Source organism: Hevea brasiliensis, chromosome 13 (assembly GCF_030052815.1).
Source record: "Hevea brasiliensis isolate MT/VB/25A 57/8 chromosome 13, ASM3005281v1, whole genome shotgun sequence".
Classification (NCBI taxonomy): domain Eukaryota; kingdom Viridiplantae; phylum Streptophyta; class Magnoliopsida; order Malpighiales; family Euphorbiaceae; genus Hevea; species Hevea brasiliensis.
This window is the reverse complement of record NC_079505.1, coordinates 64,540,745-64,612,833: the sequence shown is the minus strand read 5'-3', so window position 1 is coordinate 64,612,833 and position 72,089 is coordinate 64,540,745. Positions and strand designations below refer to the sequence as shown.

Genomic DNA, 72,089 nt, shown 5'->3' with positions numbered 1-72,089 from the left:
AAGCATGTAACACTTAGCTCTCATATCATGCTCCTTCCACTTGTCCAAATTATCATGTTTCTCTTGTGTGGCCTCTGGAGGTAAGGGACCAGGAACATTTGAATCTAGAACATATCCTATATGTTCAAGGTTTAGGACAAGTTTCAAATTTCTTAGCCAATCGAAGCATTAGGTCTGTAAACCTATTGTGATCAAGTATGCTTGCAAGGATATTGGATGGTGGTGGTTGTTTTGTGCTCATTTTTATCAGAAAATTAATTGCAGAAAATAACCAGATTAATTAGTAAATGTATCATGTATTTAACCAAAATGATTATGGTCTTTCAATCAAATTGGTCCTCCCACTAACTTAGCGAATCCTACACTTCCAAAGTAGAAAACGGAAATCCTAGTTGGATGAATTTCTAGTGGGTGATTGAATTCTTATAATTCTATTGATCATCCTCAGGTACATCCATTATTGGAATTACAATAAACTATAAGTGAGCAACTCCTTGCCCATCACATCTCATGTGAGGTTCAATCCTTTACCTAGCCCCTAATGCTCAAAATCTCAGGTACATCCATTATTGACTTATCTTGCATTAGTTAAGTTGATCCCATTGAGCTAGTAATTATGCAAATAATTTTAATGTCCTCAGGTACATCCAATATTGGCCACCAAACCATTTACATATTTACAACATCTCATGCTTAACAATTATTCTTAAGAAAATCTCTTAAATTAATTGTATCTCATGCAACTATTTAAAATTTCTTAAAATAATTGCCCCAATGGAGGGCTTATGTTATAATTACTTTAATTATACCATTTCCAACTTAATCATTTGTTTGGAAGATTTTATAGCCATCCTAATTACTATTAAGGTCTCACTTTGCACATTATCCATTTAGCATGCATATATCATATAATTGCATACATTCCCATACATCTCATGCATTCATGGATAAGCGATAAATATGGTATGATCATGGACTTTCTAAGGGATTCAATTCGAGCCACCAAGAATTGAATCGGGGCATTCCTAGGTGCATTTCATTCATTCATTTTACAAGAGTTGCTGAAGGAGTACATAATCAACACTTGATATTGAATTCCTCCCACTGGTCCCACCAATGCTCTTGACCTCCTTGAACTTCTTGCAATCCAATATTACATAGTAATCCTTGGCATACCAAGGCGAATTTACAAGAACTTAAATAAATGAAATTACAACCCAAAAATATTACAAACTTAATAATACATGCCCAAAATAAATTAAAATAAATTAATTAATTTACAATCCCAAAGAAACATAAAAGAAATAAATCCAATCACATTGGTCTTTTATAGTCCATGATCATCCATCATGCATATCACTATTTAACAATTAAATAAAACATACATACTTAAATTAAATTGAATATCTCATATTCAACTTAAAAATCTAGATTTGAATATGATTAAAATAAATTTAAAAATTCAGATTTGAATCTCATTCAAACAAATTTAAAAATTCAGATTTGAATCACATTCAAACAACTTCAAAATTTCAGATTTGAATCACATTCAAACATTTTTTAAAAAATCAGATTTGAATCACATTCAAATATTTTTAAAAATCAGATCTGAATTTTGTTGAATCAATTTATAAAAATCAGATTTAAATATGATTCAAACAACTTTAAAAATTCAGATTTGAATCACATTCAAACAACTTTTAAAATTCAGATTTGAATCACATTCAAACAATTTTTAAAATTCTGATTTGAATCATAATTTAATTGTGTGATTAAAACAACTAATTAAACACTTTAATTAGTCAAAGAATAGGCCTTAGATCATACAACAATTGCAGAATTAAAAGCCAAACCTTGAACCACCCATGGAACCATTGTTGCATACCAATGGTGGCTCCACCATGTGTGCCGCCACACCTCATGATCCAACCAGCAATGAATCTCTTGATCTCATGATCAAACACACAATTAAATTATATAATCAACAATCTAAATGGCAAATATAGTGGCTCTGATACCAATTGAAGGAGGCAGGCGTGAAAAACACAAGATTATACCATTGAATTCAAAAATTTTCACCTAGGGTCACATGCACCATGCAAGATTTATTTTATCTATTTGATTTCAATGATAAACAACATATTAAAACTCTTTTAATATGTTTTTGGATCTGTATTTGCCATTTAAGATTTTAAAATTAATCAGATTAATTTTAGAACCCTAGATTAAATCAAGAACGATTACACTAACCTCTTGATGTACTGCAGCGTGTTTGCGCCTTTGAGATTCGTCTTCAGGACACCAAATGTTGTCCCTCTAGCTTGTCCACACCAAGAACACCTATGCTGGTTATTTTTTCTTTTCATAACCACACTTGAACAGCTTCTAAAGCCTTTTCTATTAATTAGAAATTCAAGTTCTGCCTTTTAAGAGATTAGAGATGTAAACAGGACACTAGAAACAATTTCTAGTGTTCTTAATTCAAGAGATTGATGGCTAATCTCTTTGAATTGATGAGAGATGAAGAGAAATAGCTGGAGAGGCTCAAAGTGGCGTGACAATTGAGAGGAGAGGCTGCTGGTTATTTTTTCTTTTCATAACCACACTTAAATAGCTAGGTTAACACATTAAACCCTAGCCACATGTCACCCTTTGATTAGCTCTAGGTTTAAGTGACCCAATCACATTGTGCCAAGTGTCAAACCTATATTTAATCTTGATTTTAATCATCTTACATGATTAAAAAAAACATTTGGCAAGCTTATGTGTTATGCCATGTGTCACCATCTCATGGTGCCACGTGTCACACTGTGAAATGACCAAAATGCCCCTGTGTCTTAATTTTGAGTTCTTAACCCAAAATAATTATTTTCTTCTTCTAATTAATTTATATCAAATATAAATTAATTAATTAATCTCTATTAATTAATTTCTCATCAATTAAATTCATATTTAAACACTTTAAATATAAATTTAATTTATACTACACATCCAATAATCTAGATTTGGTTTCAAGTCATGCTAGGGACTTTGCAATTTAATTTCAAACCAAATATATTTAATTAATCAATTAAACTCTTTAATTAATTAATTAAATCATATTTAAATAGGTGATAACTTGTGTATGTGTGTGACTTACTAGGCTCATCACTAATTGGCAATGAGACATGATATCAACTCTTAATATCATCAGAACTCTTTCTTACCATAAATGATTTCTCTAAATCATTTTATGAACCTCATAGACCATGGTTAACACCTAGCATAGCATGCCATGGCCACCCAATTAGTAATAAGATTTACCTTAAATGAACCTATAATCATATGTTACCATGCACTAGAATCTGTCTGTTACAAAATCCCAACTCAAGTGAGTCATGGTTTATGTCAAACTCCATTTGCTATGAATATTATGTTCTCTTTTAATTCCAGTTCTTGATTAAAAGATTTTTCTCATCGAAACACTTTTTGAATAAATCTATCTGTCTGGCCAGAACTTGAAACATCAAGAACAATTAAATGAACATAGGATTTTATCTCTATTTACTTAGAGGCAGATTCCTTCTTGATCAACACCTACCTCCATATATAACTAGCAGAGCCAATACATGCCCATATACCCATACATAGTACAAGTATGAAAGCGATCAAACTCAAACTACCTATATACAAGATAATCATGCTATCTCAGTCTAAAGATTATATGCAGATATGATTTATGACAAAACATTGACAAGAGTAAACTCCATGTGCTTGTCATAAGTGTCACTGGTTCGGCCTACTTATCATTTATAAGTGCCTATCAAGTTTGTTATATGGCATGAGACTCACCATTCCATCTTATTTATATCTCATATAAATAACTTGGGAACAAACATGAATACAATCTTTCTGGATAAGTCATGTCCTTATTATGAAGTATCCTCGATTGTGAACCTATTTATGATACTTTGTGCTAGAAATATTGTCACTCATATTCTTAACAACTTAAGAATAATATTTCTAACAAAATATCAATGGACCTTTTCTATTACACATAAATATATTATGTAAACGGAAAAGTGGAAATGCCTTTTATTATTAAAAATATGTACAAGATACATACTAAATGATATGCTCTAGGGCATACTACTAACAAGGATTTGAGGGAATTTGATTGAATTAAAGACATAAGCAAACTTCAATGAATTAGTAGATGTGATTTGAATACTTTAATTTCATGAATTATGCTAATTAGTGAAATTAGGGTTCTTGACATTAGAAATTTGTGGGAAATTTTGGGGGTTTGGTAAATTGCTATCGATTGACCTAACTGAGGTCTAAATTGGTCAATTGGTATGATTTGGAGTGTGATTGAATGCATAGATTGGATTGAAGTGTGAAGGTGGTGCTGCCCGAATCTAGACAGTTTGACCTTGGTCCACTTAGGTGGCCATAAATTGAATTCTGTTGCCCCAATTGGTGTGAGGCCAATTGAAGATGAAAATAGGGTCATAGTGCTACAATTTTCATTTAGAAATCCTACCCTAAAACTGAACATAAGTGGGTGAAAAATTTGGTCAAATTCCGATTAGGTACCCTGCCCCTATACATAATTGACCATATAAACAGTGCTTGTTAAAATAGTCATAACTTGGTGTTGAAAGGTCAAAATGACTTGATTTTTATACCATTGGAAAGCTATGATATATTAGAACAACTTTCATGAAAAACACAATCCCAAATTCTGACCATAACCAAATCAATTTGCCACTCAAAGTTGAGTCACTAAATCTGTCAGAACCTAAAAATTGCCCAAAAATTTGGACTTTAGTCAATCCGGCTAGTTATGGTTAAATGGCCATAACTTGAGCTACAAAACTCTAAATTGAGTGATTCAAAAAGAAAATTAAAGCTAGGACACTAAGAAACAACTTTGATGAAGGAAAGTTGGCCAAATTTCTACTGTAGAAGGTCTAATGGAACAGTAGAAACAAGTGACCCAAAACTGAATTTTTAGAGTTTCACTTAAGAAGCTTAGAAATTCAATTGGCAATCAATGCCAGCATAATTATGACCTAAAATATGGTATGTGGGAGTAGTTAGAACTAACACACCTATGAAAGATGAAAAAGTCAACATTTTGACTTGAATAGTGAAATAAATAGTAATCACCACCATAACAAAAAATGCAAAGGATTTAAAATGTTACAAATTGCTTGGGGTAGATTAAGTCTATAAAATTTAGTTGTTGGATTATTTATTAGTTAGAAATAAATTTAATAAGTATTGAAGCACTTTAAATTGTATGTTTCAGTAGAAAGAGACACTGGGAAAGATAAGTAAAAAGTGAGTCAAGGCAGAGAGGCGACTCACTAAAGGTTTGTGCACAATAACTTTTCACTTTCGATTTGCTATTAGAAAATTTATTTGAATACATTTTAGAACAATTTATGCTAAATAATGCCTTGAGAAACATTGTGTTGCCTACCTTGTAAATGGAAATTTGAAATGAAAATTAATTAATGTTTTGCATGAAATATTGAATAATATGATTGTGAAATTATTTTTTATTCACATTTGGCACGGCAATACCACTATGTTTCTCATCCGTTTACGGGGTTGAGTTTGATTATTTTCCTCCATCTCTAGCTTGCCAGTTTGAGGTTGAGTTCGGATGAGTACTCATATAGCTAGCTAGCCACCTCCCTCATTAATTTCGATTAGTTGGGGTTGAGATTACTTTATCGTGGTGTAATTGTTTGAAAATTTTGTGTCATGACCTAAGTTGTATTATTGATTGGTAACATTGTGAATTGTAAATTGTTTGATAAAATAGTATTATAAGTGTTAAGTTCAGTTTTGTGAAAAATGCTTGTGAAAGGTTTCAAAATTGCTGTTTATTGATGAATGATTGTTTTAGTAAATTTTAAATTTGTATTATACACCACTGAATAAAATTACTCAGCGATAGCTTTATTTTGCTGTCGTAGATAAGAGAAAGGATAAGGCAGCAGAGTGAGCTACTACTGTGACAAGGAAGTAAATCTTGAGGATTTTGTACGGGTATTTATTTATACCCTTATAAATTTAGTTGATGTAAATATTTTTGGTTCATATGTATTTATGGAACTTATTGAGCAGTTGTATAGTAAAGTTTATAATAATATTATTTTTTATTTTCTTTTTATAAACTGATACTTGTGTATGTAAATTAAATTGAATGTAATGATGATGAACTTTTATTGAAAATGAGTTGCTTTGTGCTGAATTGTGTTGAAGAACTGTTGGAGTTGGGTTTGAGAAAAATTTATTGGAATTGCTTTCTTTTCAGGTTTTTGAAGAACTATTTTATCAAAATACAGCTGACGCTCTGTTGAAATTTTTATAAAATTTGCGGAAAATCAATTTAACTCAAAATGTTCCATTATGATATAAATTCCAATTAAAGGCTTTTTAATAATGTTTTAACATTACTTTAGGAATTAAAATTAATGAAAATTATTTTAAAATCCCTTGTAGTGTATTTAATAGGTTATTGATAGATGAAGTTCGGTAATCCATTAAGTATACTATGAGATTATGTTATACCTTACGGAGAGATAAGGTGTGACATGACCTCATTATTAAGACAAAGATCCTCAACTATAAAGATACAATGCTGCACCTGGAAACCTCTCATGATTGTGACCAAAATATCCACAAGAATATTTTGGTAGGTAAAATCTTTACTACTAAAAGTTTCAGTATGTCAACCGTCAAAACCATCCTTACCAAATCATGGCGTACTAGACTGGAATTTCAAGTCAAACCAAAGGGTGCCAACATTTTCATTTTTATCTTTGCCCATGAGGTTGATGCAAACAACGTCCTCAACAGCCGCCCCTGTGTCACGGGCCCAGGTTTTAGGACTCACTTGGGACCGTGCGGCACTTGGCTTGAACTCTTTCAAGACAAGTCAGCCAGGAAATTCTCACAATAATCTGCACATCAAAAGGGTCTTTCATTAGAATAGGGCTTTAGCAAGCCAATTAAGGGAGATTCTCCCACAAGTCTCATATAAGCAAGCATCACAGGCACAGCAAACACATCAAGCAACGGGGCAATAATAGATATACACAAGCATCTCAAGCATCAAGAACAACGGGGCACCGATATATCAGGAACGGGCTACTTATTTCATTCCAATATCATAATCAATACAATGAAATAGGGATTCCTTACATACACTTGTAGGCAGGGGGGAAACCTACAAGCAGTGAAGGAATAGGGACTCACCAACCGATGACTGTCGGGCCCAGCACTTGCCGACTAGTCACTCCCCCCTAAAGAGCGTTAGGAACACAATGAGGTGTGACAGGAGGAGACATCAATATGCTTGAGCCATCACACCCCAAAATTACATAAATATAAAATAATTACAAAATATCCCATTTAGTCCCTGAAATTTACATATTACTACTTAAACTTTCTAACCCCTTTACATTCTCCCCCACTTGAACGGTCGACGTCCTCGTCGACTAAGCTTATGGCAACTCTTCAGTCTTATGTGCATGTGGTTGTAAGATACGCGATGGGATACTGCCTCATTAAAAAACCTTGACCAAGTAAAACCCAGTGGGAAAAACCTTGGTGAAGGAAAAAGAGTGCAGTGCGTATTTACAACCAGGATTGCACTTGCAAGAACCCTCCACTGTGCTGCCCTTGTGGTTGGGTGTATGTTTCTAATTTGATGAGGTACTCCTTGTATGCTTGACTCTGGGTAGTTTTGACAGCTTGCTCTGATTGATTTTCTTCTACAGCTTTGGTGGATTTATCACGGCTAGGATCTATCTCTTCTGCATGGTGTTGCTTTGTACTAGTAGCATGGCAAAGTGACTGAATCTTCATCCATTTTGATAACTCTGCTCTGCAAGTTAGTTGGTCTGGTAGTCGTATCATCATCATTTGATCCTCAGCTTGCGATTCTTGTTGTTGGTTTTCAATTGCCCAATCCTTCATCTGATTTGATGCTTGTTCTAATTGGACCCTTGTCTCTTCTCCATCTTGATCCCACTCCTTTAAGAAGTAGGATGTGGTGTGATCTCTACTCTGTTGGGATTCATAGCTTAGGAAGTTGTCTTGCGTCTTCCGAAACACCTGGTTTGCTATAATGCAACAAGTAGCCAAAGTATTTATTAGTTTAAAAGGCATAACAAGAAGTTTATAGTTATCATACCAGGTCACAATAATGATTTCATGTTTGTCTCTTGTATGAGTTGGTTCCGTATTTTTAGCACTCCTTGTGAGCTGAAGAGAAGCTATCAATTTCTTTTCGCAAATGGAATTAAAGTTTGTCGGGACGATGCAAGGTTTATCCCCCATCAATAAGAGACAGTCTGCTATTGGAATGGGGATGGCCCGTGCTTTCTTCAGAAATTCCATTCCAATCACCACATCAAAATCATCGAGAGGGATTACTGTAAAATCAATCTCACCATTCCAAGGCCCCATCTGACAAGATACTCTGCGAGCCACTCCCACAATGTTTGTTGCCTTAGAGTTAACTGCTTTGATCTTCCCTGTATCTTCTTGCATGTTCAGCTGAAACTGTAATGCTGCCCTATCAGCTATGAAATTATCAGTGGCTCCAGTGTCTACTAAAGCTCTTGCTGCTTTCCCATTAATCCATAAATCAACATAGATCAATCCTTTCTCAGTGGATGGTTTATGTTTTTGCTTCTTCAGAGCTCCAAGAAAGCGTATGGCACCTACCATTGATGGAGTACTATCATCTTCCCTTTGTTCCTTTCCTTTGAGGCCTTTCTCCTCTTCTCGAATTGCTCGTAAAACATTAAATGTACTCTTATGTGGGCAATCAGTGAAACGATGTGATCCATCACAAAGGTAGCATTTCCATTGTTTAGGCTCAGTCATTATCATGCTATTTATTCTCGGGGATTGGTCATTCCATGATCCTCTCTCATTTGGCTCTCTCCCTAAATTGGTTGGCCTATCTGCTCTAGTCTTAAAGCCCCAACTCTTACTTTTTGTCCCTTCAAATGGGGAGTAATCCTTGTTCACTCCCCCACTTGAAAACTTGCCCCATTTAGGGCGATTGTCTAGGCTTGGTGAGGAATCAAACTTCCTTTTAGAAGTATTAGCAGAATAATCATCTAGACTTTCTGCTATGGCCAAGGCTGTCTTTAGTTCTTTCACATTCTGTCTCATCAACTCGTTCTTCACCCAAGGTTTCAAACCTTTTAGAAAGTTGAATAGCCTATCTGTCCCTGTCATATCCTTGATATTTAGCATTAATGTCGAGAATTCCCTTACATACTCCCGAATGGAACCTGTTTGCTGTAAATCATTTAATTTGCACCGTGCGTTATAGGCAACATTCTCAGGGTAAAATTGCGCTTTTAGTTCCCTTTTAAAGTCATCCCAACTAGCAATTGAGCACTGCCCGGATATAGTTTCTTCCACTTTCGTACGCCACCACAACTTGGCATCCTCAGTTAAGTACATGGGCACTACTTTCAACCTGCTTTCATCAGAATTATTTTTAGTAGCATTGAAATATAATTCAATATCAAAGAGGAAATTATCTACCTCTTTCGCATCACGAGCACCCCCAAAAGCTTTCGGCTCAGGGATTTTGGTATTACCTACCTCGTAAGACCCTGTGATAGGGTTACTGGCAGCTCTTATTAGTAATCTTACCTTCCCTTCTAGTTCATGTAAGTCACCTTGGATTATCTTCACGGTCTCCCTGACATCCTCTTTTATATCATCCACAGCTCCTACAAGAGAATTGTGAGAAATGGAAATAGCTTTTAAGCTTTCAGCAAGCTCTTCCATATCGGAGGCCACTGCCTCAAGATTTAGCATTCTGCTCTCAAGGTTTCCCAATCGGGTATTTCTTTCATGCATAGGATTTTGGGTGGCCTCAAGCTCTATTGGCACACCCTCACCTCTAGGATTTTGGGTGGCCTCAAGCTCTATTGGCACACCCTCACCTCTGGGATCTTGGGTGGCCTCAAGCTCTATTGGCTCACCCTCACCCTTGGGATCTTGGGTGGCCTCAAGCTCTATTGGCTCACCCTCACCCTCAGATAGTTTGGCTACCATAGCCAAGAGATACTCAATTTTCTCTTCTAGCGCCTCAATGCGCTTATCTCGTTGTTCAACAATGAGGTAGACTGACTCAAGCTCTCTTGTCAGCTCCTCACGAGTGGGCTTTTCATTAACCCAGGCAAGAATTTCTTCGACCCTTTTCTCCAGGGCCTCAATGCGTACGGTTGATTTTGTCATGCTTTCAAAGCCGTTCAAGGATCAATTGCTCTGATACCAACTGTCACGGGCCCAGGTTTTAGGACTCACTTGGGACCGTGCGGCACTTGGCTTGAACTCTTTCAAGACAAGTCAGCCAGGAAATTCTCACAATAATCTGCACATCAAAAGGGTCTTTCATTAGAATAGGGCTTTAGCAAGCCAATTAAGGGAGATTCTCCCACAAGTCTCATATAAGCAAGCATCACAGGCACAGCAAACACATCAAGCAACAGGGCAATAATAGATATACACAAGCATCTCAAGCATCAAGAACAACGGGGCACCGATATATCAGGAACGGGCTACTTATTTCATTCCAATATCATAATCAATACAATGAAATAGGGATTCCTTACATACACTTGTAGGCAGGGGGGAAACCTACAAGCAGTGAAGGAATAGGGACTCACCAACCGATGACTGTCGGGCCCAGCACTTGCCGACTAGTCACTCCCCCCTAAAGAGCGTTAGGAACACAATGAGGTGTGACAGGAGGAGACATCAATATGCTTGAGCCATCACACCCCAAAATTACATAAATATAAAATAATTACAAAATATCCCATTTAGTCCCTGAAATTTACATATTACTACTTAAACTTTCTAACCCCTTTACACCCTGGTCTATCGACAATCAACATTTATCTATTATTGAATGGCCTCCCAACCTAGCCTTTGAAGATTTGTATTTTTCGGAATCACCCTTTTGGATCGAGATCCACGGCCTTCCACCCAACAAAATCAATCCTCAAAATGCGAAAACAATAGGCAACTTCATTGGTAATTTCTTGGACTCTGACTTAACTCGGGAAGGTGCCTTCGGTTACCCTCTCTTTTTGCAATTCAGAGTGCTAGTTTACCATGTATTTTTAAAAAAAAGCAAAGCATACTAATTCTCAACATTTCATAATTTTGAGAGAAAATGTATACATATTCGAAATATAATATTAGAATTTTTATTTGAAAATTTCTATTCAGATACAAAATAATTTATTTTATAAAATCTTGCAAGTAAATAAAATTTAATAAAAAATCAAAGAAAAAATTGAACTTATTTATAAATAATAAATATAAAATTTTCTCTTTTTATAATTCTTATCCCAGATGAATCTCTTCTATTATTTAAAAGACAACCGGGATCTCAAATGTTTAAAAGTTGCAATTTAATTTAAATTATTTTTGAAATAAAATTTATAAAATTTTAATTTATATTAATTATTTAATATTTATCCAACTTTTAAATATACAATATTAAATTTATATGTGGCAAAAATAATAAAAATATTGGGCGATAATGTTGTTAACCACAATTTCATCACTTTTTAAGAGACTAAAATAAATAAAAAGCTAATTATTATTTAATATACTCTAAATACAAGACTTTAAAAATGATTAAAAAATTTTAAATTCCAATATATACATTTAAATGCTAACCTACAAGGCGGATGATTTAATAGTGTATATGGAAATACATTTAAAGAAATTTTGGTAATTTTTTTTTTACAAAAACAAATTTGATAAAATTTTAAACAACCAAAAATTAAAAATCTTGATTATCATAAAAGCACAAATTTTTAACCGTTACAGTGAAATAGAAACAGAATACTATAACTACTTTTTTTTTTTTAATATTCCCTTATATATATAATTATTAACTTAAAATTTATTTCAATTTGATATGTTAAAGAGATCGAAAGGATAATTTATAAAACAAAATAAAGAACTGAACGTCAAAAAAAAGCAGGAATAATAATAGGTCAAATTTTTGTGAGTACCTGATTTGATCGAAATCCTAATATGACGAATTTATGTATTATATAATCGGATTTGTGACAGATTTAGGTTTGAAAAATAATATTCATACTGGGTTCGGACCGGATTCAGGTTTTACACGTTGGATATCCATTATCGAACCTGTTTATATAAATATTTAATTAAATATAAAATATATATTTTTTATAATAATATTTATAAATTTTTATATATTTTATTTTATATAAAATGAAATTTAAATATTTTATGAAATTATTAAAATTTTAAAATATAAAATATTAATCAAAATATTTTTTTATACAAATATTAATTAAAATATATAAAATTAAACAAATTCAAGTTTTTTTCGAGTAACAATAATTGGGTTTGGGACGAATTTGGGCAGTTAAAAATAAATTTTAATTAGCTTTGAGACGAGGTCAGATTTTAATAATATTAATTAGGTTTAGATTCGGATATGATGATTTTCATGAGTACTTTACTAATTACCATCTCTAAAATAAAGTCATATGAAAAGTGTAAATATATTTATTTTTCTAAGATGACACTTCTATAAAAACAACCGTTTAATATTTTAATTTAAATAAAATCTCATACTATATTATAGATTTCATTATTTTTTAATACTCTTAAAATTAAAATTATCTCTATTAATTTTAATTTACAGTGCATTGCATCATTTTTTAGCAATATAAATAGGGATGATAAAAGTTTGGAACCGATCCAACCTAGGGCTGAGCACAATACGGTTCAAACTGAAAAATCGAACCGAACCGATTCAATTTGGTTCAATCGGTTCGGTTTTAAAAGTTAATCAGTTCGGTTCGGTTTTAATTTATAAAAATTTCGGTTATTTCGGTTCGGTTCGGTTTTGAAAATAAAAAAATCGGTTAAACCGAACCGAACCGAATAGTGATTTATATAGTCAAATCAAACTAAATCGAACCAAATCGATTTTTGAATTAATTTATTTTTATGAAAAATTTATGAATTATATTTAATTATATATATATTAATTGTTTAATTTCATTGATTAATGGTTATTAGGTTCAAACCAAAGTTAAAATTAGACCAAATAACTTAAAAATCAAGTCTAAATTAAAAAATTAATAAAAAATTAAACCAATCGGTTTAAACCGAACCGAATTAAAACGGTTCGGTTCGATTCGATTTTTCACTAACTTCGGTTCGGTTCGGTTTCTGAAATTGGCGATTCGGTTTTGATAATTTAATTCGGTTCGGTTCGATTCGATTCGGTTTAAACCGATTGCTCACCCCTAATCCAATCTGTCCTGATTTCGATCAATTTTTTCGATCCCGTTTTGAATTCTCATAACTCGTCTGCACAATAATATATTATTATTTTTTATTAAAAAATAATTTATTTTTATATATTTATATATTTAAATTTTATAAATTTAAAAAATATATAAATATGTTATTAAATTTATGTTTAAAACTTTTATTTTTAATTATATTTTATTTTTTAATAAATAAATTTATATTATATACTAAAAAAATTAAAATTTAAAAATAAAAAAATAAAAAGAAAGCTTCCCACGAGAAACCCTCCCTACTCCGCTATGACCCTGAACTCTGTAGGGCGGGACGGGAAGAGCGATCCCGCCCCGATCCGCCCCGTTGTCATTCATCAATTTTTCAAAAATAAATTATTGAAAAAAAAATCCTATTATATGATATTATAGAACAAAATTTAAGTTAATAATTAGATTCAAATCAAAATAGTATTCTAAAATAGTATACATTTTTTTTAAGAATACTTAGGCTTCAATTTGATTTTTTAAATGAATCTGGCTAGGAAGTAGGACTATTATCCTTGTGCAATTTTCAAAATTTATGTTATTTTTAATAATAATTATTATGTGTGTATTTTAAAAATTGGATTTGTAATAAAATTTTAATTTATATTAATTAATTTTTTTCATAAATAATGTAAGTTTATAAAGATAGGTTATCGATTAGTTGATATCAATTAAAATAAATAAATGTAATCCAAATAAAATAGAATTAGTTAAATTAAGTATTGAAATAGAAAAGAATTTGTAGAAGCAGTGATGAGAAACATTTAGCATAGTAAATTGTATTTAGAATTGCAAATGAAATAGGAAATTATATATTGAGAAAATGTGGACCGCAACCAATTGTGATGAAAATTATGAGTGAGATAGAAGTAGCCATTTTAAAAATATATCTATGATGACAAAAATTTATAATATTAATTATTTTTTATAATATTAAAGTAATAAAAAAAATTAAAAATATTTTTGTTATTTAAAAGTTGATCCCTTGTTCTTATATTTATATATAGAATTATAGATATAAATTATTATAAAATTATTGATAGATGGATAGTTAAGATTTGATGAATTTAGCTAAACATCAATTAAATATTTGGATCATGAATATTATGGTACAGATTAGTTTGTTTAGTGGTTAATTTAGGATTTATGCCTAACTAATTAAAAGAGAAATATATCGCTATCATGTGTCGATGTTAATGACATTATATTATACTATACTAATTATTTTAAGGGGATAATATACAGGCAAAGAGCGTAAGTCACTCATCAGAACAGAAGAAAAAAAAAAAAAAAGCAAGAACGACTGTTGAAAAATTATTTTTTTAAAGATATTATTTAGAGAATATTAAAAAATAATTTAAAATTAAATTTAATAAATTTTAATTATAAAAATATTAAAATAATTTTTTATAAATTATTTTTTTAATAATATTTAAAATTATTTTTTTTATTAAAAAAATAATTTCAAGCGCCTGAATACAATGTCAATCTCCTCTCTCTCTCCCCTCTCTCCCTAAACGATAATGATGCCAAAACAAACTGCCTCTCTTTCTAAGGAGAATACAGTCAAAATGAAAAGAGAACACCGACAAAATTGGGAAAGAGGGAGCCCATCTTCAAGAGAGAACCAGAACCCATTCTTTTTTCCCCTTCATTTTCTTTAATCAACCTTCCCTAGCAGATAAATTTATTCTGTTCGTGGATGGTTTTCACTGTCTGTCCTGTTTATTTTTTCCCTCCTCCTCCTCCTCCTTCTACTCCTCCTATTGGTGCCACTAATATTGTGAAAAAATGTGATTTTTGATCTAATTTAAGTAAGGAGCCTCTTTAGTTGGTAGCATTTCAGCTTTCTTTGGGTAGGCTCTCCATAAACATCAGCATTTACAAAGGCCATGTAGTTTTTCTGTCAATTTTGGTGGCTACTGCCTACCGGCTAGGGTGGTAGGGACCTGTAAGACATATTCCACAAGGTAGGCGTGGATCAGTTGATTGAGATATAGAACGGAAAATAAAGGGAGGGTTTTTGCTGAATTTACCAGTTTGCCCCCAAAAGTAAAAATATGATGATGGTGGCCGTCTGAACTTGCCAAACACTTCATATGTATCCATGGCTTGAAGATCTGTGGCGCATTTGTCGCCGTCTAGAAGCCAAAATTGAGTTTTATTCCTTACTTTTTAATGGCCAGATTTTGGCAGGCTGAGTGAGAAGAAAGAAAAAGGAGAGAGAAAGGGTGCATCCTTGGGAGCAAAGAAAGGTGGAGAGAGAAGGGTATAAGAGTAAGTGAACATGGAATAGACCAGGTGTATCATAATATGGAAAATGAAAAGCATCTCTCTTACACGCACACATTGAAAGAGAGCATCACCGCAATCCAAAGCCTAAAAATAAGTAACTAGCAACAACTGCAACAACAACACATCAGAAAACAGCATCATCCCATTTATCTCTTTGCTTTGCTTTGCTTTTTCAACCAATCCAACCACAACCCATTCTCATTGATCTCACCCTCGTTATTTTCTCTCTCTAGAAAGATGGCACGTTCTTTCTTTCTTTCTTTCTTTGTCTCTCTACGCAGAACCTACATAACAAAGAAAGAAGAAACATGGAAACTCCACGCACCCTCCTTCCCTCAAAAATTAAGAAGAGTCCACACCACCAAGTCTGTCTGTGTCTCTCTCCTCAATGGCCCAGCTGGACCAAAATTTATGTGTGAAGAAAAACAAAAAGGAAAAGAAGAGAGGAGATAGTAGATGTCTTCAAATGTTGTCCTCCAACCAAACCCACCTCACAAACCACTCTCTCCCACAACAAATAAAATGAAGTATGCCAGAACTACCCTTCTGCAACCCCCCAAAAAATCCCATCTTCATCACTGTCTCAACTCTCAAAAGAAACATTTTTTTCACCGAATTATGTGGGCTTCTTTGGGTTTTCTTTGTCTCGGTCAGAGTTTCACAGAGAAAACAGGAAAGCGAGAACCTTCCCATCTCTCTCTTTCTTGTTTCTCTCTCTGTCTCTCTCTGACCTCTTCTTTCCCTTCCCTTTATTATTTCTTTCCCATCTCTTTCTCTATCTTCTTTCTCACTGAACTCTCTTCCTTTCTCTATTTCTCTCCCCCTTTTTCTCTATTTCTCTCCTTTCCCAAATACAGCTCCCCGTTTTGCCTTGTGGGTAGTTTTTTTTTTCTTTTTTTTAATATCGTATTCGATCTGATGATGAAGAGAATGAAGGGGGTTGCTGCTGCTATGGAGTCTTCTCCATATGCAATCTTATATGAGGTTCAGAGGACCAGGCTCAAGCATCAAAGTCTTATGCAGGATTATGAGGAGTTGTACAGGGTAATAGCTTGCTTTGGGTTTCCAAAGATATGTGGTTTCTTTTTTATTTTTTTAAATTAGATCTGGTGTTTGTTAGATTTCCTTTTGTGGGTTTTGTTCATAGTTTTGCAGGTTTTTTATATGTTGCGTTTTCCTATGCTTATTTGGTTTCTGGGAAAATTAAAAATAAGAAGGCAAATTACCTTTTGATCTTTGATTTCGCCGTTTTCAAAATTGTGTACATCTTGCCTTAGCTAGTTTGAATTACTTTTCCGGCCAGCGTCATGTCCTTTCTTTGGTTGTAGAGAAGAACTGGGTAGAAAGGGAAGAAAAATGAAAATCATTAAAAGTTTTAGGAGGGAGAAGTTTTGGGTTTCTGGAGTCTTTGCGTGTTCTTTGTTGTTTCCTGTCCTTGATCAACATCCAAAGGGATCAGTAGTCTTCTTTTTAGCAACTTTTCATAGGTTTATCTAGGACTTGTGTCTTTTATCTGTGATTTTGTTTATGCCTGTTTGTGATTATGTTCGTCTCTGTTGATTTATTCGGTTTCTGAGAACTTGCTTTCACCTTTATCTACTGTGGGTTTGGTTGGAAATTGGCCGTTTTCTGGCTCCTTGTTAAGAATTTCATAGAAAAATCCTTTCGGTTCTGCCTGTTATTCTTGTCTATTAGAGACTTTTTCATGGGTTTTAACATATGAATTCTTAGTTATTGATCTCTTTGATGTTATTTGTTTGCATTTTGCACGTGTTACTTAAAGTCTTGTGCAAATTCATGTGGATTGATATGGTTTATGAAGTCCTGTAAGTAGGTTGAACTAGGAACTTGACAGAAAAACCTTTTGTGGCCGTGCTGGAGCATAGATTTTTATCCTAATGGTTTTAAAATTTTTTGAAGGTGTATTTGTTAGGTTTTTTAAGCCTTAACAGTTCTTGTGAGGTTTCAAATTCAATAACTTCAGCTAGTTGCATATGGACTTATGGCTTTAAACATTTGTCAGGAAACAGAATCTCAGAAAAGGAAATTGGAGATGATGAAACAGAAAAGATTGACCCTATTGTCTGAAGTCAGGTATTCCTCTTATTTAAATGAGTAGGGTTGGATATAATATTGTGCCCTTCATATATTTCATGGATTTGCATTCGAGTTGGGATCAGATATATTATGACGTTGAAATATGGGTAAATGTTTGTATTTTGAATTGTAGGTTTCTGAGGCAACGGTACAAGTTCTTGATGCAAAACCAGTCTCAAAACCCTGCTCCTGCACCAAAGTACATAAAGAAACAGAACTTAATAAATGTTAATAGAACTGTAAGGAAAGAAAGGAATTACACTGGGAATGATGCCGCTGTGCAGTGCCAAGCTCCACAATTTGATTTAAACAGAAAGGGTAAGAAGGTTTATAGTGAAAGAGAAGCTGCTTTGCAAACTGCTGGTCCAGTATTCGACTTGAGCCAGAAGCAGAAGACTTATATTGTGAAGGAGGCTGCATTATAAATTCAGCAACAAATCTAGAACTAAATTTAAAGGAAAGAATTTACAGTGGAAAAGAAGCTGCTGCTAGAAACAATGCTCCAATTTTTGATCTGAACCAGATTTCGGTAATTAATTGGCAACTGTTGTTAATGACATGAGCTATGAATTCTTGCATTCCTTTTGTCACGAACTAATTTTATGATTGTAATTTGTTGCAGAGGGAGGAGGAAGAATTACAGGCCAATGGAGAGGTGATGAGAATAGATGAGCCAAAGATATCATTAATAAGGGGTGGGAGTGATGAACACCACAGTGATATGAAGTTATCAGCTTGTAGGAGTGCTGGAAATGGATCAGGTCGGGCAGGTAAGAGGAAGATTTCATGGCAGGATCAGGTGGCATTGAGGGTTTGACTTCTTAGTTCAACTGCAATTGAAGATTATATTTTGGTGAGGTTGGAAAAGTTTCTTTGCCAAATCTTCTCACTATTAACTCTCATTTTCATTTCTCCCTTACTTGTAAAGAAAAAATAGATCCATGTATTATAGTCGTAGATGAATTGATGCTGAGATACCAAATTTGTGTGCATTATATCTTTGGTTAGCTTTCGCAGGGTAGTCAAAAGTCCACAAATTGTTTACGTAGGTGCAAAAGCACGGTGAGATATGTGTCTAGTGCCCTAGGACCCTTCAATTGAGGCTGCAACTCTGGGTCTTGCTTTAATCAGGGGATCACTTTTAGTCTTGTTGCGCTTTATGAGATGGAGATGCATATCCCCTTGATTGTGCCTTAAGCTTTTGTTAAACCCTTCTCTAAGCTTAGTTCAGGGAAATCTAGGGGTCTAATTTGGAGTTATCAACAAATTGTTTTTGGAATTATTGAAAGATAAGTTCCAAATTGTGTTACTGCTGCAGGTTTTATCCTAGGTGAACAATGTGAAAGGAATTATTGCTCATTGTGCCTATTCAGGCCTTTTCTTTTGTCTGGTGTGGGAAGTTATGAGGGGGAGCTGAAAACCAATTCCTCAAGTCTTGATGCTTAGAGCTATTCCTTTTATGGGTGAGGATGGATGGAGGTGAGCCAACCATTGCAATTTGTTGACGTTATCATTGTTTCTTCCCTTGAAAGAATAAAGCATGTGTTCAACCAATTAAACTTTTCGGTTTAAGAGCAATCCCGTTGGGGCATTCATGGGTTGCCTTTCTATTGTACAATCATGAAATTTTGAGTACGGATTCATGGGTTTTGGATCTCAAAGGTCGGTCACGTCAAGAAAATAATTATAATGCAAAAATTAAACTAGAACCCTGTAGTCTGGCCAGATGATAAACTTACAAGTGAATTGATGTGTAAATGGCTTAAGCGATTGCCTGGTAAGGGTTTACCTCCAAGTAGGTCTTTGCGTAGACTCGAAGCTAATTCTTCCAAAGGATCGGTGAAAGTTAGTTTACATTATGAGGAGGCGTTGGCCTGTTAACGAGTTACATCCAAGTTCTTTGCGTGGACTTGAAGCCAATTCTTCCTAAGGTAGACCAATCGGTGAAAGCTAAGTTTCTATCATGAAAAAGCATTGGTCTTCGTACGCTGCGCGTTTTAAAGACCATGTCAATAAGAGTTCCATTCTAACCTACAAAGGGACAAGATAATAATTTTAATCAAGACACGTCCAATTTCCAATTCTAAAAGATCTATTGTTGCTGGCTCCATTTCAGATGCAAGGTTTTAAGTAAAAGTTACTTAACAAACAAGAAACGGAAAATGTAACCTTGAACTTCACGTCCATGTCTAGAGGATACCTTCCCAAACAACGAGGGTGGTTCAATTTTGCTTATTGACTTGAAATTGAAGATTATCCTGATCTCTCATCATCTGCGGCCCATTTTCTATTATCTTGTCATTGCCTGCAACAGTTTCTGTTGTTTTTTCTTTATAGTTGGCATTTCCCGTCTTCTTCTCATTTGCTTCTACAGTCACAGCTTCTCTATCCTTTGCCTTCTCGCCAGCTTTAGATGATACCATTGTAGTGATGGCTGGGACAGCTTCTCCGTTTTGATGAAGCTGCTGCAGCTGAAATTTCTGCTTCTTCACATTTTCATTATCCTACATTACCACTGCAGAGTAGGCACCAATCTGACACATTTCACACCAGAACTTGAATTGTTTCTTCTTCCTAAATTCTGCTGTCCTCTCCTCTGCAATTTCCCTGCCCCTTTTCTCTTCAAATTTTCTGTATGTACATTTTTGCAGCTTATCATTTGCATTCCCTGAATCTTGTTTGTTCTCTCTTTTCTTGTCTGTATCATCATTAGCTTTTTCAACTTCAAGTAATTCCCCTTCAACTTTTGCCTCTAGTTCTGAGCCTGCAATACTGGTAGTGAGATTAGCTGGTTTTGCAGTTTTCTTTGGAAACGGTATAGGACTTAAGTTTTTGGCCACCCTATTTGCTCTCAATCTTGCTTCCTTAGCCTTGTGCCTCTTGCCTTGAAGGTGTTCATTCAAACCTCTTTCACTTGTAGCGCTAACATTACAAAGAGTACAGTTCCACTCTTCCTTGGGTATCTTCTTCAAACCAGCGTCAGGGAGCCCAACAGCACCTTGTTCAGGTGGTGTTGCAGCCTTCCGCTTTGCCCCACAAAGATTTGAATTTGGCTTAGCCTGCAACAGAATACTCACAGCACATAACCGAAAGTCATACAACATTAATTGCTGGATGAATGGTGACAAAGTAGCACTTACAAGCAAGAAACTTTCTTATTCAATTCTGAATAAATCACAACAAGAAGGGCGATATTCATAAACATTACTGTATCAGATATCACAATTGATTACTGCACAATGGTCCACACTCAAAAAATCAGATGGATCATTACAGTTTATGGTTTGCCTGAGTTGCCACTGCTTATGAGATCAAGGTGGCACTGAAAGTTCTTTATTATTCACACCAGTGATTAATTACCACATCTTTTCCATTGCTTGATGGGAAAAGAAAAAAGAAATAACTGGCAACATAAAAATTGAAAAAAAAAAAAAAGAAATAACTGGCAACATAAAAATTGAAAAAATAAAAAAAATCCAAACAATTTAAAAGAATACATAAAAAAATAAATAAAAAGACAAAACTATTAGATCAATTGTGTTGTTTAAGAACTGCAAGCTGCAGTTGCGATGCCAGCCATGGTATTGTTCCACATGTTCATGAGTCCCACCATTACGAAAGCAGAGTGGGTCCAACTGCATAACATGGATCAATGACAGGTGTTGGGTGCTAGTTATTACTGATAGCATTGCAAATACTAGTATACTATAGAAATGTTGAAAAATAAACGTCCTTTCATTGAATTAAATATGTTGGCACCAAAGCAAAATTTTGGTTGAAAACCAAATTTCAATACAAACTTGTTATAAAACCATGCACTACAGCCAAAAGTTTGTGACCATTAAATTGTGGTATAAACTAAATCAAGTGAAGAGGATCCACCATAAAAATTGTATGATTCAAACACCAATGGCCTCATAACCACATTTGTAAAGGCTATATGATTGACAACAAGAAACATATAAATCCTAACTTATTAGAATACAGTTCTAATAATGTGTGAGAAAATCCATGTTCTATTTCTTAGTCCTTTTTCACTTGCAATATGAATCTCCTACAATAGAATTTACTGTTTACAGCTGTGAGAGAACCCAAAATTTTACCTTAACTTTGGTGCAAATATTGTATGCCTAATAATTAGTTTTCCAATCATAGAAGTCAATTCCCAATATGCAGAAGAACTACAATAAACAATGAACTAGGGAATTACCCGTGCTAATACACGTAGTTATTAATAATTTCAATTTATATATTTTCCTTTAATTTTAATATACAAAAATAATGTAATGTTTTAAATTTTTTATTAAATATTTTAAATTTGATTTTTATTACTTTTATCTCTCAGACTTTTTAATAAATATTTCATAATAAAAATAATTAAAATCTATCCATACATAATATAAATATAAATATATGTAATTAATATATGTTAATATATTATAAGTTATCTTATAATAATGACTACTTATTGCAGTATTGTCTTGGAAATACCTTCCTGCTTCATATATAGTTATCTCTTAAAACTTTAAAACTATTTTAAATAACTTTGGGATTTATGTACCTATGAAGCAATTAAAAAAAATTTATAAAATCGATTTTCAGATAAGAAAAATGTAAGATAATGTATTTAAAGATTTGTTATGGAAAATAATTGATTGATGGGCACAAATTGGGGCCATAAATAAGACAAATTACCAAAAGCTACAGTAGTTAGTAGACTTGTTGTAGTGATTATACGTCAGATTATGATTTCAGACAAATCACATCTCAAGAAACTTCAGCATCCAGAATTAACAAGAATGGTTTATATAGCGCAAAACCAGCTGAAGAATTACTAACAAAATTTAAAGAACAGGTTAATTATGGTCAAGAATTCTACTGATAAATTTAGAATAATGCCTATGTTAAATGAAACATAAGTGGTACTTATATCTTTTTTATCAGATAGACTTCTATAAGAATTATATGCATCGAACAATCAATGTAAAGCACACTATTTTCACATGAACAGCACTGATGCAGAATACACTCCTAAAGATCTTTAGGAGTACTTGTTTTAGGAAAAAATATAGAAAATAAGAATTTAGGTTTTTTATGATTGTGCATCCTAAATAGATTAGGTTCCTAATTAAATTGGGATTCTTCAATTCCTAATTATGATTGAATTAATATTCTAAAATCTTAATGAGATTAGAATTTTTAATCCTATAAATAAGACCTAGGTTTTTCATTGTTAGCAGTTTTTGTGATGACAATTTTATGAGATTAATAAACTTTGAGAATTAGTTCCCTTTTCTTCAAGGATTGGTCCTTATTTTTTTTTCTTTGCTTTTGATTCTTTCCCTTGTTCTACATCACCACTATTACTACTACTTCAATCAGAGTCCAAAGCACTTCAGTAACATCTAAAACTATATTTAAGGGGCATGAGGGCTCTTTTTATCGGGTTGGGGAGGACTAAGTAGAAGATCAAATTAGTCGGGGAAAATCACTCGCTCTGAGGTCAGTATAGCATCTCATGGATTAAATATGCTCATATAATCTATAGAAAATGCTATGACAGTGAATTCAAAGAACCCCGCGGCATATGATGCAAGGCATTTTGAGCAAAGAAGCAAGTCAAAAGACAAAGGAAGAAAGCTAGAATGAGAACAGGGGAAAAGCAACAAGTGTGGGCAAAACAGAAATCAGTAGAGTGTTTCACGTCCTGGGTGTGAAACACTGCCCAATCCCACACCCAGGGTGAGGGATTCTCTGGACAGCAGTGACGCTTACCATTTTGTTTGATTGATTTTGTCCCCAGTAGTCCCAATTCAACTTGTACTTCCTGTTTTATCAAGTAACAGCAGCAGAATTCCATTTGGAATAATTTAGGAAATTTCCAACCCTATTTAGGATTTGTTTTTTCCCTATTCAATTAAGGATTAGTTATTTAAATTTCCTACTTTATCGAAAACTTAAGTTTTCCTACCTTATCTAGATTTCCAATTGTATTTAGTTTAGCTAAAATTCCTAAATGTTAGGCATATACTCCTAGTTAGTTTAGGAGAGTTAGAAACTCTATAAATATCCAAAATCTGTATATTTTAGTTCAGGTTTCATTCAATAAAATTTCCAGCAGAGAATTTTCTTCTCAAAACACTCTTGTATGAGTGTGTGTTACTTTTCTTGAGCTTCACGCTGTGTCATCTGAGTGGGGAAATTGCCCCAATCACTTACCATGATGGAGGTGGCAATTATAGTGGTTCCCGCAATGGTGATTGGGGAACTAAAGCCTTGTGACATACTATAGGAGGAGGAGGAAGAATAAGTAGTTAGGGATGTCGGATAAGGATGGATATGGAGGGAAATATTGTTGAAAGTAGCAGTTAGCACAGCTGATTTGTTAGGGAGCAGTCATCATAACTGCATTAGTTAGATGCTGATAAGCTACTCTATTATAAAAAGGTATATTGCTTGTATCAATACATTCTTCTGTTGAATCAATAACAAGATATACTCTCGCCCAAAGATTCCATTCTCTTCTCTTCTCATCTAAGTCTTTTCTTTCTTCTCATCTCCTAATTTTTCTGTTCTCGGAATTCTGTTGCAATCTCTGTAATAGAGATTGATCCTAGGCTGATATCCAGCGTTTTGGTATCAGAGCTAGGTTATGAGAGGGATTGATATTCCAATTGTGGATCTGGTAACTGCCAAGGTTGCGAGAGGAATTGATCTTCCAATTGTGGATTCAGAAACTGCCAAGATGACAAGATCTGGAGCAGTTACTCAGGACTTGGCTAAAGCAGCGAAGATAGCTGAGTTAGAGGATCAAATTAGGTTATGCAAGAAGTTGCGAAAAAAGATAATTGTAGAAAGAGATGATTCTCCTTAATCTCAATTAATCTGTACATGGGTATATATATACAATTGATTCCTATAATTGTGTTCTACTAATTAGGAAGAAATCCTAATAGGATTTCTTATTTAGGATTTCTTCCTAATTAGTAGAACACAATTATAGAAATCAATTGTATATATATACCCATGTACAGATTAATTGAAATTAAGGAGAATCATCTCTTTCTACATGGTATCAGAGCAGGTCATCTATCTAGGGTGACTATTTGTTCTCACCACCCAGCTCAGGAGAGACCTTGGCCGCCGACTGGCTGTTTCGACTCCGATCAACATCGCTGGGCGTCGCCTCAACCCCCCCTCATTCCACCACTGTGTGCTGTTGCCTGATCCAATACACCATTAAAGGACTTCTTAGGTTTGGCTCTCATATCCTATTTCGGTATTTGTTTGATTTGTGATTTTGAATTATTTTGTTGCTGTAAACACTTTGAATTAGCGTTTCAGTTAGTTTTCTTTGTCTCAACAAATGGCAGACAATAAGAATATTATTTCTGATGTGATTCTGGTGATGACTAAGATCACGGAACACAAACTTAATGGTTCGAATTATCTGGAGTGGAGTAAGACTGTTAGGGTCTATTTGCGTAGCATTGATAAGGATGATCACCTTACTAAAGATCTACCTACTGATGATACACAACAAACTTGGCTAAAAGAGGATGCTCGGTTGTTTTTGCAGCTTCGAAACTCGATTCACAGTGAGGTAATTAGTTTAATTAATCACTGTGAATTTGTTAAGGAATTGATGGATTACTTAGATTTTTTGTATTCTGGTAAAGAGAATATCTCACGTATTTATGATGTTTGTAAGGCATTCTACCGTGCTGAGAAAGAGGATAAATCTCTCACGGCTTATTTTATGGATTTTAAATGGGTATATGAGGAACTTAATGTATTGTAGCCTTTTAGTCCTGATGTGAAAGTTCAGCAGGCCCAACGAGAGCAACTGGCTGTTATGAGTTTTCTTGCAGGCCTTCCTTCACAGTATGAGACTGCTAAATCTCAGATTCTCTCCAGTTTTGAGATTTCCTCTTTGCATGAAACGTTCACACGGGTCCTTCGTACAGAAAGTACCCAATCTTCACAACCTGCCAGTAGTGTTCTTATTAGCCGTAATCCAAATGGACAACAAGGTAATAGAAGAGGAAGTAGAGGAGGAATTACAGGCAACAGAAGTAATCAGTGTAATGGAGAGGCTAGTTCTAATTAGGACTCAAGAGGAGTCATTTGTTATTATTGCCATGAGCCTGACCATACAAAATATAATTGTCCGCAACTTCAGAGGAAAAATCAGCGATCACAAATGGCAAATATGGCAGCAGAGGATTCTACAGTATCTTCCTCTGAGAAAACTATTTTGGTATCTGCAGAGGATTTTGCACAGTTTTCCCAGTATCAGGCATCTCTAAAGCCTACCAGTTCCCCTGTCACTATGATCGCTGAGTTAGGTAAATCCACTACATGCCTTGTGTCTTCCTCATCCAAATGGGTTATTGATTCTGGTGCGACAGATCACATGACAGGTAATTCTAGTCTTTTATCCGCTTTTCAGTCTAATCTCACTTCCTCTACGGTTGTTTTAGCTGATGGTTCTACTTCTTGTGTCATGGGTTCTGGAACTGCGAACCCGACTTCGTCAATTTCTTTGTCATCTGTTTTGTGTCTACCAAAATTCTCTTTTAATTTACTTTCTGTTAGTAAACTTACTCGTACCTTAAATTGTTATGTTTCCTTTTTTCCTGATCAGTGTTTGTTTCAGGATCTTACGACGAATCAGATTATTAGTAGAGGACGTGAGTCAGGTGGTCTCTACATTCTGGAAAATCATGTACCGCGGTCGCTTGTTTGCTCCAGTACCTTAACACCTCTTGAAGCTCATTGTAGATTGGGCCATCCTTCTTTGTCTACCATGAAGAAACTGTGTCCTCAGTTTCAGTCTTTATCAGTACTAGAATGTTAGTCGTGTCAGTTTGCAAAACATCATCGTTTGCCTTCTGTGTCTAGAGTCAATGAACGGGCTTCATCCCCTTTTAAGTTAGTTCATTCTGATGTTTGGGGTCCTTGTTCTGTTACTTCTAAAACTGGATTTCGTTATTTTGTTACTTTTATTGATGATTACTCTCGTGTTACCTGGTTATATTTAATGAATAATCGTTCTAAGTTGTTTTCTATCTTTTGTGCATTTTGTAATGAAATCAAAACTCAATTAAATATTTTTGTGCGCATATTAAGAAGTGACAATGCCAAAGAATACTTTTCAGCACAATTTCAGTCTTATATGACACAAAATGACATTCTTCATCAGTCTTCCTGTGTGGAAACCCCATCCCAAAATAGCGTGGCCGAAAGAAAAAATCGGCATCTTCTTGAGGTAACTTGTGCTCTTCTTTTTCAGATGAAAGTTCCTAAACACTTTTGGGCGTATGCAGTTTCTACGGCATGTTTTTTGATCAATTGTATGCCATCTTCTGTCCTTAATGGGGATATTCCTTATACTGCTTTGTTTCCTACAAAATCTTTGTTCCCTGTTGAACCCCGTATTTTTTGTTGTACCTGTTTTGTGCGTGATGTTCGTCCACAGATTACTAAATTGGATCCAAAGTCTCTCAAATGTGTCTTCCTTGGGTACTCCCGGCTCCAAAAAGGGTACCGCTGTTTCTCTCCTACTCTTAATCGTTATCTTGTTTCTGCAGATGTCACATTTTTTTAGTCCACTCCATTTTTTCCTCCATCAACTGTGTATGAGAGTCAGGGGGAGGAGGATGATCTCTTAATATATACTGTCTAACCAATGTCTAATCCTCTCCCACAGCCTAATCCTTTTGTCTCTAAACTTACTCGACCTCCCGTTGTTCATGTTTATTCCAGGAGATTGGAGATTCCTGATTCAGATCCTCCACCAGCTAGTTCGTTGGGAGATCCTATACCTCATACTGATCATGATTCTGATCTAGACTTACCCATTGCTCTTCGTAAAGGTAAACGTTCATGTACTTACCCTATCTTTTCTTTTGTTTCTTATAATCAATTGTCTTCCTGTTCTCGGTGTTTTGTTACTTCTTTAGACTCTGTTCCTATCCCTAATACTGTTGGTGAGGCACTGTCTCATTCTAGCTGGTGTGCTGCTATGAAAGAGGAAATAGAGGCTTTAGATGCTAATGGTACATGGGAATTGTTGCCTTTGCCCACTGGTAAGAAAGCTATTGGTTTCAAATGGGTATTCATAGTAAAAGTAAATTCTGATGGTTCTGTGGCTAGGTTAAAAGCACGCCTTGTAGCAAAAGGATATGCTCAGACATATGGGGTTGAATACTCTGACACTTTTTCTCCTGTAGCTAAACTTACTTCTGTTCGCTTGTTTATCTCTTTAGCAGCTACATATGAATGGCCCCTGCACCAATTGGATATCAAGAATGCTTTCCTTCATGGTGATCTTCAGGAGGAGGTGTATATGGAGCAACCACCTGAGTTTGTTGCTTAGGGGGAGTTGGGTAAAATTTGTAGGTTTCGAAAGTCTCTTTACGGCTTGAAACAAAGTCCTAGGGCCTGGTTTGGGAGATTCAGTGAAGCAGTACAGGAATTTGGTATGCAAAAGAGTAAGTGTGATCACTCAGTATTTTATAGGCAATCTAAGGCTGGTCTAATTCTCCTGGTAGTCTATGTGGATGACATTGTCATCACTGGGAGTGATTCTGCAGGTATTTCATCTCTTAAAACTTTCCTCCAAACCCAGTTTCAAACCAAAGACTTGGGATTGTTAAAATATTTCTTGGGTATTGAAGTTATGAGAAGTAAGAAGGGTATTTTCTTATCTCAAAAAAAGTATGTCCTCGATTTATTGACAGAGACAGAAAAATTAGGTGCTAAGTCTTGTAGTGCACCAATGACTCCAAATTTACAACTGTTAGCAGAGGATAGTGAGTTGTTTGAAGATCCAGAGAGATACAGGAGATTGGTAGGAAAATTGAACTAACTTACAGTCACTAGTCCTGACATTGCTTATGCCGTTAGTATGGTAAGTCAGTTTATGTCTTCCCCAACTGTTGCTCTTTGGGAAGCCTTGGGACAAATCTTATGTTATCTGAAGGGCGCTCCAGGAAGAGGTTTGTTATATGGTAATCATAAGCATTTGAATGTTGAATGTTTTTCAGATGCTGACTGGGCTGGATCTAAGGTTGACAGGAGGTCAACTACTGGATATTGTGTTTCTATTGGAGGTAATTTGGTGTCTTGGAGAAGCAAAAAGCAAGAAGCAGAGTGTAGTTTCTCGATCTAGTGCTGAATCCGAATACAGAGCTATGGCACAATCAGTATGCGAGGTAATGTGGATACTTCAATTACTAGATGAGACAGGTTTTAAGACCTCCCTGCCTGCGAAATTGTGGTGTGATAATCAAGCTGCTCTCCATATTGCTTCTTATCCGGTGTTTCATGAGTGGACCAAACATATTGAGATTGATTGTGACTTTGTTCGTGAAAAGATTCAATTACAGATCATTTCAACAAGACACATCAAAACTGGATAGCAGTTAGGAGATATTTTTAGAAAAGCTCTGAATGGAGCTAGGATTGACTACATTTGTAACAAGTTGGGCATGATTAACATCTATGCTCCAACTTGAGGGGGAGTGTTATGGAAAGTCAATCACTATATTATTTCTTTATATATTCTGTATTCTGTATTCCTATTTAGGATTTCTTCCTAATTAGTAGAACACAATTATAGAAATCAATTGTATATATATACCCATGTACAGATTAATTGAAATTAAGGAGAATTATCTCTTTCTACAAAATCCTAAATAAGAAATCCTAAATAGGAATACAGAATACGGAATATACAGAGAAATAATATAGTGATTGACTTTCCATAATAATAATGAAAATATGATGGAGAAAATTAAGCAGAGTGCAAAGGAAACCAGAAATGTGATTTTGGAGTAGATGCAAGTCATGATTAGGGCCAATTTGGTAGATAAAGGCAAGGGAACTAGTTCTGCATAAAATGAGGGAGTAGGCACCTCTGCTGCTTCTCTCGGAGGCAGGGGTGTACCCCCGTTGAGGAGTCATAATCACTCCATTCCACTTGTTTCTTCTGCTCAGCTTGTGAATGTAAGGCCTTAACAGTACCCGCATTTCTAGAAGGCTGAGATGGAAAAGCTTGTGAAGGAAATGCTAGATCATGGCATTATACAGCCAAGTAGCAGTCCTTATTCCTCTCCAGTATTGCTAGTTAAAATGAAAGATGGGTGCTGTAGATTCTGTATTGATTAAAGAAAACTGAATGATCTCACCATAAAGGAAAAATTTCCAATACACATAATAGATGATCTTTTAGATTAGCTTCATGGGGCCTCTATATTTTCTAATATTGACTTGAAAGCAGGTTATCAGCAAATAAGGATGAGCCCTAGAGATGTCTATAAAACTGCTTTTAGGACACACCATAGGCACTATGAGTTCACTGTCATGCCATTTGGGTTGACCAATGCACCTGCAACTTTTTAAGACCTTATGAACCATATTTTTCAGCCTTTCTTAAGAAAGTTTGTATTGGTATTCTATGATGACATTTTGATCTATAGCACATCTTGGGAAGAGCATTTAAAGCATTTGGAGGAAGTTTTTAAAATATCACAATAGCAGCAACTTTATGCTAAAGTGAGCCAATGTTGTTTTGGCAAGTCTGAAATTGACAACCTTGGGCACATAATTTTTGGCAGGGGTGTTGCTACTGACTCTGCCAAGGTTCAAGCCATAGTTTCTTGGCCCACTCCAAAATCTGTTAAGGATTTACAGAGTTTTCTGAGTTTGACTGGATACTATAGGAAGTTTGTGATCAGTAAACATTAAAATGATATGCTTAAGAAGGATGATTTTCGGTGGGGATGATAGGGCACAAAAAGCTTTTGAGTAGCTTAGGGAGGCCATGTCTCAGGCTCCACTTTTGGCATTGCCCAATTTTTCAAAGCACTTTGTGGTGAACAGATGCTAGTGGCATAGGTATAGGGGCTGTGTTACAATAAGATGGGCATCCTATAGCCTTTATTTCTAAGGCTTTTGGACCAAGAACTAGAGCCTTATCAATATATGAAAGGGAATTGTTAGCAACTACATTTGTTGTCTCTAGGTGGAGACATTATTTGAAGCAGGGCCCTTTCTTTATAAAGACGGACCATAAAAGTATTAACCATCTCTTGGAGCAGAGATTGCACACTAATTTGCAATTGAGAGGAGTTTCAAAGTTGGTAGGGCTGAAATACAAAATACTCTAAAAGCAGAGTTGATAATAAAATTGCAGATGCCTTGTCTAGGAGACCCGTTGATGATGAATGTCAGTTGTTACTTTTGCATTCTTCTTTATGGCCCACTTGGATGAATAAGCTCATTCAAAGTTATGCTGACGACAAACAAGCACTAGATTATATTGCTCATCTATCCATTGATAGCAAAGCACATCCTGGGTTTTCTCTCAATAATAGTCTATTATTTCACAAAGATAGATTGTATGTGGGAAGTAGTGGTTATTTAAGAGAGCATTTGTTAACTCTCTATCACAATTCTCAGTTAGGGGGTCATTCTGGCATTAATGCTAGTTATATGAGACTCAGTAGACATTTTTTCTAGCCTAATATGTTAAAAGCAGTATTGGAGTGGATCAGAAGCTATGATATTTGTGCAAGGTGAAAATTTGAGACTTGTGCTTCACCAAGTCTTTTATAGCCTCTTTCCATTCTATCTTAAGCTTAGCAACACGTCACTATGGACTTTATAGAGCAGTTACTTAAGTCCAAAGGGAAGGACACTATTTTGGTGGTTATTTACAAATTCACAAATTATGCTCACTTCATGGCATTGCAACACCCTTTTACAGCTAAAGATGTTGCTAAATTGTTTCTAGATAATATTTTCAAGCTCCATGGTTGTCATGTGCTTATAATTTCTGATAGAGACAAGGTGTTTACTAGTCTCTTTTGGAAGGAGCTTCTTAAAATGATGGGTACTCAGCTAGCCTTTAGTTCAACTTATCACCCCCAATCTGATGGGTAGTCAGAAAGGTTGAATCAAAGTTTGGAGGGTACTTAAGGTGTTTATGTTTTCAACAGCCTCATTCTTGGTGGAAGTGGTTATCTCTAACAAAGTGGTAGTATAATACTAGCCATCACACTGCTTTTAAGACGTCTCCATTTGAAGCCTTGTATGGGTACCAGATTTTGTGAAGGAAAGGCAGCAAATGTCACAATTGATTAAGGAGAATTTGCTAGTGGTTCTGAACAAGATGAAACAAAATGCAAATAAGAAAAGATCAGAAAGGGCATTTCAAGTAGGTAATAGGCTATATCTCAAGCTTCAGCCTTATAGGCAGGTTTCAGTGGCAGTAAAGAAGAATTTCAAGTTGGCTGCTAGGTACTATGGTCCTTTTCAAATTGTTTCTAGGATAGGGCAAGTGGCTTACAAGCTTTAGTTACCTGATGTAGCATCTATTCACCCTATTTTTCATGTTTCCCCTTTAAAAAGGAAAGTGGTTGAGGGTGTAACAATAGTGCAGACTTTACCAGTTCTGCACAATGACACTATTATAGTTGCTCCTGAAAAAGGGCTAAAGACAATAGTCATTTCTAGGGATTCTCAAAGATTCTTCAAGGACTCATCAAGTGGATCAACCTGCCAGTAGAGGAAGCCACTTGGGAGGATCAGTCTTTCATATTGGCTTATTTTCTTGAATTTCAATCTTCTTGGGACAAGAAAATGTTATGAAACTAAGGGGAATAGGAATTGTAGAATGTATGGGAGGGAAATATTGTATAAATAGGGTAGCATTGTAACTAATTGGGTTAGCCAAAAATTCAATCATACAAGAATTATTTCTCTCTATAATTCTCTCTTTCTTTCTACTTCTTATTCCTATTTCTTCTATTCTCCCATCTCCTTTCTTCTTATTATCTGATGCAGAACCCTAACTCAAGGATTTTGTGAGAAATTAGGATCAGAGCTTTCAAGGGGTGGGCACTACTTGCTTCCTTCCTAGTTCATCTGAGTCGCACCCATGTCCAGATTCATGTTTCTTTCTCTCTAATTCTTCCTTCTTTTTCCCGAGATTTCTTTCTTCTTTCCCTCTATATTCCTTCTTTTCTTTTCTGCAAACCCTGTTCTTTTCTTTTTCTTCTTTCTTTCTTTTTTGAAATTCCAAGAATTAATAGAAATTCTTTTCCTCTCAACTCTTCTTATCTTCCCTCTTTTGAACCTCCAAATATTCCATTCTTTTTCTATTTCTTCCTTTTCACATTCTCTACAAAATATCTTTATCTTTTCACTATTCTTTGATTCTTTTCTCTCTTTCTATCTCTTTTCTTAATTAATTTCGTTCTCAATTCATTCTAAGGGATTCCTTTCTCTATTTCTAGTTTTGGTTCCCTATTTCTTGAAGTTCTTGAAATTATGGATTGTACTAAAATCCTGTTGAGCTTCTTGAAATTTCTTATTAAAAAAAAATCTAGATTCTTTTATCAGTTTATTTTCTTTCACTATTTTCTTCCTCAAATTTTCTTGGAAGCAAAATACAATCAGAGCATCAAACAATGGAAGTAAAATTTTGGGAACAAAATGATCTTAAGGGTATGCTAGAAATTGTTGACAGAAGATTAACAAAACGCATGGTGGAGTTGGGAGGAGTTGCTGTATCAACAAAAGTTGAGGAATTTGGAACAGGGCATTTGTGAAATTGTTGATAGGGCAATTAAAAGATATAAGGAGAAGCTGGATAAAATATAGGAGAAATGGGAGATATTGTTTCAAGAAAAAAATGGATAAATTTAAAATAAAGGAGCAAGTGCCCATTAATGATGTGGACATAGCAGAATATAGAAAAGTTTGATGTGCAGATTTTGAACTTAGATGAAGAACAAGTGAAAATTCATGCTTCACTTGCTACTGAGGAAGAAAATTCAAAAGCGGCTTCAACCAAGAGGTGGATGTTAAGGCTTATATCCTTAACCTGAAGTTGCAATCAGTGGGTCATGATGTTCTAGAAAAGCAGTCCATGATGAATTTTAGTAGTGATATGGTAGATGATATGTCATTTGAGCTGGACAATTCAAAAGAACAAGTGGGAGATATTGTTTCAATTCCAGAGGAGGTGCCAAAACTGACCAAGTTTTACTCATTTACGGGCATTACTTTTGCTGCATATGGTCCTTTCCAAATATATGGCATAACATTGACTACTATGGTAGTCAAGGTTGATGAAAAAGTTGATTTTGAATTTCATTGCTATAATTTGGAGAGAGTTTCCTATGAGATTATTCTTCTCAAAGAGGATGAGTATGAGAAATGGCAAAGAAACAAAATGAAATTAAAATTCTGTCATTCGAGGGAGAATGCACGATGGCTGATTGTAAGAAAGTATGTGCATAACATTCCAGTACACCAACATTCCAATTGGAAAGGCAGTTGTGTTTAGATAAAATGCTTCCTGCCAATTCAGTCTTAGCATTGCAGCTCAACCGTAGCATTCAAGCTGCTTGCATAGAAGATTTTTCTTTTATTCATGGAACCTTTTCATTCTTGAAGACAAAAATGATCTCAAGAAGTGGGAAATGTTATAATAATAAGGAAAATAGGAACTGTGAGAATGTATGGGAGAAAAATATTGTACAAATAGGGTAGCATTGCAACTAATTAGGTCAGTCAAGAATTCAATAATACAAGAATTACTTCTCTCTCTATAATTCTCTCTTTCTTTCTACTTATCATCCCTATTTCTTCTATTCTCTGATCTCCTTTCTTCTTATTATCCGAAGCAGAACCCTAACTCAGGGACTCTATGATAGAAAATTCTCTTGGGGAGAGTATTGTAACATATTATAGGAGGAAGAATAAGTAGTTAGGGATGTTGGATAAGGATGGATTTGGAGGAAAATATTGTTAAAAGTAGCAATTAGCATAGTTGATTTGTTAGGGAGCAGTTATTATAACTACATTAGTTAGCAGCTGATAAGCTACTTTGTTATAAATAGGTATATTGCTTGTATTAATTCATTCTTTTGTTGAATCAATAACAACATATACCCTCTCTCAAAGATTCTATTCTCTTCTCATCTAAATCTTTTTTTCTTTTCATCTCTGATTCTTTTTGTTCTCGGAATTTTGTTGCTATCTCTGTAATAGATATTGATCCTAGGCTGATATCTAGCAAGCCCTTAACCATAAGGACGAAATGTTGTGACGATGGGGGCGACATCTGGAGCAACAAATGGATTTCTTGAGAGACACTTTGAAGAAATTGTAGATTGTCTTGGTGTTTTGGGAACTAAAATAAATAGGAATTGGGTTGACAAAGAAGGCCAAAAGATGGTATAGCTCTTGGAATCAACCAATTCAAACACATGATATATCCATGATGAAGATTTGGAAGAGAAAGATGACTGAAGTCACTGAACCAATTAGGTTCAATAGACATCAGCAGTATGGTGATGATAGGAGAAGAGGCACGGATTAATTGGAAATTGATATTCCTAATTTTTATGGGAATCTCAACATAAAAAAATTTTTAGATTGGATTGTGAAGGTGGACAGATTCTTCAACCATGCGGACATAGCACCTAAAAAAAGTGTCAAATTGGTAGCTTGTAGATTAAAAGGAAGTGTTTCTGCTTGGCGGGAGCGATTGCAATCTAGGAGGAATCAAAAAGGAAAGGGACTAGTACATACATGGTTTATAATGAAGCATTTGTTGGAAAATGAATTTTTGCCTATAGATTATGACTAGATTTTATTCTAGCAGACACAACATCGTCAACACAAGGTACAACCAAAGCCATTAGTGGTTGAACAACAAGAAAGTGAAGAACAAAGGGAGCTTTGGGATTCAATAGTGCAACTTGAAGTGGAGAAATCTAAGTTTAAAGAATATGAACTTGAAATTTCAGTTGTAATGCCTCTCAATATTGTTGAAGATGATGAGCCTCGGTTCAATTTTGAGCAACCAATTCTAGAAGGAGAAGCCCGGATTAATGACATAGAGCAAGAGGAGCTAGAGAAAAGTGTCGTAGGGAGTAAAGAACCCCAACCCATGGAGTTTTCAATGGAGAGTGATAAATTTGGCGTCATGGAGATTGAAGATTTTTTTAACTCTTTAACTATTATGGTTTTTGTTGATTTTATTTGTCTGTGTACTCTCGTAGATACAAAGGAAAGCATAAAGCTCTTCAAATCCATTTTGTTTAGGTCCATCTTATTGATCCTGCTCATGAAGACTACATGGAATACTCTTCCATTGAAGATTTTCATTCTCTTTCAATTCAAAATACGAGATTCAAAATACGAGGAAGAGTTTATTTCAAGTGGGGGAGAATGATATGGGAGCTATTTTGGTTCGTTGCAACTCAAGGATGAGTTTTTTTTTCAAGTGGGGAAGTATGATGCGGGGCATTTTTGGGTAAATACGCAATTCAAAAGACAAAGGAAGGAAGCTGGCATGAAAACAGGGCGAAAACAGCAAGTTTGGGCAAAATAGAAATTGGTACAGTGTTTCACACCCTGGGTGTGAAACACTGCCCAATCTCTGGAAAAGAGTGGCACTTATGAGTTTTTTTTTTTTGGCCCCCAGCAGTCCCAATTCAACTTAGACTTCTTATTTTATCAAGTAACAGCAGCAGAATTCGATTTATAATTAATTTAGGAAGTTTCCAACCCTATCTAGGATTTAGGAAGTTTCCAGCAGAATTCTTCTTGATCAAAAAACTGAGGAACAACATTACAAAGATCGATATTTGTAGACTCAAAAAGTTAATCCTTATCATTTAAGAATTTGGATTCCAAAAGTAAACCTTAACCTTTAGGTAATCTAAAAAGTAATCCTTAATCCACAAGAACTCTAAATGATGACTCCTATAGAAATCTATAACTTTCCATAGAATCTGAAATTACAAAAATGCCTTTGTCTTCTAGAAAGTCAAAATCCTGCAAATTTCTCAGGCAAGGAACATCAAAACAAGACTAGTGGAGCTCTAAAGTTCCCAACAATGCTCCCATAGTTATTAAAGGCTCAAGGCGCACTAAGGTACCAAAGGGTCCTCAAGCCTAGGAGCAGGCGCATGTTTGAGTGAGGTGAAACACGAAAATAAAATATATATATATTAAAAATAAAAAAATGTGAATATTCCTTCAAATTTCAAATAATATAAAACTAAACATAATAATAACTAATAAGCATTCAAGTAATAATAACAATAATACTATCCAAATAAAAAAAAAAACTAAAATAATATTTGTTTAATTAGGTAAACAATCAATTTTACAATAAAAAGTGATATTTTGAGTTCATTTCTAAGAATACAATCAATTTGTTTAATTTGTTCAATTCAATTACAGTCAATTTGTTCAAGGAGATTCAACTACAGTAAATAATATTTGAAATATTCACAGCAAATATTTGCAAAAAGTGAATCATGTCAATTTTCAATTATATCAAATATTCATAGCAAATATTTGAAATATTCAATTACAGCTAATTTCTTCAAGGAGATTCAATTTGTAAAATATTCAATTACAGCAAAATGACCCATTAATTAGGTATAAGGATAATCACAGCAAAATGACCCATTAATTAGGTATTAGTATCAAAAATAGAAAACCCAAATCCATAACTTTCCTCTCTTTTTTTATCTTTTTAAAATTCAGCCACAAGAAAATGAAATTCCTAACATCTGCCGTTAATTACAGTCTAGAAGCAGAGGATGAAGACTCAAAATGCAACTCAACAATGAATCATTGAACCGAGAATATCAACTCAACAAAAATCAACTCAAAAGAAAAAAAAAAGAAAAGAAAAAAAAAAGACAGCATATGAGTAAGAAACAGCAGAGATTCAAACACCAAATCACCCGAAAATCAACTCAGCAAAGAAGAAAAGAAAAAGAATGAAAGATAGAAGCAGATATATGCAAGAAGAGAATAAGAAGAATGAAAGAAAGATAAAAGGGGCACTCCACTTTTAATAGAGTGCCTGGGCTTGATGAGGCCTTGCGCCAAGTGCGCCTTTTGCATATCGCCTGCCTAGAGGGTTTCTAGGCGCAAACCCTTGGGCCTCCTGTGCCTGGAGCCTCAGACACGCCTTTAATAATTATGAATGCTCCTTGTCATCAAAGTTCCATATAAGTGATTGGCATTAGAATTATCTTTGGCATGCCTTTCGTACATATGTTGTCATCGTACTCCATCTCATGATTTTTCTTTAACAGATTAAAATCTTCATTAATATGAAATTATTAAATATTTTTGAGGCCAAGCACAGTAGAACCTACCATAGTGCTGTGCCAAAACAGGCTTGCAAAAAGCATGGGGAGGTTACATCCCAAGAACATGGCCAGGTGGGTAATGCAAACCATACCATCGGTTGTATCCTTCATACAGTTCCTTTACAGCCTGTGCATTTTTTTTAGTATTTTAAATTTTTTGGCAGAGGAGAGAAGAAAAGATTTCCAAAAATAAAATTCTCATCTATTGATAGCCTTGGAACAAACTAACATACAAAAATGATTGCACAGAAAATTCAATTTGAATATAGTACATTACCATTCACTATTATATCATTAGTCGTGAAAATTTATGAATTATATGTTAAGGTAGAACTTTAACCTCTAAAGGGAAAAAATCACATTTGACACAGTAAATGCAAGAGAAAAAGGACATAACTTCTAAAAGAAAAAACAAAAGAATATACTTGTAAGGTTGACAACCATGCATTGCAAAATGGTCAACTCTTTCTTCTCAATTAACCGAATCTTGAATGCAGTCATGTCCCAAACATTTGAGTTAATAGTTGCATGTTGACCTGGAAAAACATTAATCTTTGATGCTATTGTTGCCATCAGTGGGTTAAGTTTATCATGTGCCATGACAGTAAGCACAAGAATTTATTTTCTTTTGTTTATCCTTTTGGTGCAAGCACAAATGGACTTGGACAAGGGTTTCAGCAAATTGAAGTTATAAGTGATAAGAAGTGATAGGTAGACTTAAGATGATGATGATGTGGGGGGCACTAATAAGAAATGATTTAGCAGCTTTAGATCTTTCTGAAAATATAACCTTATATCAATTGGAACAATATACCTGACCTAAGGTTTAGTAGAGTTGAGTTATCTTTTAGAAGTAAACCCTTCTCTCTTTATAATTAACATGTCAAATGTGATTTTTTTTTCTTCTTTGAGATTAACATTCTACCTCAATATTACATATTCACAAATAATAACTTATAAGTGAATAGTGATGATTGAACTTTTTATGTATCATTTTTGTGCAAGCATTTTGTTCCAAGACTATTAATAAAAGAGAAGGTTCAACTTCATTTTCAGAATTCTTTTCTTCCCCCTTTGCTAAAAAGACTTTTGCAGGCCAGCCCACGAGCCGCTACTGTGCCAACCAAACACTATAAAGTAGGTCTTGGTCCATGCCAGCATGTCACGGATGAGGGTGCCACTCAACTATGACATACCAGCATATCCTGCCACTGTATAGCATCATGCCTCTAAATGTGGGCAATGTCAGCCCAGAACTGCCCACATTACATCTACTTGTGTGCCTGACATGGAAGCCAGGATCCAGTGACCCATCACAATCTCAATATTGTAGTTATTGACATGCCAAGCAGCACAAGTCCATGATCTGCCCGGCCCATTGTAGCTGTACACCTCTAATGCAATCACAGTTACAGTGCATGAATAAACTATAAAGACCTACTGCATATATATAGGACAGCCAAGGGAAATGAAATATCAGTACCCAAGGGATCAGTAAAGCCATCAACCTACACTACTCTTTGCCCAGATTGAGGAAGGCAAGTGTTAATGCATTAAGATTTGATACTAAAGTTTCTGCTGAAATATAATTACTAGAAAAAACCTTCAACAAAATACTGTAGATTGATTGTGTTAGAAGAAATAATGGCAAAAATTGCACTTGACGATGTATATCCTAATTCCAACAACAAATTAATATGATATAAAGTCCCAAAATTATATGCAATCACATGAAAATTTATTTAGTTCTTCCTGATATCCAAGAACAAAACCCATAGCAGAAAAAGCTGCACAGAACAGAGTTAATAACATGTTTCCTTCTTTAGCATCTTAAAGCAACAACTTCAACCAACTTGCAGAAGCCAAAAAAGTAAACCCAAAAGGAGTAAGAGAAAATAACAGAAGAAAAGCTCCTAACGTTAGTTGTTATTCAAACATGCAGTTCATCTAGATAGCGTTCCCACTAGGAAAACTCGATGTGAAATCAGGCAATAAAACCTATTACCAGTAAAATAGCAAAGCGTGTGTAAAACAGCCGCATGCATACACCTGAACTTCTAACAAAGACAAAGAATGAAAGAATCACCCATCATATATGTCTTTGATATCGTATCAGAATAAAGTATCACAGAAAAAACTATATCTTGGGATAAGAACAAATTAAAAAAAAAAAAAAAAACGCAGTTAATCGAAAACTTACCAGTACTATTAGTTTATCCTTATTATCTTCTGAAACTGGCTTAACATCAGGCAACACCAAAGCTTCTGATAACCTTGGCCATTGATCGAACACGCCATGACCATGAAATGCTGATCGATCTTCGAGCCGGCGATTGTCAAATTGGTTCACGCAAGGGAACCAAGCTCCCTGTTCAAGCCGCATTGTCAGTCTTTCCTCAGAAGACAGGCCTCCGTCCCTGATTCCTACTCGCATTGCCATTTCTCTCTCCATCATCAGCTCTCTCCTCACCTCGGCTTCGAGTACCCGCCGCCGTGCGATTTCCTTTGCGATTATCTCTTCTCTGATACGCTGCTTCTCGATTTCGCACTGGAGCGTTTGGTTTCGCATTAGCTCGGGGTTTTGTCTCGGATCAATGTTTGGATAGTTTGCTGTGAGAGACAATCAGTGCAAATAAACAATTCGCTTTTGCGTTTGATTCCAAAGAAAAATGAAGTATATTGAACTTATCATGCTTTTTTATTTATCAAATTTTTGCTATTAAACTTCAAATTGGTAGCTACCTTACCCTGTAAGTTTTCTCAATAAATAAACAGCACTAAGATATTGCTAACAATATTAAAAAAAAAATTAAGATTTTTTTCTTTCGCTTTCTCACAGTTTCTCACCAACCAAACAGGAGATAAGAGAAATTTGAAGCTAGAATTTGCACGGACCTCGAAATGCTTCTTCGGAAAAGTATCCGAGAGTCGATGACGAAGAGAATAACGTTGGCGGTTTGCCGTCTACAGCTCGAAATTTGAATTCCATGGGAATTACAGAGATAAAAATTTGAGGTAGAGAAAGAGAAGCCCTTGTGCGCTTGGACAGTGGCCTCTGTGGCTAGAAGCAATTATGTGGTAAGTTGTTTGCACGCGGTGGTGAAATGAGCGTGAGAATTACTCTTCTGACAAAGTTTTTGGGTGGATGGCTAAATAAGTCAAAATTAAGCTGGACTTTCCATATGTGTATATATATGTCAGAATTTGGGTGGATGGCTAAATAAGTCAAAATTAATCTGGACTTTCTATATATATATATATATATATATATATATATATATATATATATATATATATTTTTTTTTTTTTCCCTGTCGAACTGGACTTTCTAATTAAAACCATAGGTTATCACCTAATAAATATTATATTTTAGAAAATTGTAAAATAATTTTGCGTAGATTTACAATTATTTTTTTTTAAATATTTTTTTATAAAGTAATTAATTATGAAAATTTTATCAACTTAAAAAAAAGTTTTCTAAAAACAAAGCATATATAATATTTTTATAAAAAGTCTAATAGATGAATTATGTATGGTAAATTTTGTTAAAAATTATATTAACAAGTTTAGGTTTATTAAATATTATTTATTAAATTTTTAAAAAATATTATATATATTTTTTTTATATAAACAAATATTTTTTATTAAGTTAATAAAATTTTCATAATTAATTTCTTTGTGGAAAAAATAATCATTTTACAAAAATCTCATTAAGTTATAAATTTATGTGAAATTATTTTATTTTTCGTAACAAAGTAATTATACTTAGTATGAAATCAAATAACTACATTTTAATAATAAAATATTTTTTAATTTTTTAAATATATTTATTATTTTTAATTAAAATGTAAAAAAAGTAAAGAACATTATGAATAAAAATTATTATTATTATTTATATTTAGTATTAAAAATAGAAAAAAATTTTAATTTTTTGTCAAAAATTAATCTATTTGACCTTAATTAAAAGTTATATCCCAAAACTTGATTTTAGACTTACTTAGCCTTGATTGAAAATAAATGGACTTATTTGATTTTTTTTTTCAATTATAATAAGTTGGTAAAAGGCCCTTTTAAGCCATTGTATAATAGTCAAATAGTCTCTTAACTATTAGTCAATCCGTTTGGACTATTTAAACTCTTGACATTAAAAAAAAATTGTAACAAAGCCCAAATTTACGTAAGAAAGTGCAATAAAGTCTAAAAAAGGTCACGTGTCCAGCACATGATAGACGAAATGTTAACTTCTCCTCCATTTCAGTCATTATGGCAAGAGAATATATAGTTGAAGTTAGATCTACGACATTGGTAGCAAGTTACTTAATGGACATATGCATTGGAAATTGTTTATGATGCTATATCTACTAAGTTGAGAGTTGTCCGCCAAGATAAATTCGGATGGGAGTTCATGATTCTTCCTCCAGGAGCTTCTTCATTCAAAGAGGTCATGAAGATGGGTGCTAAAGCATATTGTAGGGGTCAGGCGTGAGGCGAAATATCATCCATTGGAATTGTATAAAATGCACCAGGTAATGCCCAGGAAAGATGGTGGAGTCACAATGGTCTCACTTAAATACCACCTCCTTATACAGCATTTCCTAGACATGCACTTCATACAATCCTAATAGAATCAAACCACTGGTAAGTACCGTCTTCCCATAACACTACCACGGTACTAAAGATTTATGACACGAAGGCATAGATAGACAAGAGTCGCCACCCGGGTAATAACCGGGACATATTCAGTGTTTCTTCTGAGGGTCATGGATGGCAACTTACTCCTTGCAGAGTTTCCACAACCGTCATTACCATAGCCCAATGTCTAGGTTCGGGATAGTGGGTATGTAAGGGGAAGGTGTTAGGCACCCCTTATGCCTGGTCTAACCTCGTTGATTCGAGTGCCAGTTCTCTACTAATGTTTCTAGAAGTCTTGTTTATGATTCCTTTATTAAACTTTATCCTAAAAAATGCAATTATAATCCTATACACGCAAGTAATTCACAAAAGGGTTGTTGTTTACACACAATTTTTATGCACAAGTAATTCCTATCTATGGGGTTGCTAATTATTTAAATGATATTTACCAGATGACTAAAATTAATTTATTATTGAGAATTTAATTTACAAACAAATTCAATTTCAAATAACCCTATGTTTCTATTTAATCTAATTAATTAATTTTCACCAAGTTACCCTAAGGATAATTGAACTAAGTTAATTATGTACATGTGTAATTTATTCTAATATCACATAAGGCCCAAACAATCACAACCTAATAAAGATTTCTAACATGCAAATTTATTTTACAATTACCAAATATTAAATTAAATTTATTTACATGCCAATGTTAGTTTAATTTACAAATAAAATTAATTTTAATTTACAAAGTATTTATTTAAATTAATTACATGCAAAAGTCAGTTAAATTAAAAACAATGTTAATTTTAATTTATCAAATAAAAGTTCTATTATTACTACAATTTCATGCCAATGGTTATTCGAGAAGTTTAGAGCTACTTACTTGTTGGTAAATGCAGTTGCCATTGGGGCAAGCTACCCTTAAAAAATGGTCTTCTCTTCTAGTATGGCAATGATATCCCTGGCTTACTCCCGTTTAGCTCCATATAAGCTCCACGCAAATGCCCTCTTTGGTACTTACCTTAGGGCTACTTACCAATTTTGTTTGTAATAAAAAATAAAGAAAATAAAGAAAAATAATAAAAGTACGAGAGACAGAAACTAAACATGTGCAAAGTTGTGTATCCCCTCAAATTAAATATGATTACATGATCTATATGAACATATAAAATAAATTGAAGACAAAGAGCATAGAATTAAAATATTGTGTGGCATAGATCTTGAAAAGAAAACAATAAAAACTGACCTTTCAGAAATCTTGTATGAAAATCTTCTTGAAGAAAATAAAAAAATAAGGAAGAACTCAAAGAGTCTTGAATATCTTTAAATTTCTTATAGCTCTGAATTTTCTCTTCCTCTTTCCTCCCATCATCCCTTCTTCCCTTCTCTAGTAGGGTACTTATAGGGTTTTGGGAGAGAGGTGTGATAGGGTTTGGAGTCTTAGGGTGATAAAGTTTAGATGACTTAAACAACTACGATTACAGAATTCAAATAAGATTGGGATATGGGTGAGGTGTTTCAACCAATAGGAAGACAAGAAAAAATGGAAGGCACCAATAGGGAGTGAGGAAGAGGTGTGGTAGGGTTTGGAGTCATAGTGTGATAAAGTTCAGATAACTTAAATGACTAGGATTGATGAATTTGGATGAAACTGGAATATGGGTGAGGTGTTCCAACCAATAGAAAAAGAGGAAAAGGGGGTGACACCAATAGGGAGTGAGGAAGAGAGTGGGGCCAAGGAGGAGAGAGATTTTGTTATTTTAATTTTCAGAAAATAATTAAATGGGTCTCATTTAAAATTCCTAACTAGGCTTTCTTAGGCCCATGGAGCCCAATTAAACTTAATTAGATCCATTTAAGAACTACCCATATTAAATTTAAACAAAATAAAATTTTATTTAAATTTAATTAAATTAATTTCCCCAAAACTTTATTATTATTATTATTATTTTTTCAAGATCATGCCATGGAATTAATAATTCAGCTCTATGCCTCCAATTACATCTTACAGTCATATAATTTTTCATCATCGGGTTTCCACGGCCTCAATGCACATACTCATCACAAAATAAGGGTCTACAGTTTGCCCCCCACTTTGGCGAAAGTTGAAATCAATGCGAAAGCATTGCTCAAGTTTCGTCAAAGTGAAACTCAAATTTCTAATAACTATGAAACATTGGCTATGAGGATCAAGTATATCTTGCTCGGTCGACATACTCTATGTTATGAGACTAGCTACGGTCTCATAATAGTAATAACTGTGTCATGTGAAAAATGAGTGTATCTTGCTCTGTCGATACACTCTGCGTCATGAGACTAGCTATGGTCTCATAACAGTGATAACTGTGTCATGTGAAAATTGAGTGCATCTTGCTCTGTCGATACACTCTGCGTCATGAGACTAGCTACGGTCTCATGACAATGGCAACTGTGTGATTTGAAATGTTGTGGATTCGTATTTAGGACCGCAGTCCTAAACTACCTACGTATCCCCCTCATTATCCTGAGGAAGAATCAGACCCACTCGTAGTTCGACACTTGAAACTGTGGTGATGCATGTTCTTCTACGCCTTACACACCTACAGGTGACATGTTGATGCGTGTTCTTCTATGCCTTACACAACTATGCCATGTGCCCTAAACAACGTCTAAGGACTTACCAAAAAACATCTGTCATGAAATGTTGTGGGTTCATATTTAGGACCGCGGTCCTAAGCTACCTACGTATCCCCCTCGCTATCCTAAGGAAGAATCAGATCCCCTCATAGTTCGACAATTGAAACTGTGGTGATGCATGTTATTCTACGCCTTACACACCCACAGGTGACATGTTGATGCATGTTCTTCTATGCCTTACACAACTATGTCATGCGTCCTAAACAACGTCTAAGGACTTACCAAAAAATATCTAATTCATGATTTGAAAAAAAATTAGGATGACTGAGTCTCAAAATTTTCTCTGATTTTTATGCTTCCTGTATGCTACTTTCTATCATGGGCATACTGATTTTGCTAGAGATTCTAAAAAAACTTAGTCCTCTGGGGGGCCTCTTTTTGCAAAAACTTTCTTATAACCTCAAAATTTTTGAGAAGAACTGTTCACCAAAAAAGACTTCCTCAAGGTCACAATACAATTTCCCTCTGATTTTTCTTTTTCTTCTCTCCCCCATGCTTCATTATTCTACAGCTATTTCAAAACTTTTCTGCCTTGACTCCTTTACCTTCTATGAACTCAATTCTTTGTGCTCTAACTTTTGCCTGAAATGCTCTTTCGAGTTTTCATTTCAGCGAGCTTGCTCTAACTTTTGCCTAAGCGGCCCTTTCGGGTTTTCCACTTAGCGAGCTCTCTTTTTTCTTTTCTTTTTCTTGTTCTTTTTTCTTTTTTTTTTTTTTTGAAATTAAACAATCACCAGGATATTCATATCAAGCACCTATTCTATCATGCTCATAAGGCAATAGGTTAAATAAAAAACAATGCAGTTCAATTACTTAATCTTTTGATGTATCCCTCAAGACACAAACATTCACAATCATAATTAAATAAAACCTATTCCTGGTTAATGCAATAAAAACTTCTTTATTTATTCAGATACACTATTACTCCCTCTTACATTTAGTTTTGCCAAATTTCAAACCTTCCAAAGTTAGAAATAAGCTTTATAACCTGCCGAATGGCCTTTTCAGGTTTTCCATCCAGATCTTCTCTCATCTCTCCTTTTGCCTAGACTGCCTTTTACAGGTTTTCAATCTAGCATTTTTTTCTTTTCTTTTCTTTTTTTTTTCTTTGACCCTTACTTTTGCCTAGACCATCTTTTGTAAGTTTTCAGCCTAGCGGGCCTGTCTCACACAAAGTACCATTTAAGCCTGTCTAAATTGACTGGTTCTTGAAATTCATTCCCATCTGATATTCTTACAGTAGCAAGATCTTTTTGACTATGTATGGACCATCCTAGCTTGGGTCAAACTTTCCTCTTAAATCAAAAGGGACGGGCCGAGCTTGTTTCAAAACCATGTCTCCCTCTTTGATCTTTCTTGGCTTCACCTTTTCATTAAAGGCTCTAGTTATCTTCCTCTGATAAGCCTGTATACGATACAAGGCTTACATACTCTTTTCATCAATCAAAGCTAGTTCCTCATATCTCTTCTAGGCCCACTCATTTTCTAGGATCTTAGCTTCTAGCATCACTCTTAAGGATTTAACCTCTTGCTTAATGGATAGTACTACTTTAGTCCAATACACTAAAGAGAATGGGGTTGTCCTCGTGGATGTCCTTGTAGTACTACGATAACCTTAAAGAACATAAAGGAGTTTTTCAGGCCAATCCTTATATGTTTCAAACATTTTTTTTCTTTCCAACTAGAACCTTTTCATTTATATGGGAACCACACATTCCTGCATGTACTTCTTTCATTATTTGCTCAGCCTATTTTTCTATCACACATAAGAGTTTGTAGAATTGCCCCCCAGCTAAAGTAAATTGAGTGGCTAATCTATGAATTATTGCTCTATCTCTTTTGTAGGCTTATTGCGAGTATTCTCTCACTTCCAGAGACCTCCTTATGTCTTCATATCATTTTCCTTCTCTCTTTAGGTCCAAATGTGCTACTATTAATCCTTCATAGCATGAAATTTTACTCCTCATTAGGATAACTAGCTAAGTCAACTTTTGATCATTCTTTTCCTATGGGAAAACTAGCTTGGCTTGGGAATCGGCCATCTAATTTTAAGCTTGAGGCATGTGCTTCTTGGTACTTTGTTAATAAGGCTATAAATTTATCTCTTTCTTCTTGGGTTAAATCTTCAGCTAACTTAATGTCTTTAGGATTATTTGGTGTACCCAAATTAATAGAGATTGATTTTGATGCATTAACAAAAATAGATTCTAAATGATTATGAATGCCATGCATATGCCCATTAGAATAAACATCAAAAAGTAAAGGTATGACTGGGAATGTTATTGATCTTTGCCTTGAAATCTTTATCAAGTACATCAGAATTGGAAACATCAATATCACTACTGTGAGCATTACAAAAGATAGACTCAAACATAGGGGTATAGCTTTAGGTGTTTGGCTTTTCATGCAGTCCTTACATCAATGGTGCTGATTTTTTGCTTTAGCTCTTTCACATGTGGTAACCCCTAATCATATTTCAAGGTAATTGCCCCCGCTTTCAAGAACTTAGGAGGCTTTGGCTCTTCTTCCTCTTCTGTTGGCTCATAGCCCAAACCATGACTTGTAATCTGCCCTTTCATCTTCAAGAAAAGTCACCAGACCATCTATACTTTCTTCTAGGCCTATGCTAAGAAAAAACTTTATCCCTTTCTTCATAGTAGCCATTTTTAGATCCATCTAGTTTTTATAGATCCCAACAACTTGAAAATTAAACACTAGTAGAACTGAACCATCTAGTTGTAATGCAACTATTTCCTCATCAGAATTAGTCCAGACATCCAAAGGACCCTCATCATAGCTAGAATTATCACAAATGTCAACAACCATTATAGACTGAGGTTCATTAGGCTTTTGGATGGGTTGGATAGGCTCATTGGGCTTTGGATGGGTTGGATAAAGTCAATAATTCTGTTAGGGTTATTTGGGTGATGGAGATCATGTAGAGACCTGGTGTAGGTGGAAATTTTGGCTAGGCATGGGGCTTTTGGGTTAATTTTCTGGGTCAATTATCCTTTTGGCATCAATTAGGTCTTAGATATCATACTTAAGTTGAAAGCATCAGTCGGTGTCATGACTGTGGGCTTGGTAGAACCGGCAACATTGGTTGATATCATAGCTAGGTGGGAGTGGATTTGGTAGTGGTTTGGGTGCTAAGAGCTGTAGGAGGTCTTGAGCTTTGAGACGCTCCAAAACTTCAGATAAGGGTTAGCTGAATTGGAAAAATCTCCTTGGGGTGTAAGACACAATTTGAACCTCAATAACTTTAATGCTACTTAATTAGCTTGCCTTGGGGCCTCTTTCTAAAGTTGACCACAATTTTCTCTTCTAGCTAAGACATTTTGGCGTTCAATATTTCATCAAGCACGGCCATAGTTTCTTCCATCTTAAGTAGTACAGGTGAAATCCTTACTATTCTCTTCCCTTCCCTAACCCAAGTGACCTGATTGGAAGTCTCTTTGGTGTGCTTTGAGGCTATGTTTGCTCAAAAAAATAGGATTTAAGGGTTAACCTAAGCATGCTACGTACATGAATGTAATGCATGAATGGACCATTTTTTTTTCTTTTTTTTTGCCTTTACTTTTACAAAACCAAAACCAGACCATATACACTGAACTAAAATCGGACCAAAGACTGAATCAAAACTGAAAAAAAAATCGCCAAAACTGAATCTTCGCCCCCTTATACCTTCAACTCTCACGTGCAGGGTAAGAAAAAAAATTCTATCCTAGGCTATGGTACACTGGACACACCAACAGGGGGTGGTCCAGGACGATCGTTCCCTCACAAACCAAGGATTTATATCCTTAAAGTTTAACCATAAGTAAGCATCCTCTTGCTCAACATGGGTTTTAAAATGGACTTGGGCCTATACACACATTGGGCCTATGCATAGGCCTAGGTTCATCTCAACTACCACTAGAACTTATGGATTGAACAGTAAGGTTATAAATCTAGCACAACAAAAATCTACGGGGTACTTAGGGTTAAAATCTATGGCTCATGGGCTTCATCGGGTAGGAAAAGGGTCACCCATGCGAGAGCTTGTCCATTAAGCACAACGGCCGGAGCAGTGGCTCTTTTATATATTCGAAGGTACGGGCATGGGGTGCTTGCATTCACCAATTCATCATAGCTCGAGTGAAACTATGGTCTCCTTAGCAAGTACTAGCGGAGCTAAAAAGGGTAAGAGTAATCCGTGTGATAGTGTAGTGCAATGCAAAAAGTTCAACAGAGGAATAATATTAGACTGATAGAAACATGTTGGAGTAACTATCCAGTTAATCCCCAGCGGAGTCGCCAAACTGTAGGAGGGGGGCGTGAGGCGAAATATCATCCATTGGAATTGTATAAAATGCACCAGGTAATGCCCAGGAAAAATGGTGGAGTCACAATGGTCTCACTTAAATACCACCTCCTTAGACAGCATTTCCTAGACATGCACTTCATACAATCCTAATAGAATCAAACCACTGGTAAGTACCGTCTTCCCATAACACTACCACGGTACTAAAGATTTATGCCACGAAGGCATAGATAGACAGGAGTCGCCACCTGGGTAATAACCGGGACATATTCAGTGTTTCTTCCGAGGGTCATGGATGGCAACTTACTCCTTGCAGAGTTTCCACAACCGTCATTACCATAGCCCAATGTCTAGGTTCGGGATAGTGGGTACGTAAGGGGAAGGTGTTAGGCACCCCTTACGCCTGGTCTAACCTCGTTGATTCGAGTGCCAGTCCTCTACTAATGTTTCTAGAAGTCTTGTTTATGATTTCTTTATTAAACTTTATCCTAAAAAATGCAATTCTAATCCTACACACGCAAGTAATTCACAAAAGGGTTGTTGTTTACACACAATTTTCATGCACAAGTAATTCCTATCTATGGGGTTGCTAATTATTTAAATGATATTTACCAGATGACTAAAATTAATTTATTATTGAGAATTTAATTTACAAACAAATTCAATTTCAAATAACCCTATGTTTCTATTTAATCTAATTAATTAATTTTCACCAAGTTACCCTAAGGATAATTGAACTAAGTTAATTATGTACATGTGTAATTTATTCTAATATCACATAAGGCCCAAACAATCACAACCTAATAAAGATTTCTAACATGCAAATTTATTTTACAATTACCAAATATTAAATTAAATTTATTTACATGCCAATGTTAGTTTAATTTACAAATAAGATTAATTTTAATTTACAAAGTATTTATTTAAATTAATTACATGCAAAAGTCAGTTAAATTAAAAACAAGGTTAATTTTAATTTACCAAATAAAAGTTCTATTATTACTACAATTTCATGCCAATGGTTATTCGAGAAGTTTAGAGCTACTTACTTGTTGGTAAATGCAGTTGCCATTGGGGTAAGCTACCCTTAAAAAAGGGTCTTCTCTTCTAGTATAGCAATGATATCCCTGGCTTACTCCCGTTTAGCTCCATATAAGCTCCACGCAAATGCCCTCTTTGGTACTTACCTTAGGGCTACTTACCAATTTTGTTTGTAATAAAAAATAAAGAAAATAAAGAAAAATAATAAAAGTACGAGAGACAGAAACTAAACATGTGCAAAGTTGTGTATCCCCTCAAATTAAACATGATTACATGATCTATATGAACATATAAAATAAATTGAAGACAAAGAGCATAGAATTAAAATATTGTGTGGCATAGATCTTGAAAAGAAAACAATAAAAACTGACCTTTCAGAAATCTTGTATGAAAATCTTCTTGAAGAAAATAAAAAAATAAGGAAGAACTCAAAGAGTCTTGAATATCTTTAAATTTCTTATAGATCTGAATTTTCTCTTCCTCTTTCCTCCCATCATCCCTTCTTCCCTTCTCTAGTAGGGTACTTATAGGGTTTTGGGAGAGAGGTGTGATAGGGTTTGGAGTCTTAGGGTGATAAAGTTTAGATGACTTAAACAACTACGATTACAGAATTCAAATAAGATTGGGATATGGGTGAGGTGTTTCAACCAATAGGAAGACAAGAAAAAATGGAAGGCACCAATAGGGAGTGAGGAAGAGGTGTGGTAGGGTTTGGAGTCATAGTGTGATAAAGTTCAGATAACTTAAATGACTAAGATTGATGAATTTGGATGAAACTGGAATATGGGTGAGGTGTTCCAACCAATAGAAAAAGAGGAAAAGGGGGTGACACCAATAGGGATTGAGGAAGAGAGTGGGGCCAAGGAGGAGAGAGATTTTGTTATTTTAATTTTCAGAAAATAATTAAATGGGTCTCATTTAAAATTCCTAACTAGGCTTTCTTAGGCCCATGAAGCCCAATTAAACTTAATTAGATCCATTTAAGAACTACCCATATTAAATTTAAACAAAATAAAATTTTATTTAAATTTAATTAAATTAATTTCCCCAAAACTTTATTATTATTATTATTATTATTATTATTTTTTCAAGATCATGCCACGGAATTAATAATTCAGCTCTATGCCTCCAATTACATCTTACAGTCATATAATTTTTCATCATCGGGTTTCCACGGCCTCAATGCACATACTCATCACAAAATAAGGGTCTACACATATCATCATTTGAAGTTTGTGATTAAAAGAAAAAGTATAATCAAGATGCAACGAATGTTGGTGATGTAGGTGGTTTTGCTCCTAATGTTCAAGAAAACAAGGATTGTAACACTCCTTACCCGACTATAATGTAGCCGAGCAAGGCATGCTATAATCGGTGCCGGAGCACCCTAACTTATCTTACTTTATTTTTTTCTAAATAATTTTGAATTCATTTAATTTAATATCAATTATTTTTTTGACGGAGAAACCAGCCGAGTTTCCCCTATTTTATTATCGTTTGGCGTATTTCAATATTCACCTGTTTGAAATTCAATTCAACAATATTTTTAAAATAAAATCTTATCCATGCTAATCATAATTATCTCATCAATCATTCTCATAATTTTCTCATATTTCAAATCTCATCCATACATTTCAATTTCATAATCATTTCTATACATTTCCATTCATACTCAATTCATATGTAAACATTCTCAAATTACATAAGCAAAATTTTCAAATTTCCTTAATTTACATAATTTACAAAATAATTACAAAATTTCATAATTTACATAATATATAAATTAATTACATATGAAAAAGCTAATTAATTAATTTACATCACATTTCTATTAATTACCTGTTCATAATCTACATTATAATACAATATCTAGCATTTTATACAAAATACAAAATATGATCTATATGGGCCCCATCTACATGCATTGCTAAGGAGGTGACAAACTTTGACACTCTGCAGATCAAAACTCCCAAAAATTCCCAGTTAAACGTCCATTGGGTTCTAACTTCAGTACCTGCGCGAAGGAAACAATTCCATCGCGCTAAGCATTGCTGCTTAGTGGTGCAATAATATAACAAGGAAATAATATACAAATAAAGATAGAAATAAAACATAATTCAAATAATTAAGATTTATTTATACTTCACATGCGGTTTCTAAAATTTAATATGTTTTATCCTAATTTAGTCCTCTTTGAAAGTGTTTATTTCGTCAATGTATAGTAATAATGTACAAAGAAAAATGATCTAAAAATGATAAATTTATGCTTATATTATCATGTAAGTCACATTTGCAATATTTGTGTATGTTATAATTTTCTTTGCTAATCTTTTAGCATTTTCTCTATACTTGCTAGGTTGTCTCAGATTATTTCATAATAAGTAAATTTTGATATCGGTCCAGTTCATTTCGATTCTTTCTAATAAATAACTATTCTAATTTATTTTAGGTCATCTTACTCATTTATTTAATTTTTAATATTTTTAATTACTAATATTCTTAACTTATTTCAATAAATTTCACTGCCCAAGTAACCTATGACAAGCTGACTAAACTGGATAATGGGTCGTTGGCACTGGACACCGCGGTGCCTCGGGCCGTCATACTATGGGACGCAGAACGTCAACCACGTATGCAGTCAGTATGGCTAAAAAGCCATGATAACACATAATGGGGCATAAAAGCCATGAATGTTGGCATAAAGCCATGGATGCGACCATAAAGCCATGAATACGGGCATAAAGCCATAAATACAGGCATAAAGTCTTTCGCAGTACTGCTAAAACAATACCCTATTGGCATGCCAAACTATCCAATCTAACACACATGTCTAGACAATACAAGGGCACATAATATCATTAAATATTAATATATTGTGTTTTATGACTTTATTATTTCATAATAAATTTCATAATTTATACATTCATCATACTATTCATACATTTCTTACATCATTCATATTGATCACAATTCACAACAATGGTGTTCATATACCATTGTACTCAAAACATTCTTCCTTTCTCTTATAAATAGAACTAATGTTTCATTTATATTTTCATGTGATTCATTTATTCATTACAATATTTATATGAATTCATAACTCATACAAGGTGTTATTATCTTATTTGTAATGGAAACATAAATCCTAATGTAAACCTCATCCTATTTATACTCAACAATCCATCTAGTTTAATTTCATTTCATACTCAAGTAGTATTACTTATGTTTTATTAGACCTACTAGTAAGGGGAATACAAATCTTAATCATATACTCACATAACTTAAATGTTTATTAAGTCATTTAGGTAAATTACTATTTCTATTCTAAGTAATCCATGAATGTTTATGGATTCCAAATTTCATACCTTAATTTCCTCTACCAATTTAGTTCTTATACTTTGTGTCTTTGTATTACTATTCACAATACTATTTACTCAAATTGTTGACTTTTTAATACATAATAAATTTATTGAACCTAAGTTCTCCAAGATACCACATTTTGCATTCAAAATTTGTTGGTATTGGTTGCCAATACCATTTCCAAGCTTAATGTTAATTGGGCAGAATTTTCAGTTTTCATGCTTTGTCTTTACTGTTCCATTTGTCACTTTTGCAGTGGGAATTTGGAAAAATGTTCAACATGAAAGTTGTTCCTTATTTTGTCTAGTTGAATTTTCTTTTTTGAATCACTCCATTTGGAGTTTTGTATATCAAGTTATGGCCTAAAAACCATGACTGGCCGGATTGGGCAGAACCCAAAATTCTGGGTAAAATTGTTTTTGCCAGATTTGGTAACTCAAGTTTGGTTGGCAATTTGACTAGGTTATGGTCATAATTTGGGTCAGATTTCTTCATGAAAATTGTTGATCTATATCTCAACTTGTTTCGGGTAAAATTTCAGGTCAATTGGACCTTGCTACATTGAGTTATGGCCAAATGACCAAATACTATTCATTTGATCATTTTGCCCAGGCAGATTGCAGGTCACCCGGATTAGGGCAAACTTTTGGTTAAGTTGGTTTGGTTTTCTAGGCATGGTTTCTTCACCAAAGTTGTGCCATTATGTGTCTAGTTTCACCTCCAATTGGCCTCATACCAATTGGAGTCACACAACCTCAGTTATAGGTCAAACAATACCCTGGACTCATAGGTCCAAATTTCCTGCATAAGAGAAGCACTTCCAAATTTTCAATTTCACCCAACTTCCAAACTTCAATTCACATTTATAACACTTCTAATAGTCAATAATCAACCTCAACATCATCAAATTCAAGTCACAACACAAAATTCCATATTTGAGCAAACCCTAAATCAACTTGCATAAATTTTAAATTCCAAGAGAATTTCTAGCACTAACCTTATTCCTTAGCTTCACTCAACTTCAATTCAACCTTCTAATCAATAAAAAACTTGAAGCTCCTTCTTGGTCCACCTTGGCTGAAATTCCTCTTGCCCCAAACTCAATTTCTTTTGGTTCTTGAGTGCTTTCTACTAATTAGGCTTTAGTTTAGGGTGGGCTATAATTTTTCCAAGAAAAAATTTGGTTGAGACTTAGGGTTTTAAGCTTTGGATTTTAGGTTTTAATGGAAAATTTTAGAGAAGAAGGGAAGAAGGCAAGTGGACGGGAAGAAGAAGGGAAAAAATGCAGATTTTTGTTCAATAATTAACCTATATAATAATTAAATATTTAATGGCAATATGGTAAATAAGTAGAATGGCAAATTTGAAATTATTTTGAAGTTTATAATCATTATAATTTGACTTTTCAATAATTATTTTTAATTTTCATAATTTCAATTAATTAAATTAATTTAGCTTCATTAAATTAATAATCATCACTTTTGGTCAATATTGGACTCTCAAATTTAATTGACCAAATTTTGCTCTTACCGAGTTGTCGGTTTATTTTTCTTTCTTCTTTCTTTTACTCATTTTTAATTTAATTTTCATCAATATTTATTCCTATTTTATGTCATAATAATTATTTACTCAATTGGACAAGTTGGTCAAAAATCATCTCCGAAGACGAAATGACCAAAATGCCCTCCATTTGGCTTAACAGACTAAAATTGTTTGTGCCGATTGAAAAAATTTTCTAAACCTTTTCTTGGCATTCTAATGCCATAAAACCCTCAATGACTCTTCTCTGGAGTCTCAAAAATTATTTTATGAACTTTCTCTCGGGTCTAGGGCTCCTAGTTGCGAGAACCGCAACTTCCACTGGGTTACCCATCGCTAGGGCACCGGCTCATTTAACTTGGTTGTATTTTATTTCTAAAATTTTTTCTAAATTTTTCTTATTAATATTTGAGCTATTTTTGACTCCTCACTCTAGTCTAATTATTTTTTCAGACGTTCTAGCTGTCTGGACCTACACCGGTCACCGGAACAGTAGAATGTACGTAATTGCTATAGTGAGGGTGTTATAAGGATTAATAGATTATAATCCTTACCACAAAATTGAAATGAAAATAACAGTATAAAGTTCCTTCAAAGATTCAATGAACTCACACTCTAGTTTGTTTTAGATATTTGCTTGTGGCTTTGACTTTTGAGGCAAGTATGTGTTTTGCACTTATACCACCTTTTAAAAATGATGATTTGTTCTACATGCTCTTTTTCATTATCTCTCTCCATTATGTCACATGCTAGATCATTTAGTATACATATATTTGTGATTTGAAATATATAATGCCTTGTTCTCTAGGGTTGTGATCAGTGTTTAGGATAAAGTAACAACATGCATTATTAGGTTATGAGCTGAAGTTTTAGTTTTCTGTAATGTTTCAGGCACAAATGTTGAAGGCTTACCTTGCTCGAGTATTAATAAGTAAAATAAAAATTTGCTACTTGAATATATTTCTTTTATTGTGAATCCTTTAGTTCCATAAGGTTGATGGTTCTAAGGTGATGTAGGATGTTTGTATTTTCTTGCTCTACAAACTTAATTTTTTTATTACTTGGGAAATATTGCTTTATTAACACAACACTATAATATTGTTTTTGGAGCGAAATGGAATTTGGATTGGTGAAATTTAAAAAAAAAATATTTGAGAAAATAAGGAAGGACTCGAGTTGCTCAAGACTACCATTACTAAAGCTGGGTACAAAGGAAAAATGGCCTTTGGAATGGATGTTACTGTTTCAGAATTTTATGGCTCAGATAAAACATATGATTTGAATTTCAAATAAGAGAACAATAATCGTTCACAAAAGATCTCATGTGAAGCTTTCAAGGATACAAGTCATTTGTAACAAAGTATCTTATTGTATCAATTGAAGACCTATTTGACCAAGATGATTAGGCACACTATGTAAAGCTCATTAGGGAAATTAGAGAGAAAGTATAAATTGTAGGAGATGATCTATTAGTCATCAATCCTAAAAGGATTGAGAAGTCTATCAAAGAGAAAGCTTGTAATGTTCTCCTTCTCAAGGTTAATTAGATTGGATTTGTAACTGAGAGCATTAAAGTTGTGAAGATGTCTAAGAGAGTTGGTTGAGGTGTAATGGCCACCTACAATAGTGGGGAAATTGATGATACGTTCATTATTGATTTGTTAATGGTCCTGGTCAAACAAAGACATGAGCACCATATAGGTATGAGTGCCTTGCAAAATATAATAAGCTCCAATGAATTGAGGAAGAGTGTGGCTCTGAAGCAGTTTATGCTAAAGCAAACTTCTATAAACTTATTAAACCCTATTAAAATCTGAAAGTGCAAGCTATGATGTTAGATTTGAGCAGTGAAAGATTATATGAAGTAAATAAGTTTATTACATGAAGTAAATAAGTTTATGTAAAATAGGTTAACCCTGTACCTTTTTTCTAATAATTTTCTTACTTTTCAAAACTATCTTTTTGATGTTTTCTTTTTCGTCTATTGCATTTTGTCGCTATTGCCATTTTTCATTGATGTCGATTTTGAAAGCACTATAGGCTGAGGAAGAGAGAGGTACCACATAGTTAATAGAGGCTTAACACCATCAATTTTAGACTTTTTTATGAGTTTTTTTTTTCTTAATGTTGAGGGTTTAAATGACTCAAATGAATTGACCAGAGCTTTAGTGACAATTCAGTTATTTTCCAATGGCTTGAAAGGGTTTTTTACCTAAAAAGCAGCAAAAAGCCTATTTAGGCCTTTGAAGTTATGCCAAATAGTCAAATAAGTCCTTAAAACTCTTCAACTTTTAAAAAAGATTAAACAAGTCTTCTAAATTTTTAAAATAGATCAAATAAGCTATTAGGGACAAATAAGCCCTATAACTTTTAAAAATAGATAAAAAAACTGAATTATAATTTACCTTTAATATAAATCCAGCAAAGGTCATGCACAAAGATCTTCTAGTGCACAGGGTCCTCATCAATAATCCTGCATCTTTGATTTGCAACATCTCAGTGGATATCCATTACATTTTGGAGTAGATTGATAAATTATTCTTTGTCGAATGATTCAAGAAGCTTTTTTTATAGAAACTATGATGTAGATGATGCAGCAAATACTTACAAATTAGATACACAGGATTGCTTGATCAGGACCTCATGCATTAGAAGACTTTCATGCATGGCCTTTGTTGGATTTATGTTAGAGGCAATTTATAATTCAATCTTTTTTATCTATTTTTAAAAGTTAAAGGGTTTATTTGTTCCTAAAATAGTGAAAGGTTTTTATTGGATTTATTTTTAAAATTTGAAGGACTTATTTTATCTTTTTTAAAATTTGAAGGGCTTGTTTTGACCATGAAATACTTTAAGAACTTATATGACTATTGGCTCGCACTTTAAGAGCCAAAATGGGCATTTTGCCTCTTTATTTTTTTTTTTTTTTTGAGAAATGTAAGTTTTACCTTTATAACATAGAAATAAGGGGAAAATTGCCAACAAATATAAAATTTCCTAATTTTTATAACTGTACCTTAAACTAAAAATTTTAATAATAACGCCCTGTACTTTTAACAATAGTGCAATCACACCCTATTGTTATCCAAACCATTTATCACTAACAAAAGAACCACATAAGTTGCCCTAGTATCCAATTCAGAGCCTAAAAAATAAAAACACAGTCAAAACCAAGATATTAATTAGTACCAAAATCCAACTCAGTTTTAATCTACAACTTCCAGCCATTACTATAATCCATAAGAATCACATTAGGCCTAAAACTTATGGGTTCCTTCCAATATTTAGCTGCTTCAATATGTGAAACAAAAGGGGCTCCAATTTCTAACTTCATGTGTTATTAAAGACATTGCTTATTTTGCCTAAACTTTTGTAGGCAACCTTCAAAAACTACTACATGCACGAAATATTCAATATGATTAAGCAAGTTTGGTTCAGAAAAAAAATTCCAACTAAGAATAAGACATATAAAAGAGTAGAGCATATAGGAGGAGCTTGCAGAGAATTGACTTTGGAATCTATTCATTATTCTTTAGAATTGACATTGGAAATCAGCATAAACCAACACTGAAATCTGCTTCATTCAATATCCATAAAACAAAAACATAATTGAAACTAAGATAAATCAATGCAACATAATCATACCATGTCTGCAAAATACCATTTTTTTAGAGCTCACTTCTTGGCTTTTTGTAGGGCAGATTTTGCTAATAGAAATAAAAGACATATATATATATTTTTTTTGGTTTAAATAAGATAAAAAAAGTTAGAAGGTTGGTAGGAATGAAGATGAAAGAGTTGTCAATTGTAGACATCTATTTTTTTATACCCATGAATGTTTGCATTGTTAGAGTAGGTGAAGAGAGCAATGATGAAAATTTTAAATTTAGATACTCGACACTAGTGGAAATAAGTAAAGGGATGTTAGAGCACTAAACCTAGGGCTTAAAGGAATAAAAATGAAATTAGGCCATAGAGACCAAAGGCTCTAGCCATGCAGTGAAGGCATTCCCTATGCCTCAAAACCCTAACTTGGGCCAAGGGAGGCATATGGAGCTTTACCTTGGCTGAAGACCAAACTAATGGGCTTAAGTCCAATGCCCATTCATGTATATGGAGGTAAAAGATAATGTGAATACCTATTTGACTTCTTTAGGTAGCTCAAAAACCATTTTGGAAGGAGAAATAAAAAAGAAAAAATCAAAAACTAAAAAAGAAGCGAGATAGATGATTGGTTGGTCAACATAGAGGGAAAGGGAAAGGAATAAATGAAAAAGGAAGCAATAAGTTAATTATCAACATCATGTACGTAATTATCTTTTTATTTATACAGGTTTTAAATTTAACTTTTGTTCCTTTAAAAAATTAAAAAAAAATTAAATAATTTTTTTAATAATTACTAACTTTTTGGTTTGTAATTATTTTGAAGAATGTAAAAAAGAAAAAAAAAAAAGACAACACCTAAATTCTTAGGTAACTATTAAAAATTAGCAGATAACATATTTGTGGCAGTAAGCGTCTCATTGATCTTCATCTATCCAATTCTTTTTGTCACTTTATTTTTTACAATTTATTTGGTATAAATGAAATCCACAAAATATTGTGAAACTCATTTATAAGTCCATTTATATCATGTTTGGTAAAAATGGAATTTCATTCTTAAATTTAAATTTAGAATTCCATGAAATTAGATATAACTAATCCAAATTCTATCAAGTTTAATAAATTGCAAATGAATTCTAATTAAAAATGTTAAAATTTATTGGACAAAAATACCCCTTTTATTTAGAGAACAACTTTCTCTCTTCGTATCTTTTGCCTTTCTTGTTTGATTTCTCCCTTTTAATTTCTCTCTCTCTACCATCTCTGGCTAGCTCTTCCATATTTGGTTAGCTCTACCATCTCTATCTATCTACCTCTCATAGTAAGTTCTCTCTCTCTATCTTCACTTCCATGGCATTGTTTGTTACATGATTTCTTTATGTTCTCCTTAGATTTGTTGCATCTAGAATATGTTGTGTGTGCTTTTTGTTTATGAGAAATTTTTTACATGGTTTCGTCAAAAAAAAAAAAAAAAAAAGAGAAGAATCACTTTGCATATTGGAAAAATACTGAGGGATTTTTACGATTTTTATGGTTTTGGATTGCTTTTAACCATGTTAATTTTTGCTCCCTTAAATTTTTAGAAAAATAAAATAATTTTGCTTTGTGAGTTTTTTTTTAATGTTTTTACTATTTATTGCAAAAAATTGTGGGTTCTTATTTTAACTTTTTGGATTTGATGAGGACTAAAGACTTGTTAGCCTGATCATTTAATTGATCTACTGGCTTTAGGTGGATTTGTAGAAATCACAAGGCAAGAGTATGGAGGAAAGAAATCATTAGTTGGTTCTTATTTTTGAAAAGAAGTTAATGTATATGGCCTATTTGTTCTCATATTCATTAATCAGATTGATTTACCATGATTAACTTTTTAAATTATTATTAAACGTTATGAATTTCAAACTAAAAATCCAATCACCATTGTACCCCACACTTGTTTGGTCCATACTGCTCCATCATCATGCTGCTTGGATTTAATCAATCAAATATCAAAATCCCATTCTACCAAAAAAGGAAAAAAAATTGATTTCTCTCTCTCTTTCACTCTACAAATGAAAAAAACCTAGTGCTCACATTGGCTTTGAAAAGCCTTTGCATTGGGCTAGTTTCAACATATTTTATTTTCTCTCATACTGTTAGCCCAATCATTTTGTGATTTCTTTGTTACAAGCAAGTCCAACGAAGTTACGAAAATCTGCTAGTTATCTATATTAATTTACTCTGCTATATTGTGGAAGAAGTTATTTCAAATGAGGAATTTTAGAATGAAGATACAATATTGTGTCCTCTCTCGAACCTTAATTTAACCCATTTCTATGTTTTGCCATTTTAAGCTACTTCCTCTTGTTAGTTATTTTTATTTTTCAATTTGCTGCTAACTTATTTCTCAATTTTGTCAATTTGGTGTTCAATTTGATTGTCCCGTTGTTTTTCATTTTTCATTTTTATATTATAGCATGTATGTACAAGATTTGATTTGATTTAACTCAATTTGCTCAAGCGTTTGATCGGTTTCTCATTAATAAAAGATAACATTAAAAGAGGGTAAAAGAAAAAGATTGATGTCTAATATTATTAATGGTGAGATTTTGGGGGTGACATCCTCAATGAAAGAAATTGCATGTACTATTACAAGTACTAGTTAATGTAAATATAGTGCAAATTAAATTACACCACAAGTGGGAGACTTTTTGCATACAAATGATCATGAATATTTAGTTTAAAGATTCTTTACATGTCATGATGACATTAAACTTTCTTAATTAAAGATGAAAATGGGATCACCTTAGTAGTAGAATTTATGTATATGAATTTTGAATATTGTTGCTAAGTTCATTAGGAAATGTGAGTTTATAATGATAGGTTTTGAAGTAGTAGATTGGCATTTTGCATCTTGTCATTGACAAATATTTAATTACTTCATTTATTGCAAACTTTTTAAGACTTCTTTTAATGCATTATTAGTAGAATTTTCTTTTTAAGACTTTGTTTCTTTTCTTGTTGTAAGTTGATAAGGAAATGTGGAGTGGCAGCAGGGGCGACGATAATTGTAGTAGAGTAATGATGGTAGATGAAAAAGCACATTTTTGAAAAACAAAATTATTGAATTGAATTTGACATATATACCTAACATAAATTTATTTTGTTACAATGAAATCTACATTTAATATAAATCATATTAATAAAAAAGAATTCATTTGCAAATGAAATGAACTAAATAAGATGTTAAGGATGAAGATTGTGAAATTAGGATTGTCGTAAGGAAGAATAAATATGAGATTTATTCTTGGATTTTGTTTTTTCTTTTTTTACATTGTATGAATTTTTTAACATTTAAAAATTAAATTTTGATTATTTTTAAATTTTGATTATTTACATATAAAAATAATGATTTTTATTCTTTATTTGCAAACAAAATGATGTAATATTATATAAATTTAAATTTAATTGTAGAAATTCAAAAAGTTGAAAACATTAATTAGACGAAAACATCATTTGACTCTTATTGTGCTTTTGAAAAAAAGTTCACCCTTGTTTTTTTTAATCATGTATTAAAAATAAAATAAAATAAAATAAAAGAAAAAGTGTATTTTCTTTTATTTTATATTATTTGGTTTTCTTAATTAAAATATTTCGAAATAAATTTCTTCTCTTTTTATTTTTGTTGTTATGCTCTAATTAAATAAATTTTATTATTCATATGATATTAAGTGTATATTTGTAATTTCAATCTCTATAATTTTTTATTGTTTGATTTCTTTTCTTTTTTCTTTGAATTGATGAGAAATTTTTGGAGATTATTAAAAATAAAAAAATTTATTTATTATTATTTTTCTTATATTGTATATATACACTAAAGTTGAATCCCATATTACTATTTATGGAAACAGTGGTTTGGATTTGTTTTATTATTTTTTATGTGGTGCATACATAAAAATCTCATTTATATATTAAAAATTTAGCACAAGAAAAAGTGAGGCATGTTGGACTCTGGGCTTACCTATTGTCTATAGCTCCTAACATTTTAGACAGTGTAATAAAAAGCCAACAGTGGTCATTTTCTCTTTCATTCATTATTACTCTACTTTCCTTCTGTTTTTTTTTTTTTTTTTCTAAAGATAAAACATTCATTGAAGGCCCTAAGAGGACGTAATACAAGATACAAAATGGAATTGATGCAAAGGGTTACAAATAAAAGAAAAGTCCCTTAGAGCTCTTTCTACCATATTGTGAGCGCCATAATTAGCGTCTTTGCTAACAAAAGAAAAGGAAAAAAATCCTCAAAACTCAATGCCATGTAAAGAATATCATTGATAATGCCTTGAATTTCTGAAGGAATTGGACTGCCTTGGAAGGGTTGTGTAACCAGTTGAGAATCTCCTTCTAATATTATTTGTCGAAAACCCCTTAATTTAGCCAAGGTCATAGCTTCCCTGCATGGCATACTCCCAAAAACCATATAAGTGCTTACAATATCAAGCACATGGATTTCTTAGATGGTTCCTTACTATGACACCGATTGAGCCATAACCTCCTAGCTTATTAACCGTTGTTCAAAATTTAACTTAATATGTAAAGGTAGAAAAGAAGTGTAAGTGGTAGGGGCAGGAGGGAATAAAGGAGTGGAAGCGTGAATAAAAGGCATTAGAACCTTGAATTTAAAAAATTATTCCTAAGGTTACATGCACCATGCCAAGTATCTTATGATCCTAATTAATTTTCAATGCCCAATTGCATACCAAAATATATTTTAGCATGCATTAAAATTTCATTTGCCATTAAAGATTATGAATTAACATTTAATTCAATTAAACCCTAACTAAAAGAAGGATTTTTAGGTACTAACCTCTTTATGCACAATTGAAGCCTCTTAGGATGTACTTAGGACCCCAAATGCTGTCCCTCTAGTTTGTCCACCACAAGTACACACCAAAGTTGCAATGACAACCCCTAGATTGGCTTTTCAAACCTTGTCAACCAATTTTGAGATGGGGTTTATGCTTTGTGAAGGTTGTATGAATGTATTGGGTGTTAGAAACACTTTCTAATAATTTTAATTCAAGAGGAAATCAAAGTTTTTCCCTTGAATCAATTGAGAAATTAAAGAGGAGAAGAGAACTCCATGTTGTCGTCCAACATGAGAGAGAAGAGAGTGTGGCTGATTTTTCTTTATCACCGTTCTTTATATACTAAGGTCAAACCCTAACTCCCTTGCCACATGTCATCACAAGATCCCATCTTGTTATTATTTGATTTAATCCTATGAAGCCAAGTGTCAAGCTCCATTTAAATCATGACATGTGGTCATCTATCATAGGAAGACAAGTGGCAAGATCATATGGTGCCATGTGTCACCATCTCATGGTGCCACATGTCACCATGTGAAAAGACTAATTTGCCCTTACTCTTTAATTTGAGTTCTCAACCCAAAATCATAATTTCTCCTCTATAAATCAATTTATATCAAATATAAATTAATTAATTAATCTCCATTAATTAATTTCTTATAATTAAATTTATATTTAATCAAATTAAATATAAATTTAATTTATACTATACATCTAATAACCTAGATTTGGTTTCAAGTCATGCTAGGGACTTTGCAATCGTATTGCAAACCAAACCTCTTTAATTAATTAATTAAATCACATTTTAAATGGTGATTAGATGTGTGACTTACTAGGCTCATTACTTATTGGCAATAAGAAATGATATTAACTCTTAATATCATTAGAACTCTTTCTTACTGTAGATGATTTCTCTAAATTATTTTAGGAATCCCATAGACTATGGTTGACACCTAGCATAGTATGCCATGGCCACCAAATCAGTAATAAGGAATACCTTAAATGAACCTTTAATCATATATTACCATGCACTAGAATCTCTCCGTTATAAAATTCCAATTCGAGCTGGAGTCATGGTTCATGTCAAACCCCATTTGTTATGAACATTATATTCTCTTTTAATTCCAGTTTTTGATTAATTAGATTTTCTTGTCAAAAACTCTTTTCTGACTAAATTTGTTTGTCTTGGCCAGGAACTTGAAACATCAAGAATAATTAAATGAATATAGGATTTTATTCCTATTTACTTAGGGTAACGGATTCCATCTTGATCAATACCTATCTCCATATATAACTACTAGGAGCCAACACATGCCCATATACCCATACACAGTACAAATATGAAAGCAATATCAAACTCAAACCACTTATATATAAGATAACTGTGTTATCTCAGGTCTAAAGATTATATGCACTGATATGATATATGACAATGCATTAATAAGAGTAAACTCCATGTGCTTGTCATATGCGTCACTGGTATGGCCTACTTATTATATATAAGTGTCTATCATATTTGTTATGTGGCATGAGACTCACCACTCCATCTTATTTATATCTCATATAAATACCTTGGGAACAAACATGATTACAATCTTTCTGGATAAGTCATGTCCTTTGTGAAGTATCCTCGATTGTGAACTAATTTATAATACTTTGTGCTAGAAATACTGTCACTCATATTCTTAATAACTTAAGAATAGAATTTCTAATAAAATATCAATGGACCTTTTCTATTACACATAAATATATTATGTAAATGGAAAAGTGAAATTGCCTTTTATTAATAAGATATGTACAAGATACATATAAAATGATATGCTATAGGATATACTACTAACAATCTCCCTCTAGCACTAGAGCAATTCATTATAATATCTTAGACCCATCTTCTCAAGATGTCAGTCTAACTGAGTTTATGACATAGGCTTTGTGAATGGATCAGCTAGATTTTTGGTTGATGCTATTTTCTACATGGCTACATTGCCTCGCCCAATTATCTCTCTGATAATGTGGTACCGCCTTTCTATGTGTTCAAATTTCTAGTGAGACCGGAGTTCCTTAGCCTATATGACCGCTCCATTGTTGTCACAGTAGAGAGGAACTGCTGACTCAATGAAAGGAACTACTGCAAGTTCTGTCACGAACTTCTTTATCCAAATAGCCTCCTTTTCAGCATCTGATGGAGCAATATACTCAGCCTCTGTAGTGGAGTCAACATTCATACTCTGTTTGGAACTCTTTCAACTGACTGTATCTCTATTACAAATGAACACAAACCCTGAGGTAGACTTTCTATCATCGATATCTGATTGAAAATCAGAATTAGTATAACTATCCAACTGCAAGTCACCACCTCCATAAATCAAGAATAAATCCTTAGTTCTTCTCAAGTACGTAAGGATATTCTTGACAGCTATCTAGTGTTCCAAACCTGGATTGGATTGAAACCTGCTAGTCAGACTAACAACATATGCGATATCCGGCCTAGTACACAACATTGCATATATTAAACTTACAATAGCCGAAGCATATGGAATCTTGGCCATTTTATCTCTTTCTTCTGGTGTCTTTGAAGACATCTCTTTAGAAACGTGGATACCATGTCTTACTGGTAACAATCCTCTCTTGGAATCAAGCATGTTAAACCTCTTTAACACCTTTTCCAAGTATAGACTTTGGGATAAATCAATTATTCTTTTCGCTCTATTTCTATAGATGTGAATTCCAAGAATATAGGTTGCCTTCCCTAAGTCTTTCATGGAGAATGTATTTGACAACCATACCTTGATAGTTGTCAACATACCTATGTTATTACCTATCAATAAAATGTCATTTACATATAAAATAAGGAAAGTGACAGCACCCTCATTAACCTTCTTATATACACATGGCTCATCCATATTTTTGATAAAACCAAATGATTTAATGACTTCATCAAAACTGATGTTCCAACTACTTGAAGCTTGTTTCAACCCGTAAATGGATTGTTTTAGCTTGCATACCTTGGAACCATCTTGGGATTCAAAACCCTTAGGTTGTTCCATGAAAATGTTTTCATCAATGTTTCCATTGAGAAAAGTTGTTTTAACATCCATTTGCCAAATCTCATAGTCATAGTATGCATCTATTGCTACTAAAATTTTAATTGATTTAAGTATGGCAACAGGCGAGAAAGTCTCCTCATAGTCAATTCCTTGCTTTTGGCGAAACCCTTTCGCAACTAGCCTTGATTTATAGGTCTCTACCTTTCCATCAGAATCAATTTTCTTCTTGAAAACCCATTTATTCCCTATAGGTACAATACCTTCAGGTGAGTCAACAAGGTCCCAAACTTGGTTCTTATGCATGGAATCAATTTCGGATTTCATAGCTTCAATCCATTTTGAAGAGTCTATATCTGATATAGCTTCTTCATAGGTAAGAGGATCATCTCCATGATCTATTTCTTCATGAGTAAACAACTCTTGTTCATCTTCATGAAGAAAACCATATCTCTCTAGTGGGTGAGATATCCTAGTCGATCTGTGAGGAATTATTGTAGATGTTTCATCAATAGTTATAGGTTGACTAGATGGATCTATATCCATTTGATCTGTTGGTTGGTCAAAATTCTCTAATTCTAACTCTATTTGCCTTCCTTTGCCACCTTTTTAAATAAACTGTTGTTCAAGAAATATGGCATCTCTGCTTACCACAACCTTTTGTGATGTAAGCAAATAAAAATAATATCCAAAACTTTCTTTTGGATATCCAACAAATTGACCTTTTTCTGATCTGATTTCCAATTTATCAGTGTTTAGCTTTTTAATATAAGCTGGACAACCCCAAATCTTAACATGTTTAAGACTTAGTTTTCTTCCATGCCATATCTCATAAGGTGTGGAAGAGACTGACTTTGATAGAATCCTATTCAGGATGTGTAAAGCTGATTCTAATGCAAATCCCCAAAAGGAGACTGGCATATCAGTATAGCTCATCATACTGCGTACCATATCTAATAGGGTATGATTTCTCCTTTCAGACACACCATTTAATTGTGGCATTCCTAGAGGAGTTAGCTGGGAGATAATGCCATGCTCTTTCAAGTATTCATCAAATTCAGTACTTAAGTATTCACCTCCATGATTTGATCGAAGAGTTTTAATACTTTTTCCTATTTGATTTTCTACTTCACATTTAAATTCTTTGAACTTTTCAAAGGATTCATGTTTGTATTTCATCAAATACAAATACCCAAACCTTGATTTATCATTAGTAAAGGTAATAAAGTAATGAAAACTGCTTCTAGCCATTTCCTTAAATAGACCACATACATCACTATGTATCAATTCTAAAATATTTTTAGCTCTTAACCCTTGTCCAACAAAAGGTGATCTAGTCATTTTGCCTTGAAGGCAGGATTCATAAGTTGGAGTGGGTTTAGAACCCAATGAGGATAAAATCCCCATTTTCTTCAGCTTTGCAATCCTATCTTCTGTAACATGATCTAATCTTAAGTACCAAATATATTTTGAACTTGAGTTGATTTTCATCATGGCATTACATTCATTTAGATTGCTCGCATTAGATTTGTATTTAACATTATTATTTAAATAATAAAGTCCATCATGCATATAACCCAAGCCAACATATTTATTTCCAAAATAAATATTGCAAACATCATTTGTGAATTGAAATTCATAGCGATTTCTAGTCAAACTAGATGTAGAAATGATATTCTTAAAAGCATTAGGTACATACAAAATATTATTTAAATACAAAACATGTCCATACATATATAAAGATTTATATCCTATGGCTAAAGCTTCAACAGTTGAGCCATTGCCAACCCGGAGTCTAATATCTCGTGACTGCAAGCTGCTACTACTTGCTAGTTCTTGCATATCAAAAGTAATGTGAGAACTAGCACCAGTATCTAAAACCCAAGCTGTAGATGAATTATGAGTATCATCAGAATCTAAATAACAAGACACAAACATACCTTCTAAAAGTTTATCCTTCTTATCCTTTAGAGAAGCAAGATACTTTGGGCAATTTCTTTTCCAGTGCCCATCCTTCTAGCAGTGGAAACACTTTCCCTTGCTTTTGTCAGCTTCGGTCTTACCCTTCTGTTTGGCTATCTTCTTGAAAGGTCTAGGAATTTGAGGTTTCTTATTCTTATTGCCTTTCTTCTTTTTGGACTTTCCAGCAGAAGAAGAAGATGCAATCAAAGCCACCTCTTTTCCTTTATTGCCCGGCATATTATTTTGGGCAATAACCAGCATGTTAAGCAACCCAGCCAAAGTACACTCTTGCTTTATCATATGAAAATTTGTCACAAAATTCCCAAATGACTCAGGCAAGGACTAAAGGATTAGATCTGTCTACAGTTGGAAATCCATGTGAAAATCAAGATGTTCCAGCTGCTCAATAAGCCAAATCATCTTGTAAACATGATCTCCTATATTCTGTCCCATAGACATCCTCATGCAAAATAGCTGTCTAGATATCTCATACCTAACGTTCCTGCTGTGCTCACCATACAAATCTTGCAGGTGAAGGAGGATCTCACTTGTATTCTGCATATTTTCATGCTGCTTTTGTAACTCATTAGTCATAGAAGCATGCATGTAACATTTGGCTCTCATATCATGCTCCTTCCACTTGTCCAAAGTGTCTAGTTCCTCTTGAGTGGCATCTGGAGGTAAGGGACTAGGAACTTTTGAGTCTAAAACATATCCAATACGTTCTAGATTCAGGACAAGTTTTAAATTTCTGAGCCAATAAAAAAGATTAGGTTCCGTCAACCTATTGTGATCAAGTATGCTCACAAGGATATTGGATGGTGGTGGTTGTTGTGTGCTCATTATTATCAGAAAAAATTAACTGCAGAAAATAACTAGATTAATTAGTAAATGTATCAAGTAATTAACCAAAATAATCATGGTTTTTTAATCAAATTGGTCCTCCCACTAACTTGGCGAATCCTACACTTTCAAAGTAGGAAACGGAAATCCTAATTGGATGGATTTCTAGTGGGTGATTGAATTCTTATAGTCTTATTGATCATCCTCAGGCACATCCATTATTGGAATTACAATAAACTATAAGTGAGCAACTCCTTGCCCATCACATCTCATGTGAGGTTCAATTATTTATTTAGTCCTTAATGCCCAAAATCTCAGGCATATCCATTATTGGCCACCAACTATTTATATATATTTACAACATCTTATGCTTAACAATTATTCTTAAGAAAATCTCTTAAATAAATGTATCACATGTAAGTATTTAAAATTTCTTAAAATAATTGCCTCAATGGAGGGCGATGATATAATTACTTTAATTATACCATTTCCAACTTAATCATTTGTTTGAAAGTTTTTGTGGTCGACTTAATTACTATTATGGTCTCACTTTGTACATTATCCAATTGGCATGCATATATCATATACTTGCATACATTCACATACATCTCATGCATACATGGATAAACAAATAATATGGTATGATCATGGACTTTCTAAGGGATTAAATTCTGAGCCATCAAGAATTGAATTAGGGCATTCCTAGGAGTATTTCATTCGTTTATTTTATAAGAGTTGCTGAAGGAGTACACAATCAACCCTTGATCTTTATTTCCTCCCACTGGTCCCACAAATGCTCTTGACCTCCTTGATTTTCCTGCAATCCAATTACATTGTAATCCTTGGCATACCAAGGCGAATTTACAAGAATATGGACTTTAAAGTCCTCAAATAAATGAAATTACAACCTAAATTATTACAACATTTATAATACATGCCACTAAAATAAAATTAATTATTTTACAACCCAAAGAAAAATAAAAGAAATAAATTCAATCACATTGGTCTTTTATTATCCATGATCATTCATCATGCATATTAAAATTTAACAATTAAATAAAATATACATACTAAAAATTAAATTGAATATCACATATTCAACCAAAAATTTAGATTTGAATCTTATTCAAATAATTTAAATTTAGAAACCCTTTCCAAATTTAATTATATGCAAACAATTTTCATAAATTAATTGTGTGATTAAAATTTCTAATTAAACAATTTAATTAGGTATGGGCTTAATTGTGGGCCTTAAAATACACAATAATTACATAATGGGCCTAAAAACCAAGCCTAAAATTCAAACACACCCTTGAGGCGTGTTTCACATTCATGCCGCCCCTCTTGAGCACCCAACCAGCTTTAGATCAATCCAAATTTGATCTAATCACACAATTAAACGTCATAAACAATCTTAATGGCAAATATAGTGGCTCTGATACCAATTGAAGAAGTGGAAGCATGAATAAAGGGCATTAGAACCTTGAATTTCAAAAATTATTTCTAAGGTTACATGCAACATACCAAGTATCTTATGATCCTAATCAAATTCCAATGCCCAATTGCATACCAAAACATATTTTAGCATGCATTAAAATTTCATTTGTCATTAAAGATTATGAATTAACATTTAATTCAATTAAACCCTAACTAAAAGAGAGATTTTTAGGTACTAACCTCTTGATGCACAATTGAAGCCTCTTAGGATGTACATAGGACCCCAAATGTTGTCCCTCTAGTTTGTCCACCATAAGCACACACCAAAGTTGTAATGGTAGCTCCTAGATTGGCTTCTCAATCCTTGTCAACCAACTTTGAGATGGGGTTTATGCTTTGTGAATGTTATGTGAATGTATTGGGTGTTAAAAACACTTTCTAATAATTTTAATTCAAGAGGAAATCAAAGTTTTTCCCTTGAATCAATTGAGAAATTGAAGAGGAGAAGAGAACTCCATGTTGCCGTCCAACATGAGAGAGAAGAAAGTGTGGCTGATTTTTTTTTACAACATTTCTTTATATACTTAGGTCAAACCCTAACTCCCTTGCCACATGTCATCACAAGATCCCATCTTGTTATTATTTGATTTAATCCTATGAAGCCAAGTGTCAAGCTCCATTTAAATCATGACATGTGATCTTTCATCATAGGAAGACAAGTGACAAGATCATATGGTGCCATGTGTCACCATTTCATGGTGCCACATGTCACCATGTGAAAAGACTAATTTGTCCTTACTCTTTAGTTTGAGTTCTCAACC

At 33.7% G+C, this 72,089-nt stretch overlaps 2 protein-coding genes across 2 annotated transcripts; one reads left to right on the top strand and one right to left on the bottom strand.

The window, feature by feature from the left end:
• Nucleotides 1–15,844: 15,844 nt before the first annotated feature.
• Nucleotides 15,845–19,381, top strand: LOC131171888 (uncharacterized). The gene is made up of 5 exons (XM_058132063.1): nucleotides 15,845–16,727; nucleotides 17,707–17,777; nucleotides 17,914–18,309; nucleotides 18,403–18,638; nucleotides 19,099–19,381. The coding sequence occupies exons 1-3, from the start codon at nucleotides 16,140–16,142 to the stop codon at nucleotides 18,203–18,205; spliced, it is 951 nt and encodes a 316-aa protein (XP_057988046.1). The 5' UTR covers nucleotides 15,845–16,139; the 3' UTR covers nucleotides 18,206–18,309; nucleotides 18,403–18,638; nucleotides 19,099–19,381.
• Nucleotides 19,382–19,830: 449 nt separating this feature from the next.
• LOC110650243 (uncharacterized) lies at nucleotides 19,831–41,100 on the bottom strand. The gene is made up of 3 exons (XM_021805127.2): nucleotides 40,874–41,100; nucleotides 40,179–40,588; nucleotides 19,831–20,839 (listed from the first exon to the last, which is right to left on the bottom strand). Exons 1-3 carry the CDS (start codon nucleotides 40,965–40,967, stop codon nucleotides 20,285–20,287), a joined length of 1,059 nt encoding a protein of 352 aa, XP_021660819.2. The 5' UTR covers nucleotides 40,968–41,100; the 3' UTR covers nucleotides 19,831–20,284.
• Nucleotides 41,101–72,089: the final 30,989 nt, after the last annotated feature.

Excerpts from the sequence above, each read along its gene's own strand:
- LOC110650243 (XM_021805127.2), bottom strand. The coding sequence starts at position 40,967 with ATGGAATTCAAATTTCGAGCTGTAGACGGCAAACCGCCAACGTTATTC. Across the intron at positions 40,589-40,873 it reads TTCCGAAGAAGCATTTCGAG|CAAACTATCCAAACATTGAT; the intron begins GTCCGTGCAAAT and ends TGTCTCTCACAG. Across the intron at positions 20,840-40,178 it reads AGGATAAACTAATAGTACTG|GCTAAGCCAAATTCAAATCT; the intron begins GTAAGTTTTCGA and ends ATTCTGTTGCAG.
- LOC131171888 (XM_058132063.1), top strand. The coding sequence starts at position 16,140 with ATGTCTTCAAATGTTGTCCTCCAACCAAACCCACCTCACAAACCACTC. Across the intron at positions 16,728-17,706 it reads ATTATGAGGAGTTGTACAGG|GAAACAGAATCTCAGAAAAG; the intron begins GTAATAGCTTGC and ends AACATTTGTCAG. Across the intron at positions 17,778-17,913 it reads ACCCTATTGTCTGAAGTCAG|GTTTCTGAGGCAACGGTACA; the intron begins GTATTCCTCTTA and ends TTTGAATTGTAG.